This window comes from Lemur catta, chromosome 8 (genome assembly GCF_020740605.2).
Source record: "Lemur catta isolate mLemCat1 chromosome 8, mLemCat1.pri, whole genome shotgun sequence".
Classification (NCBI taxonomy): domain Eukaryota; kingdom Metazoa; phylum Chordata; class Mammalia; order Primates; family Lemuridae; genus Lemur; species Lemur catta.
The window spans coordinates 32,925,805-32,997,893 of record NC_059135.1 but is presented as its reverse complement, the minus strand read 5'-3'; positions in this window follow the sequence as shown (position 1 = coordinate 32,997,893).

The following is a 72,089-nucleotide window of genomic DNA, read 5'->3' as shown; positions in this document are numbered from 1 at the left end:
ATTGGTCTGTAGTTTATGTGGTATCCTTGTCAAGTTTTGGCATCAAGATTATACTGACTTCATCAGTTGAGAAGCTGAAACCTTTTGTAATATTCAAACAGTACAAAAATTATCTTTTGTATGAAAATTTGAAATAATTTCTTCACAAAACTACCTAGAATTGTACCCTTGCATTTAATAGCAATTCTTTGGTAATTATATTTTGTCTTGATTATTAGATTATTTGAATACCTACTTTCCTTAAATCAATTTTTGAAATTCCTATTTTACTAAGATTTTAAGTTTTATGTGTATGCATAGTATTCTATTAAATTTTCAAAAATACATGCCATTAGTAAACTTTCTTGTGGCAAGTTTTGTGTAATTGCATTTTTTATAATTTTTATGACTAGACATATCAATATTTTGTTTCCTTGTGCTTATATAAGCTGTTGAATATATTAAGCATACAGTTTATATTTCATTCCTTTAAGAAATACTTTTTAGCATTTGTAGACTTGTGTTAGATTCACAATTATTTTGATCTATTTCACTACTTAATTGACTTCAGCATTCACAGACTTTTAAAAGACAACTATATAATTAAACTTTTTTAAAAAATGCATTTTAATTATTATGAGTACATAATAGTTGTATATATTTATAGGGTACATGTGATGTTGTGATACAGGCATACATTGTGTATTAATCAAATCAGGATAATTGAGGTATCCATCACCTCAAGCATTTATCATTTCTTTGTGTTAGGAACATTCCAATTCCACTCTTCTAGTTATTTTAAAGTATACCATATCATATCATTGACTATAGTCACTTTGTTCTATTAAATATTGTTCATTCTTATTATTAAACTTTTAATTTTCCTTTACCTCTCATTCTATTAAAATGAATTGTCAATTTTTTTTTCAATAAGAAAACTGAATGTTGAATTTCTTAAGTCTCCATTGTGCTTCTGTGGCATTCTATTACTCCTTTTTTGTAAAATTTACTGTAAGATATTATAAATGCCTGTTTATTTGCCCATATCTCCACCTAGAGTGAATCTGTATGCAGGCAGGAATTACGTATGTCTTATTTTTTATAGACCATCAGTGTCTGGATACTACCAGGCACCTAATAAATATTTGTTGAACTAATTAACTGAATATAAACTATTCTACTATTTTCCAAACATCCGTTTCACCCCTGAATCTTCTTCAGAATGGTGTTTTCACTGTCCTGTTCAGCAGTAATTCTTTCATATAACCCATTCTTGCCTCTTTATGAATCTACAGATGAGGTGAGTCATAGCGAGATGCATCTTAATACAAAACGCATAGCTGTCCCTTGCCCAGCCCACTGTCCACTTAGATGACCAGCTCTGTATCTGGAGAGAAGGCTGCTGGGAACTAGTCCTAGCACAACTCTAGGTTTCTGTTTGGGATTCCTGCATGATTCTGATTAGTCAAGGTGGGATCTTCACCTGCTCTCTTTTCCTGGTTCTCTGAGATCTTGAACCAGTAGAATACACAAAAAAAAAAAAAAAAAAAAAAAATTCCCCGAATGTGTGACATCCAAGACCCTTTACCCTGATCACAGAGCTTTACTTGTGGTGACTACAACTCTCATCAAGCAGCCTGCCGTTGCTTTGTGCCCACTCTTACTTTTTGTTGCCTTGCTTCCTGGTGGTTCTTATCTCTTAAAGGATATGGGAAAAAAAGGAGCGGTAAGAGGATGATACCTGTGGGCTGATAGCCTCAATTTTCACATATTTGATAGGAAAACATCTGTAGAATTTTTTTTAACTAACAAGAACATAGTTCTCTGAATCAAGAAGACAGACTACATTGGCGATGGTGTTTGTTGCAAGTGGGCTGTTCTCTGCTATTTTTTTTTTTTCAGGTAAATTCTGTTCCTGCATCAAAGCATCAAAGCTAAATATGTTATAAAACTAAATATGGACCATTTTCCCCCCTCAGTTCAGCTGCGTTGGGGTCAGATTTAGCTGAAATCCAGGCCTGATTCTGGCAGTTGCCTGGTGGCCTTCATTTTTGGTGCTAAGAGAATTTATCTTTTTCACTCTCTTACTTATTATTTAATCTTAAAGTTGGTGGCTCCTAGACATAAGTTGTTTTAAGCTAAAAGACTACTTTTTCTTTCTCTGATGTCAAAACAGCATGGTTTCTTAGAACACAGGAACGTAAGAATTGTATTTAATAACCTCAGTTTGTTAATAAGGAGAGCGTGAATAATTTTGCTATGCTCAAGTCACTGCGAGTCTGATGAATTATGAATACTGAAAGCAGTGTTGCTCTACTTTTGTACCCCAGCCTCCAAAATCAGACAGTTACTGGGCATTCCTTACGTAAATAAGCACAATACCTTCACACAGCTATGCTGCTCGGTAGCACACTGTTTTTTTTCTTTGCTGAGTGGCCGATTTGTCAGCTAAAATAGTAGTAGCAATTGACTCTGACTCTGCTAAGAATGAGACAGCTACTGGATAATAAGATATTATTTACTTATAGGAATAGACACTTACTATGGAGTCAGCTTTGATTTTCTTGTCTGGCATGTTTGTCATCTCCCAACCTACCATCTGAGAACTTTCTGAATGTCTTAAACACATAGATCTCACACAAGAATTCTGACCAAGATACTTGCTTTCCAATAAAAAAAGTAATGCAGTTGATCAATGTCAATGGGATTGACTGGATTTGTGCACCCTATCTTCCAAAACAGGTGACCTTATAGATTAGTAAAATGGCCATTCGAGACTGTGTTGAGGTGTCAGATAAACACTCACTCTGTCAAGTTGGAACACTAACCTGTAGGATTCTGTCTGTCCTCTGAACAAATGTAGAACCAGAACTAATATAAGTTGCTGTTTCTCCCCAAACTCCAAGGAGATGGCAGTGGGGTGGCACCTCTCATAATTAAAATTAATTACCCATTGGCAAAATGTTTGCTTCTTCACTCTGTAATTCTGTGCTCTGTTGTTTAGAGGTTTTATTATCTAAAGGATTAATGCTTCCAATAGGAGACATAAAAATGGTTCTGTTGAATTAGAAATGAATTAGCCTTTTTGGAATCCTCATGTCAGGAAAAATATGAAAGAGACATGCTAAAAACAAGCAAACAAACAAACAACAAAAAATAGGTCATCTCATGTGATGCTTCTTTGTACAAACAGGTCCAGTGGTTCAATTTAACAGAACCCTATTTGAATAGGAACATCAAGATACAGATTCCTCAAGAATAAAGTTTTGGTGTTATGCCATTGAGTAAAGAACCCCAATAGACTGAGAGGCAAGTTGAAGGTAAAAGAAACATGAAATCGTTAATAGAGGAGGAAAGTCATAAATGCTGTTGTGACCAACTGTTGAAAAAAAGTACTATAACTTTGCCTTCTCTAGCCTCCTTGCTGTGTCGTGTGTGTATTTTAACTATTTTTTATTTTTATTCCTTTTCCTATCTCCCACTTTTGAATTTCAAGGGATTTAGTAATAAAGAACTCTACAATTTAATATTGTAAGTACCAGAATACAGCTGGACCTCTGTATCCATGGGTTCTGCATCTGTGGATTCAACTCACAGCTGATCAAAAATATTCAGGGGAAAAAAAAACAGTAAAGAATAACAATACAATACAAAATAACAATTTTTAAAATATAGTATAGCAACTATATACATATGTTTACATTGTATTAGGTATTATAAGTAATCTAGAGATAATTTAAAGTATACAAGAGGAGGTGAGTAGGTTATAAGCAAATACTCTGCTATTTCATATAAAGACTTGAGGCTCCATGGGCTTTGGTATCCATGGGGCCCTGGAACCAATCCCCCATGGATACTAAGGGATAAGCATATACTGTAAGGATGGGAAGGACATCATCCCACTGTTCCAGGCTTGAGCTTGAGGCATTATCTAATGAAATTTTGGTTTGTCTTCTCTAAAGAGTAGGTGACTGTCTTTAATTATATGAAGGAATAGTTGCATTATATTTTTGGAACTGTAAGTATGATAAGAGGGTACATATAAATGTTAGTGAGCCAAAGGGATGAGGCTTAGAGAAATTTGTCAAATTTTGGCAACCCAGAAATTAAATACATTTCCTTTTTGAGGAAATTTTGGAATCAGTGGGAGGAAGAGCTTCACATTCCATTGTGGAAGATTGCATAAAGCAGTTCTTGCTTTTCGTGAGGTAGGGCATGGATATTTGTCTTAAGCTTCACCAATCAGCACTTTGAATCTTTACTCATGAGAAAAAACAAAAACAAAAAACAGTGGCTATAGTGGCAACAAAGTTGAGGGACCAGTGCAGGACAGATGTCTACTTATAAGACTAGCGAAGTCATTTGGTGAGTGTTTCAGTGGCTGCATTCCCTGCATTTCCTGTGGCATCATCCTAAACTAGGCAATTTGTATGGCTATAGGTCTTGCTCTCCAGTCTCTCTTTGTTCTCCAGTTTTCTTGGGCTAGTACTCTAAACTTCTTGTTAATTTAGAGAGCTATCCAACATTCTTCCAATTAATTCTTTATTCTGCGTAAATATGGCAGAGCCAATCTCTGTTGTTTGCAGCTGAGGATGTGGATTGGGACAAGTCCTAAGCACAGGGCCTAGAGAGGAACAGAAAAAGGCTGGAGTTCCAGCAAGCTGGCTGACAGGAGCAAACTATGGACATAGGTTCTCTGTCTGTAACCACAGTGCCTACCATAAAAATGCTTGTTACTTGAGGAAAAACCTCTGGGTTTTCCCATTCTTTTACATTATTGAAAAAGGAATATTTCAGTTCTCTCATTGTGAACACTTTTCAAAGGCTTTGCTTAACTCTTTGTAAAGATTAAGACAAGTTTTATTTTGGTGAAGGAATTGTGCCTGTAAGTCTTAATTGAAAAATAAGATCCACTTTTATTGAAGAACTTATGAGATGGCTACAACCTTGGCTTTCAAAAAGAACAGACTTATTGTTTCTGTAAAAACATAAACTAGTAAGTAACTACACAACCAGGCAATTTCATCTCCTATAAATATAATACCCTAAACAAAGGAAGAGGTTTAGTGTTTCAGAAATAGTCTGAATTTCTGTCTAAAGAAAATCATAACCTGTCTACCCTGTAAAAATGCAGCAAACTTCCAAAAGAAGGGGGTAGTGAGGGGAATTTCCTATTCTTATTTGTATTTGCTCTAGAGATAGAAATTTGTGAAAATCTGCAAGCTGAATTTTTATAGATAATACAAAAAGCTCTTCATGCAATTTTAATAGTTATAATTAGCTACTTAGAAAACTTTCTTTCATTTCCCAACTCATTAGAGAGACAGATTTCAAAGTGACAATGAACTATTTTTTTAATCTCTTACCCTAAAATGTTCAGTTCAATATTTTTCCTAATTGCCGATAGAACTTCACTTTGTTCCTTTTTTACAAACATACACATATAATCACATTCTTATATTCCAAGAAAGGTTGAAAAATTGATATTTTGTAAACTCAAATCATCCTGAATATCTTACAATTTTATCTTCCTTTTAATTATTTATAGTGCAATATGCAGAATAAGATGTGTATGAATGAAGTTTGACTAAATATTCACAGTTTGGGAATATCTGAGTTCATTTGATAATGGTTTTCAGAAAATTCAAGCACGAAAATGCTCTTCATTACAATTAAAGGGCTGCAGAACTCAGAAGCTCCCACATAAGTCTGCAGTGTGGTGAGTAAACCTGGAGGGCTTAGTCACACATAATATTAATACATATTTAAGTGTCAGGACACACCAGGTAAGGGACACAGGCACAATAGGAATTTGGTGGCAGCTAACCATGTTATCTTAGCACTTGCAAATGTAAGTAATCCTGGACCTGGTCAAGTAAGTGGCTTAAGCCTTAGGAACACACAGCACACAATATTCAGAACAGAAGCAGGTGAGATCTTGAAAAAGACTGAGACAGAAGTTGCAAACATGGGACCCATTGGCTGAGTCCGGCTCGTAGGTACATTTTGCCTGGATGACCCAGGGATTAAACATAAATTCGAAATGGTTGCTAACTTTGTAAAATCAGTAACTTGTGTGATGGGTTGAATTGTATCTCCCCAAAATGTTGAAGTCCTGACTTCCAGTGCCTTAGAATGTGACCTTGTTTGGAAATAGTTTTGTTGCAGATGTAATTAAAGATGAGTTCATGCTGGAATAGGGTGAACTTCTAATCCAGTTTGACTGGTGTCCTCGTAGAGAGGAGAAATATAGACACACACTTTCACATGGGGAGAAAAACGTGTGAGGATGAAGACAGAGATTGGGGTGATGCTTCTACAAGCCAAAGATGCCAGTTTGTCGGCAAATCTCCAGAAGCTAGGAGTGGGCTATGGAACAGTCTCTCTCTCAGTCCTCAGAAAGAACCAGCAGTGCTGATACCTTGCTCTTGGACTTGTAGCCTCCAAAACTGCGAGAAAAGAAATTTCTGTTGTTGAAATCACTCAGTTAAGTCGTTAAGCCATGCAGCCCTAGGAAATTAGTACAACTTGCATATAAAAATGCTGGATTTTCAGTCTCTCTGAAAAGTAGCCAACTTTGGTAAGATTCAGCTGATCAGCTGGAACAGAGCAGCAGCTGCCCCCTTTCTGTGGGAAGTTCTCCAGTTCACCAAAGCCCCAGCCAGTCCATTTTAATAATTCAACTTACCTGCCTGATGCCTGATATCACCTCAAAGGAAAATGGATCAGGAAGTCTGGAAGAACCTCTATAAACATATTGTGACTATACAATTTCTTGTGGTTTTTAGAAATAAAGTAAGAAGTATCTAAATGTAAAGCCAAGACAATTAAAAGGAAACTTAAAAAATTACCCAGGGAGTTTTCTGATAACAGGTTTGAAATATTTCTTACAAAGATAAAAAGCAAAACATAAAATCAGAAACAAATATAGAAAAGTGAAGTCCAACTGTGATCATGAGGCCAGAGAGGGCCCTCAGACCACCTAAACTGAACAAAAGGATGACAAAAGCGGTGTCTTACTGCTTGAGGGAGTTGTTAAATGCCAAGGGCAAGCTCTGGAAAAAGCAGTACAGACATGGAGGAAAGGAGGATGGAACACAGACGTCTATCTGGTTCAGAGGACGCTTCTCCACTCAAGTTCCGCTTTGAGTAAGTAAGTCCAAGCTGTAAAGTCAAGGCAAATTACATCTGCAGATTCCCAGAAAGGTTGATCACAAAACCATTGCTGATAGCCATTGAGGAATAGTAGGCGCTGGGAGAAGATCCAGAAGACTGGAAACAGACAATAATATTACAGTTTTCAAAGAAAGAACCATGAAAATCTTTAGAAAATGCAGACTAGTGTGCCTGATAGCAATCCCTACTAAAAATTTAAAATGATCGATCGCTCAAACGTGTTTGAGACATTTAAGAGAAAAAGTGATTATTAGGATTTGGAATTGGTTTACAAATAAGAAGGCAAGAGATAATAAAGGTGCCAGGGAGGTGAACCACCTTCTACTATTCCGTGCTCCTCTCATGTTTTCAAGCCACATTGGCCTCTTGCTGGTTTCAGTCTGGAATGCTCTCCCAAATGTATCTGCAAGCCTCGAACCCTCTTCCTTTAAAATTCTAATCTAGCATCACCTTCTCCTGGAGGCCTTTTCTGAGAACTCTGTATAATGTTGCAGCGCCCCCCCCCACTCACTTTCCCGATCCCCTACCCCAGCTTTATTTTTCTTCATAGCATTTATAGCTATTTTTTCTTTATTTAATTAACACTACATGCACTAACTTCTGTCTGTCTCTTTTTTTGAGGCTTTTCAAATATTAATCCAGTTAATCCTCCTAATAACACTGCAAGGAAAATTCTAGCATTATCTCCATTTTGCAGGTGGGGAAGCTGAGGCATAGAGAATTTGCCCTGAATTTGCAAGCGGTAAGCAGAGGAGTTGAGTTTGAGCACAAGAAGCCTGCCTCCAGAGTCCCTTCTTTACTCTTCTGCTCTGCTGCTACCAGCTAACAGAGCTTGTATTTAACCGACCTATTAAAGTTTTGTTTTTCTCTACCCCTACATCTATAAAAATGTAAGCTCCATGAGAGGAAGATTTTACTTTTTTCTCTGTTTTACCCCAGACTTTAGACTGTAGCACATAGTAGATGCTCAGCAAATATTTTGTTAAATGAGTAAAATATAAATATAAGATCTTGGATATGTAGGAATCTCCCTTTCTAGAGTAAGGTTCTTCTCTTAATGAGAATAGGTATTAAGGATTATTAATCTTTGAATCTCAGCATTTGGCAGAGTGCCTGGCTTGTGTAGTGAGAGTACATAGAAAAGAGAAGAGCTGGAAAGGAAGCCGGAAATGTGAGATGCTTGTCAGAACGTAAGCTAGAATAGCACAGTAGCTGAAAAGCCCAGAGAAGAGAGTTTTATCAAAACTGAGCGAGTGCTCCATTGTGTGAAAGCAAGAAAGAGATAATGCCATTGAATTTTGCAGTCAACTGCTCAGTTTCTGAGCCACAAATAAAGTTCTGTCATCACATAGGATAAAAAATTAATTGTAAAATATGTATCAAGCATTAACCATATTTGAGCCACTTTGGTGAGTGCTATGAGTTCTACCAAGAAGTGTAAGAAACGTCTTGGCTCTGAACAGGCTGGAAGTCCAGTATGGGAGGGTTCAACACTCAACATGATATCAAGGAAAAAACAATGACAAAAAAGGACAGCAGCGTAAGCAATGGCATCAAGTTCCATGGGACAATTGGCAAAAGGATAAATGCTTTCAGGAGGGGATTGGGGTTGGAGTAGGCTGGCAAAATACATGTCTGGAGAGCTCTATCTTTCAGTGGCATAAATGTGTGACTTCATGGGAACAATTAACTTCAGTCAATCACCGAAAACCAGGATTACTAAAATAAATGAGTGTAAGGAAAATATTAATAACCAAATAGCATTAGACATCAACATAATCCTACCTAATGCTGTTAGCATTTGAAAGAAAAACATTCAGATTCCTAATCTATTGGGAAATATTAACATAATGTGGCTTTGAAAATTTTAAAAAGACCTCATAATTAATTTAATCACCATTTTGCATAGCATTCCCACTTGTAATCTGCATTTTTGCTTTAAAACTCTTACTATATAGCTGTCATTCTGATCTAATGAAATGCCTCTTACTTAGGAAAAGAGGAAATTTTCAAATGTTGAGGCTACACAGAAATGAAGAATGAAACATGTGTCTGTTGCTGCAATTTCACCGTGGTAGACTAATTGCAGAGGCCTGTGGGTATGGATTGATGTTGCTGAGTAGTCAGCCTTTACTGCCGTCGCTTTCAGGGCAATTTGCATAGCATGGCTCATAGTGTTTTATGATTTTTCTTTTAAAAATAATCCTACTTGTTAGTCACTAAATCTGTTTAACTCTTCAAGTGCTGAACAGCTTCTAGGGCACGTCTACAGAGCGTGTGCATGTATCTCTCACTTGGCAAGCGCCAAGAGGAACCGGAAGGGAGCTTGAAAAGGATACACTAGCTGGTGGAGTTCCCAGTCTCTTTTGTCCTCTGGAAAGATGACTGTTGTAGGTTGGGTTTCCTAAGCAGCACTGGTTCATTTTATGTGTCAGCTAGACTGGGTTAAGGGATGCCCAGATAGCTGGTAAAACATTATTTCTGGGTGAGGGTATTTCCAGAAGAGATTAGCATTTGAATCTGTAGACTGAGTAAAGAAGGTCCCTCCCCACCCCCACCAATTCAGTGGGCATCCTTTGATGGCCTGAATAGAACAAAAAGGTAGAGAAAGGGAGAGTTTCCTGTCTCTGTTTGAGCTGCAACATCCGTCTTCTGCCTTCGGACATCAGTGTCCCTGGTTTTCAGGTCTTTGGCTTTGGACTGGAGCTATACCACCAGGTTTTCTGGGCTTCCAGCTTTCAGATGGCAGATTGTGGGACTTCTAATCCTCCCTAATTGTGTGAGCCAATCCTCATGATAAATTTCTCTGTCTCTCTCTCTCTCTCTCTCTCTCTCTCTCTGTGTATATATGTTATTGTGTGTGTGCATATATATATTATGTGTGTGTGTGTGTGTGTGTATATATATATATATTTCATTTGTTCTGTTTCTCCGGAGAACGCTAATACACAGATCTTGAGGCAGACACGAGTGTTCCAGAGGTTTATTGGGGAATATTCATGGGGATTAATGACAGAGGAAGAGAATGAAGCAGGCTTAGAGGGAGAAGGAGAATGCAGGCAAAATGGAAGCCTGAAGGGGGGGCCGCACGTCAGAGCCAGCCCAGGTTGTGGTGAGAGGGCTGTGCTCTTATACCCCCTCACTGATCAGTGTGGGCTGACCTAGCAAAGGGCCAGGACTCTGCAATCCCTGAAAATGTCCACCCGCTGAGACTACCTACCAGAAACATTCCCAGCTGCTGGAAATAAGTCTCATTCCTGAAGGGGGACCTGGATGGCAAATCGCAGTGTCCAGCTTGGGCATCACATGTCTGCTAATGACAGAGGCTCAGTCAGACACCACATAAGCAGCATGGTGTGACCTGCTTGACTTTTGTGGAGGGTCTTTCTGTGGAATATTCCTTAAGAATATATTCCCTGTTGCCTAATAATTCCATATATCATTAATCATCATAATAAATTCCATAACTATAAACAACTTGAAGGGAGTCATTGGATATTTTAGTCATTTGTATCATACCTGAGAGAGAGAGAGAGATGTGTCAGCTGATTATATTACTGAAAGCTTATAGAAAAAATATTCATTTTTTCTATTTCAGTGAAGCTTGAGTCCTGAAGTTTAGTGTTTGCATGCTCATTTTATATTGGAGATGATATTTTTCAAGGGACTGACTTGTTTTCCAAGGGACAGGTTTTCCTGGTTGTAAAGTTTATTTCCTTGGACTTCGCTGAAAGGAAGTTTGTACAGTGTGAGGCTTATTTCCTTCTACAATTTTATGAGTTCTTACATTCTAAGTCAATTAAATTACTCGTTTAGGAGATTTCGAAAGAAAATAATGGAAGAACAGTTTAGACATGTCACATCAGTCATAGAGACACTGACTCTATAGTCTGGTGTGGTATACAAAGAAAATTTGCTTACCTCATGGAATCTTTGCATTTGAGTCAAGGGGAAACATCTAAAGCTAGCCTAGTTGAAGGTTTAGACCATGCTCAGATTTAAACACAAACAAAGGGTAATCTGGCCTGGCACAGTCTGGCCACTGCAGCAGTGTATCTGAAGGTTATATTTTATGTTTATTAGCTCTATCCAGATGGCGTTTTATGTCCTTAATAACTTTGTCCCTGACTAAGCCATGAACCTACCATTTGACAAACACAGTAGGAAATGTCTATCAGCAGAAAAGTCATTTTATAATCAGAAACATCACTTGAATCATTTGGACAACATTTTAAAAGAGTTTGATTTGTTTATGTCAGTGCCTACAGTTATTTGTTGACAAATAGAGCTTTTCCCAACTGAACCTAAATTCAATGAGCTCCTGGAATGCCTTTAAAAGGAATGCATATTCATGCTAATATTTTATATGAGTAATAACTCTCATTGTAAGAGATTACATTGTTTTGATGCACATGTATTCATCTTTATACATCTGTACAAATTAGTGTAGCATGTATTAATATTCCAGTGTTACAAACAGAGACTGAAGAACAGAAGGCCTGAAGCCATCTAATGAATTTCTTGTAATCCTGGATTCTCCTGGTTCCTGGCTCACAAATCTATGTCTAGATCAGCCTACATACCGAGTCTCTGCTGCTTTTTGGGGAACTTCATAAGTGGGTTTTTGGTGATGGTCATTTATACAGCTGACTAAATTCTGTTTCCAAATTTCAACCTCCTTGAGGGCAGCTATTATGTTTTGTTTACCTTTGTGTTCTCCAGAACACAAGTTTTAGACACTCATTATAAATTTATAGATTTTATTAAAATAAGTAACTGCTTTTATGATTAAACTCTGGTCTTTAAATCCCTAGTAAAAGGTTAAGGAACTATTTTTAACCGATTAAAGAAAGAGTTCTGTATTATTGTTTTGTGGATTTCTCAGTGGGAGCAAAAACTCTTGTCTGGAATTACTTTGCAAAGGAATTTAGACTAAAAAAGTAGAAAAAATAGTATCAATGTCTACTTAGTTTTTAATAACTTTAATTTAAAAACATTTAGTGTAATCAATACCATTTAGATTTTAATTCCAAATCCCATCTCATTTCTTCTTTTCCTCTGTTCCTCCTTCCTCTCTCCTTCCCCTTCCCTTCCTTTCTTCTTTCCTTCCTTCCTTCTTTCTTTCCTGCTTTTTTTCCTCCTTTCTTTGATTCAACTGATATTTACTAAAGCATCTACTATGTATTAAGAGCCATGCTAGATCTTGTGCAGGCACATAATCATTTAAGAAAATTGTCAGTGTTCAAATTTTTCTTAAAGCATTTTTTTCAAAAACACTTGTTACAAATCATAAACGTCTATGGTATACCATGTACTATGATGCCTATTTCCCTATACTGTACCTCGCCCCTTTATTTGAGTCTTAGAAAGCTTTTTCCTGTATTCTTACATTCCCTCAAAAAAGAATCTGAAATGTAATTAGTACAATCACAATTCATGGGAGTTAAGCTTCAAATTATAATATCACATAATTTTTAAAATTGTGCTATAATAATAAAACACTATCCTTAAGATTATTCCATAGTTGTTGGTATTTTAGAAAAATTTGCCTAGATCTTAAGGGACAGACTCTAAAATAATTTTATGGGGCATACCATGCCCCTTAGAACAGAGTAGATAACGATTCACACATTTAATCAGTCAACACGATCCAGGATGCATTTTTAAAGGATTGAGGTTCAACTCTAAGGGATAAATTGACTGTAAGAGAGCTTAAAAACATGGCATTATAGTAGGTCATAAGTTTAAAATCTCCTTCATTAATTCTGTCAGGGAAGACATAGGAAATGTGTCTTCCTTGCAACATTTTTACAATCTTCTGCCAAAGATTATTTCCTATTGTAGCCTCATATATGGCATTACAATTGCATGATGTTTAAGAACTATGGATAGCTGCTGTTTAACAAAGTTTAGGAAACTAAACAACCTGAAAATATTTGATGACAGTGATATAAAATAAATTCCAACTATTTTTCATTCTTTCACTGAGCAACAGAGCTTTTCCACCAAGATGGTAGAATCAAAAGAACTTGATTTATTCGTTAAAAACCAGGAAGACAACATGGAAGAGGACAAATTTGATTTTCCATCCAGCTGTAGGCTTTACACAAATTACTTAAACCCTCTGCACCTCAGACTCCATATCTATATCATGAGGATAATAATAACTATAGATCATGAGGTGTGGGGAATACTAAAGGAGATAAGATTTGTTCGTCACCTGCTCAGTGTGTGGTGCAAAGTGAGAACACAACTGTTAGTGTTTTTCCTTTCCTTTGAAAAGAAAATAGACTTCCTTCACATGATAAAACCCCTATTCAGGCTTTGGAAATGGCCAAGGTTGAATTTACCAGGTCGTACCAATTCAAAAATTACGTTGAAGAATGATGCACAGAGCACATCATGGACTATAAGAAGAGACCAGTAAATAAATTGCTGAACCACCTTTGTGAAGAAACCAGATTTGTTTTAACAATATGAAATATTCAAGAAAACTGTAATATTCCCAAGCTTATGGGAATGACAGGGGCCACATGGGCTTGTTCAAAATAGTGCCCCTGTATCACATACCTGTTTTCAAACAATTTTGCAATTTTGTTTGTGTTTACGGGAAGCATTAAAAACAAACAAACAAACAAGCAAAAATTGATGAATGTAAGCTGAGCACAAACTGAGCAGAATGTTTTTGTTATTTTAGATGCTAGAATTTCCAAGCAGAGAAAACAAACTGAGGGCAGGCAAAGGCCCTCTGCCTTATCTGGAGTTTCTTCTGCCTAAGGAAACCAGAAAGATCTGGACCCTCAAAGCTGCCCACCTCCGCCATTCTTCTAGTCCACACCACGAACAACCATGAAATGGCAACTTGTCTAGTATTCAACTTCTTACACAGAGGTATTGAAACTATAAACTCCACTGGACTCAGCTTAGAATCGTGCTTGTTTTTCTGAATAACAGTTTGGGAGATAGATGCAAACCAAAGAAACTGCTCTGAGTCCTGACTCAAGAAAGAAGTAAATGGATTAAAAAATGTTTTGTATAATAACAGATTTGAACTCTAAGTACCTAATTTAGGCCAATGCACATTATACAGCATCATTATAAAGTGGTAGCAGAACAACTAAATTATTTCAAAGGCATCTGAGGCAATGGGACAGAAAGATATCTCTTTCCCATCCAATGGACCAAAACAGGAAAGATATGGTGACAGCGCATCTGTGTTCTGCAAGAACATGCCATCCCCACGGTCCTTCAAGATAAAGCTTTGATGAACTTGTTCAGTGGGAAATGGAAAATCAGCCCTTTTCTTCCTACCTCTAAGTGCCTTTTGTTGAAAAGGTTAGGAAAAGAAAGGCTGAATGTTTAATCACTTGATGAAATAAAGTCTATTCACATTCAATTTGTAGTTTTAAATATGGAATGATCTGACATGTTGTTATTGCCTTGTTGTTATTTAGAAATAGTATGTTAGCCCCTTTCTTTTCATTTTATTATAATACAGCTAGTAGGAAAGCTATTTTACCCCAGGAACCAATTCTTGTTAGATTTCTTCTCCCCAGCCACCCCTGGTTCCCAGCAATTTTTGTTTTCAGATAAAATGAAGACCAATGTGGTTTTTTTCCTACACCATTTCAGCACATTATATTTTTAAAAATAATTGATCATACCTTTGTAATTGTATACTTTTCTGTTAAAACAGGATATGTATAGTCATTGCTCAGCATGTCCCTTGAATTATAGCTTATTTTGGATTTATTTTTAATACAAAGATCATGAAGAGAAAGCTGGTTAAAGCATTCCGAGTGAACTAAACTTGGTGTGTATGGTATGTGGCTAAATATATGGTTTTTTTGAAGTAATAAGGGGAAACTACTATTGAAACTGCAATTATCTTTCACAATAAATACTGTTTTTCTTGCAGGCTGCTATACAATAAAGCCTTAACAGTGCTTGTAGACTTTCTACTTATAATGAACACAAATATACAAGAAAACATGCTTATGCTTTCTTAAAAATATTCTTTATTCATACTAAAATACAAAGTATAATTCTCCATGGGATAGTCAATAACTTCTGAAAAAAAAAAACCTCATTAGGTATGTAATGCACACACTTTGAGGCTTTCAAAAGTTAAATATTTAAATTGAAATATTGCTGTAATTAATTTATTGAATTCTTAAACATTGCTTAAGTGCTTTGGATTTTAAGGAAGAAACTGTGAACATGAAATCGATAAGTTTAAGAGGTGGATATATTATTATTTCATTATTATATAAATAAATTATTCACTTATACACATATGTTATGTATATATAGAATAATATAAGATATAGTAGTATAATGCATGTGGCATAATGTATACTAATGAAATATATAACATACACTATAGTGTGTACTGTTTGATGTATCATCTACTTAAGTATAATTTATCATATAATTAACATTACGTAATCACATGCATTTGGAATATTTAGAAAGTATGTTTCTAATATATTAAACCATGACATCAGCCTAATATTGTAGTAATTGTATCTAAAGTTATGGATTTCTTAATTCTCAAGTGGAAAATACTGTTTAAATGGCATCTTTCATTAAATGAGTAAGAAATGTACACCAACTGATTTTAGGAGTCCTTAGCACTTTGAAGTGCCAGGAGCTCTTGGCTCTTTGCTAAACATCTGTGATGGCAGAAAGACTAATAACCCTGAATGGTATTTACCCTTTTGCGTTTTGTGCAAAGAGTAAATGGCCTAAAATTATTGAACTTCCTAGGATCATTTCTCTACCACCTTTTCCTATGGGTTAGGGAAGTATGAGCTCTGAAGCCAGATTCTCTCCCTATAAATATTTCTCTTCTCTTTTAGAAATAATAGAAAGTAAAAGTGACAGAGTACTGGCATTTGGTGTATCTGCCATCTAATACTAAAACAACACTTTGACTCCATTTTGATGTTGTTGTTTCCTGGAAATGCAAAGTGCATCCCGTACCAGCATGCATCCGACCACAAGCTCAAAGGGAACCAGATATGAATTAGCTAAACAATTTCACTGCACCAGAACGTTTTTGCTCTGAGTCATAGAATAGCTGACACGAGCTGAAAAATGTACACCTTAATTAGTTGATGCAGTATAGCATACCCAAAAGATGGTTTGTGACATAAAGTAACCAGAAAGTTCGTCTGCCTCTCAGCCCCGCAGAGCTTGCGATGTGGCATGTCACAGAGTTTCTTTTAGCTTTTGCGATTGCTCGCTCCACATGCTGCCATTTACAGTGCACGGTATACAGTAAATCTATTTTTTGTCAAGATGGGCTGGGTTTTCACAGCTCTGCACATGACATCCAGTCACTCTTCTTGGCTCTTAATGCTTAACATGGTGTAGTCTTGATTTTTGGCTGATTGCCTCCAATATGTTCAATTTTGGATGGTTTTTAGAGTAGGTTTGTGAAATGATGCCCTAGAAATGTGAAAAATGTATAGGTTTCCTTAAAGGGCTTGCAAGAATCATTCTGCTTCTATGGGCAACAGTTTGAAACTATAATATTATCTCAAGCATTTGTGATCTGACCTCGGTGGGCACCGGAGAACATTCAGAAGGCAGAGAAAGGGAGATTGAAGGAAACACTAGTGGCTGCCTCTGGGGAGTGGAGTGAGGGGGTGAGGTGGATGGATGCTTACTTTTCATTATGCAGTTTATTCATTGGCACTGTTATTTTTTTATTTGTTTATTTGTCTCCCTGGCACATGTCTCATTTTTATAATTAAAAAAGAGAGTAATATTTCCAATGCTATTGTCATTTTTTAAATCACCTTCTATCACTCACATTTTCATAACATTATTAAGTTCAATACATACAAACTCTAGCCTGTTACAATGTGCCTCTTCCTGAGCTTTAACTTGCCAATCTCATTTCTAAACATTTTTGTATATGGACACTATGTTTTTCATTCCCAGCTTCCATCCCCATGGCCTCCTCCAACCACAGGGCTATTTCTTTTTCTATGTAAAATGTGTTATCTGTGTGTTGGTGATACAATCTTGGGTTATCTGAATTGTCCGGGATAATGTCCCAGGAGGCACCCTCAGCTGAATGCCTTATAAAACTTACTCCACACTTTAGGTCAAATTGTTATGAATCACCAGTATCTATGTTACCATGACACTAAAATACAGTAACCCAAATTTTAGTCAAAGATGAAATAGGGGGAGGAAGCTCAACTGATTTATAGCAAGCTTGTCTTAATGTTTTTAAATATTTAAAGCTATCCACATATAAAAATTGTCTGAGAGATATCAAGATTAGACCTGTAGGAAATTCAGTATTTAGTACTTGGTCTCTCTTCTCTTTCATTTTTCTATTTTCATCTGATTTTCTTTGAATATTTGTGAGGAAATTTTGCATACAATTTGTTTCTTTTTTCTTTTTCCTGAATTAGAGGATGTTAAGAAAAGGTAAAGATCCAAGTGATGAGAAGATGACACTGATACATGTGTAGAACTTATGTAAATTATGTCCTTCAAGTTAACTATCTTTAATGGGTCTAAAGAGAATAAATCTTTTAACTTAAAAAAAGTAGAAGGCAAATCATATTGCAGTATGTGAGGAGTTATGTACGTGTCTCACCAGTTGGTAAGAGAAGGTGAGATGGAGACAGAGTGGGAAAGGGGGCTGGAGACACTGTAGGTTCCAGCTCTATCCTTAACTTTCTAGGGCAAACTCCTAAACTCTCATCGGCTGGTTAAGAGGTTGGACTGGATGATCTTTGATGTTCTAACTCTAAATTTTATAAGAAAATCTGAGTTCCGTATCTGGGGGGCTCTCTGGACAGTGTCAAAGCACATTGCCTGATACAGTGGCACTTAATAAATGTACATTAGAAGAATAAACAAGGAAGAAACCATCAGCTTTCAACTTTAAATAATAGATCCACAAGGTTATGAAAACTCCACTAAGCAGATTAAACAAAATCCCACTATGCCAAACTCCCGAGCACAATTACATTGGCAACACTCTCTCATTCTCTTTCTCTCTCTCTCTTACTCTCTCTCTCTGTGGTGATTCATCAAGGGCTTTTCCTTCTACAAAAATCAATGGAGAGTGCTCCAGGCAGAAGTACAGGCTGACTTGGAGATTTCATTAAAATCTGTGAAACTCTTTAGACCAATCCATTTGTCAATCACCCAGTAATTGAGAAGTAGGAACTGTGGTTGTGGATTTTTATATTTGCAGCCATTCAATTAGCCAAATTCCCCCAGTCTAAGAAAAATGGATAATGAAACAGGCTAAAAAGCTCCTTCTTGGATCATCTGGATAATTAATTTAGACTTCTAATTTCCAGAGCTTTCTAGTAATCATAGCAATAAACATTTTATCTGTGTTTACCAAAAATGGGCCAGGCACCGTACTAAGTGTTTTACAAACATTTTTACCTAAGAGGTATGCACTGTGATTTGGGTCCATTTTATGGATGAGTAAACGGAGATTTCACATTCATTCATTCAACTGATCTTTGTTGAATAACTGCTATGTGCAGGACCTGTGCTGAACACTGAATTGATGGTGATGAATCTAATAGGCTGAGAGAGATACTGGTCAGGGCTGCCCTGTTCAATCCCTCCTGGGTCAAGTTATGAAGCAGATATGTCAGTTCACAGGCACCTGGACTGGTCAGTGTGAAGTCACTGCAGTGCGCCCTGCATGCATGAAGGCTAGTGGTTGTTAGTTAACTTGTGAATAATGTAACATAGTGAAATTGTACTCAAAAAACAAAGTTTAGATTCACACGTGTAAAATTGGATGCAAACATATGAGGTGATTTTGAGTGTTTCAGGGTGATGTGGCAGGGAGCACAGGAGTTTGATTAATGTCTTTGTGCAATGTGGTAGTATCGATCTCATTTAGCTTAATTATCACAGCCACGAAGGAACGTCTCATGAAGAAACTCAGATCTGAGAAACACACTCACTCAACTTACATTATCTCCTCTCCTTGTTTCTTTCATGCTTGCTGCTGTGCAGTGTAATTTTCACCAAATCTATGTATCTGAGTAGTCTTTCTTATCAATTCTTAAATCCAGTCTCTCGTTGACTAATCCAATCCTTGATCTCAAGGAGCTTATAGTCTTGGGGAGATAGACAGTAAAAAAAAAAAAAAAAAAAAAAAGTGACCAAAATAAAAATCCTAAAAAAGGCAAAACTGTAGTGATACAAAGTAGAGGGAGGGAATTGACTATAAATGGGCACAAGGAAACGGGTGATGGAAATGTTATATATCCTGATTGTCGTGGTGGTTATGAGACTGAATATATTTGTTGGAAATTATAAAAATGTATACTTAAAATTGCGAAATTTTATTGTATATACATTAAATATCAATAAATCTGGCAGAAATTTACCATAAACCTTGTTATTTTAATACTAGTTTAAATCAAAAGATAATTAAGATAGTTCCAGTTTTGTAGAAATTGTACATACATGTATGTCTATATATACATACAGACAAATATGTATACATAGTTTTAAACAAACATAACAGGAAAGAAATGTGTATGTGTGTATATATATATATATATACTCACGTACATTTTAAGACATTTATAATTTGTTAAAAATTATATATGTACATGTATATATGTACTTACATATGTATGTGTATATACATATGTATATCACATTTTGAAAAAGTGAAATGTAAAACTGGAATTTAAGAGGTCTTGAATAAAGGTCCTCCATCATATTTAATGCAAGTTATAAATCCAAAATGTATTATTCTTGAAAATAATCAAAAGTTACTAACACTTTTCTGCACTGAGTACAAAAATGATTTTAAAAAGGTTTACTAGACTGACTTCTAAAACTGATGAGAGTCAGCTGTCATCGTATATTACTTATTAAAATGTTTATACATAGTTAAGAAAAAAGCAAACGAGATCATAATTATAAATTTTCGTATATGCATTGAAAGAGACAGACCAGAGTGTTATGAGAGAGTCAAAAGAATCTGATCATTTTTTTAAGAAAAAGTATTTTTATTATTAGTGTCTATTTACTTAGTAAAAAGTTCTGAAAAGGAGAAAACAATGCTATAAAGCAAGGCTTTAGAAGTAATCAACTTAGTATTCCTGTGGTAACTGCAGGAGATTTGGATGTTCTAAGCTTGCTTAGAGTTGATTTCCAGTCAAGACGATGCTCAGATATTTTCTAAACTAGCTTTGTTATATTCTAGATCCCTTTAATTGGGTATCACCAGACCACCAACAACTGAGCACTAATGCTAATACAGATACCTCATGAATATTTCTCACTAATATCTTTGTTGCTTTTTGTAAAAGCAATCACACAAAATATTAAATTTATTTTAAAAGAGTTTCCATGTTTCGCAGAATGTGCTAATAACTATCACAAGCTTGTGTGAACAAATGCTAATGATATGGAGACTCTGACTTCATTAGACAGTGACTATTATTGTGGAGGGACACAAGTGCCAATGCCTCATAAAAGGGTTACGATGTACTGTGAAACAGAACAAGGTAATACTGTGTGATTTCACATAGAAAAACATAATAGGGTAAAAACATTGACATCTTCAGTTAAAAATAATCCTTCAAAAGGCCAAAGTTAACAGTTAAAACCATTTTTTATCTAGAAATTGGCAAAAGATTTATCTAAAATGTTTATATTTTTGCCACCCCATAAATCAAAATTAGTTTTCCATTAAAAAAATTGGATCAGAGATGATAATCTTCTTGCCAATTTTTTAGCTAAATGCAAATGGAAACATCTGAGATTTTAAACTGAAAACTGAAGTTTATAGATATATAGTAAAACTACTGCCTGTGAGTGTTACATTGTGAGATCTGACTAGCATATGAGGTTATGAATTAACAGTAATTTCAGATACATAAGCCCTTAGCCTTTAATTTCCTTTTTCTAAACCTCTAAACACAAAGCAAAAGCCTAGCTTTGTTATAAATGTGTCTGCCTTATTGTTTCTACCCTTTAATGTTGATGTAATGATAATCTAATCTCTAAGTAAGTCTCATTCAAAACTTTCAGGATGTCCAAGCAAGGCCAGGTCCTTATTGGCTGACTTCATAGCACCGTGTTATCTTTCCTTTTTAGCATTTGAACTTATTTTTAATTTAAAAATAATTAACTGACAAAGACTGAATATATTCAGGGTGTACCACGTGACAATTTAACATACGTACACATTATGTAATGATTACAACAATCAAATTAATTAACACATACCTCACCACCCATGTGGTATGCCAGATATGCAGAACTTGCTTGTCTTATAACTGAAAGTTTGTACACTACAGTCGTATTACTATTTTATGAATACCTGTCTTATTCACAAGTTGTAAGCTACACAGGAGACTGCATGAGGTTTTTATTCGCTATTTCATTCCCAGGCCCCAGTATAATGTACAGTGCATAGTTGACACTTAACAAACATTTATTAAGGAATGAAATCTGATTACCTAGATTAATTTCTATTTTTTTTCAGAATGTGACCATTGATTTATTAAGTATTCTACCAACATTAGGTTTTCTTTTCTGTATTTTCCTACTTTTATCTGTCTAAACGTCCCAAACCAGGAAATTGCACCCTGTTCCTCAGAGTAGGTGTTTTGTTTCTACCTTTTTTTCTACTTTCCATCCTCTTTCCCCAGCCTAGGAATATTATAGTATTGCCATGGGCCAGGAAGGGGAGTGTATTAGCTCTTCCTCCCCTATTGAGTTGCATGGTGTTACTAGGAACTTGACTCCCCCGTCAGAACCTTTCCTCTATCTCTAGCGAGGTGTCAAAATTTCTGGAAGAGGAAACACAGCCCTCCCCAAAACAGTTTTGAGATTTTGGGATTCTATGAAATTCCAGGAAAATATTATAAAAAATTTTTTTGTTTGTTTCTTGAGAAGCACTGTACTTTCAAAATGAAATAGCTTCAGATCCCCCTGGTCAAAATTCACTAATTATCGATGGAAGCTACAAATTACTCTTAAAATATAAATGGTCTTATAGCTTTAAAGAGCTTGTCTCAGAATTCTACTGATATCTTTTCAATTAAAACCATTAAGTCAGTGGGTGCAGCAAATGTTTACATGACAGGGTGTAACCAAACTGAAGATGTATGAAATAGATCACCAGGTACTAGTGTCTTAATGGACAAACCATATTTTATGAGGTCGAAAGTCAATGAACATAGAAGAAATTATTGGCAATAGTGTAACAACGAGATTCTTTTCTCTTTGCCCTGGGGACAGTAACATAATGCTTACGTGGAAACCAAAATACAACTTTACCTTGGGCCATAAAGACAAAGCCAGCAATAGAAAAGATTCCTTCTTCATGATCAATTTCATTTGCCCCATGTAGTTTCACTGTGGTAAAAATGATGATTTTTACCAAAAGACAAACTATGAACAAACGAGCTCATTTCCATCATGTTTACAAGGTCTTAAGTCATGAGATATGCTAAAGTATGTATCTCAAAGCTTCATTATAAAATCATTAAGCTGATTCCCTCATCAAAATATATACTTTTTTTTTCTCTTTAAATTTTAAGAGAGAAGACAGGTGGTTAAAGACTAATACATTTTAAAAGAACTGATGGTATCTAGCCAGCTCCCCCCTTGTCACACAACTCTTTGAATGATTGGGGGTACTGACTGCCAAATGTGTTTAAAAACTCATTTGAAATGAAGAAAAGACTCAGAAATAAACAAAAAGGGGAGGGAAGAAGAGGACATTTTATTTTTACATTTTTTCTTGCTTTATTTTTAAGATGAGAAGTAGAACTGTTCTTTTATTAAAGAAATGACAAAAGTTGCATTCATGCAGGCTGCATACTCACATTTCAACTCTAAAGTCTGAAGGAATTTTGTCTTTATTGATCCACAGACTTGAAGTTAGCAGGAGAATTAATTGTGTGACTTTAACATTTATAACACTATAACACTACTCTCTTGTAGCTTAAGATTTTTCACCTAGATGTCTACAAAAACAACAGTTGTGTAATTAAAGTATGTATGATAGCACTGAGGTATCAAGAAAGAAACAATGCTTTTTATGTTTAAATATATAAATTACATGCATCAATTATGTGTCTGTGTTGAAATGCACAATATAAATATACCAATGCAAAGGTGCATTGACACAAGTATAAAAAATTTTAAAAATCATTATAGGTGTGTCCTAAAACACATAAAATGCCACCCGTGACTTTTCCAGAATTTTAGCTATATACAATTCAATAGCTGTTCCTCTAGCCCAGAAAAAAGGGGAATATTTTTGAAGACAAGTTATAAAATATTTTAAAATGAACAGAATCTAACAAGGGAGAAAGCACTATACAATGTATTTGAGTAACTACTACTGCTGTAAGTGTAGGGAGACAAGTGCCCATGGGTTGGAGTCAAATGTTATTAGTTCCCCAATGCATAAGAACAAAATCTGTCATGGCTGATTTGGACTGTGGCACCTCGTAAAAAAAAAAAAAATAAAGAACATGCTCTGCGATTACCAATCTGCCTGGGCATGTACATAAAGAGAGCTGACAAATGATAAAGGAAATTGGAAAGGTTGAGAGGATGAAGTCAATAATAGATTTATCTCCAGACATTTAGCACTTGAAGTGCATCTGTTATACAATATGTAGACATATTTTACAGCAAATTTGGAGATACTGTGAGCCCACTGGGCAGGGACAATATCTAATTTTATATTCTATATAATTCTGAGCATAACTTTGGTGCTTAATCAGTACGAGGAGGAGGTACCCCCCTGTGCTTACAAAAGGAGAAATACGTGAAAAGGGCATGGACACATAACCCAGGGTTTTGTGTGCAGCAGCAGTGTGAAGGAACAGTGCAACAAAGAGCAAAGCCAAATCCAAAATAAGAGAACTATATTTCATGTACAACACGAGGCGACTGTACTCAGAAAGTTCTTTTGACCTTTAAAAGTCAAAATTTCTATTTTTTCCTCAAACTCAAGGAAAGTTATTGCAAGTTTTTATTCTGAAAGCATGCAAAAGTTCTGTAATAAATTGAAAAAAAAATAATTTAAACAGATCTCATTAAAAAGCATTTTAGGAAACAATTTCTTGCCAACTTAAACAGTATTTCCCCCCAAAGAATTCATCTGGTTTTTTAAAGAATTTATTTTATTTCTTGAATACTATAAATGCTACTAACCATAGCTATCATAAAGTGCTAGCTTTTATAATCCTAGTATTTAAGATAACATGGCCTCATTTATAATATCCATGCAGAAAGAAACAAATTATGCCTATTTGTTTAGTTATATAAATGTGATATATATGTATAAGTGAGAAATTTCTATTTTACTATCTATGGTTTTTTCCTACACCTATCTGTTTTCTTTCCTCAACCACCCATGTACGGAAAACCCGACATATCTTCAGGCTTTAATTTTGCTTAATTCTGTGTAAATTCATCTGTTTTACTTAAAAATCACATGAAAAGATTAAAAGGAGTAATAATGCTTTTTAATTAAATTTTTAATATTCTTGTATCATAGTTTATTGCCCTATGAAAGGAAAAATATATACTTTAGCCTATTGTTACAAGTTCTATTATACACCAAGCTAAAGCAGTCAATTGAGCTAAAAAATGTTTACTCAAAGGAGTTACTTAGAGTCCTCTAACTGAAACAGGCAGTCGGCTAACTTTTACCCTACCATCTCTACACACATTTTTTTTTAAAAATTTCAGAATATTACAGGGGTACAAATGTTTAGGTTACATATATTGCCTTTGCACCACCCGAATCAGAGCTACAAGCGTGCCTGTGCCCATCATTTAATTTTGTGGTCACTGTGTGAATTTCTAAAGTCTCTGTTTTGTTGTCAGTTAAAATGAATTTTTTCCCTCAGTTGTTGGAGAAAGTTATCTGATCAGTATGAACAAGACCTGGTACACAGACTCTTGGTGTAGGAGGGTTTTGTGCTTTTACTATGGAGCCAATTGCTTAAATCATTCTTTCCCTACACCACAGGATTCTGTCCTGTCTTTCAAGTCCTTGGGTATACATTTTTTGAGGCATTTCACATCACAATGAATTGTCTTAGGTGGCGAGTAACCCCAGGATGGAGTGTGGATAAACAGAGCTTACAATCTTTTCATTTACCATACTGCTACATACAAAATGACAATCTCACCAACATTTAATGCACACATTTAAAAAGATTCACCACGCTTGTTCTTACTTATTTTTTAGTGTCTTTTACAATTATATCAAATCATTTGCTTCCTTATACTTTCTTCCTCTGAAAAATCAAATATATGAACATCGTTCATTGCATAAACAGCAATGAAAAAGCTTAAGAATAACTTTAATATCTAAGCTTTACATTTGGGGAAAAAAACCTAAATTTTTATGATTTTAATATCTATAGTAGGTATCACAATTAACATCTTGGTTAAAATAAATAGCCTCTCTTAAGAAAAAAATTTTTTAAAAGGAAAACCAGATCCTGGCATTATCTCAGCAAAGGTTAATCTAACATCCAGGAAAGATGGAGAAAACAGGAAGAGTTGTCTCGTTTTTTAAAGATATATTGCAGCAACCCCTTTGGAACTTTTATGTTAATAAAATCCAGCTACATTACTGGACAGTTGTCTGAAAGAGATGGACGACATTGTTTTAATGGAATAGTTTTCTACCAGACTCAAGGGCATTCTCTCCTCTGTAAAAAAAGGATTCCAGACAACAGTTCTCTACCATAGTTTAACTGTATTTTATTTTAGCTTTTAATAGTCATGTGAATTAACGTAACCTTCAGACTCATAATCCCCAGTAAATCATGCTTTTAAAATAGTATGAAAAAGAATAATAATGTAATCAAATGTTCAATAAAGAAAATACAATAACCAATGGAATACCTTTTACATCTTTTAAGACATGTACATCTCTAAACTTGCTTTTAAAGAAATCTGCGTGATTTAAGAGACCAAGATAACAGCAGTGAACTAAGGAAGGTATAACATTTAATTGTGTACTAAATACTAACCATATTTGCAGCTGTATACTATTATTTTTAAATAAAACATAAGGGAAAAGAGCCAAATACGACTTTCTGAAAGAAATAAAGAGAGAACTGAATAAATCTTCAATAAGCTGAGATTTTAGTGTGTTTGACATAAAATAAAAACACACAACTGTGATTTAGAAAATGGCTAGGCAAAAGATTATTATGTGCCCCTGTATATTTTAGAAAACTGTGTCCAGGTTCATCTTATGTTATAGGTCCCTAAAGTCCTGCGTGTGCCTTCTCATGTGAGCATGAAGAATTCTGAACTAGACACTGCAATGCACCAAGATGGAATGCATTTGGAGTTATTTTATAAACAAAATTTCAGACAGAAAAAGAAGCAACGTGAATTTTTGTCTTGGAATTGTGCAAGTAGATAAGGAAGAATGAGCCAAAATAGTCACTTCCAGCCTTTTTCATTGATCAATTTATGGTTGTAAAATAAAAAATCTTTCTTTAGATTCTCATAATGAAAAAATATGGATATATGTGTATGTGTGTTTTTCTGCATATTTCCAATATTAGCAATTACAAAATTTTTTAGCAATTGCTTCTCCTAAGACGGACTCTGCTCCTTCCATGAGTAAATATGGATCTACAGGAATTTTCTCTGACCTTTATAAAATGCTATGGCAGATTATATTACAGTATTTTATTCTTCTATATACAATGTGAAGGTCACTTATGTTCTGTAATGAGGGAAGGCTCTATTTTACTAATGTTTTCCATATCACATTTCCAACTTGATCTCTAACTTTATCCTTGTAGTCTGGAAGTCATTGGGCAAACCAATTTATTGTCTAGAGTTAAATGAAAACAATAATAAGAAAAAGTTGTCAATATTCTAAAATATTTTGTAGTGCCTTTTTCTATGTTCGCAACTCTTTCACTTCTTCCAGGAAATCCTAATCAGCACTTCTTTCTACTCTGTGTATTTCCTTCACTCTTTTTAGCTGCTGTATTTGATCCCTTCTCCCTCATTTAGAAACTTGCTTTGATTCTTCAGACTTTGGATGAATCAAAGAGGACCTCCATGGATGTATGGTACTCCCAAGTTTAGAAATGCTAAGTGATATGGCTTGAGTTTCTCAGCAAATAACATCCTGTTCTTTCACAGACTCTATTGTGCCATTTGCAAAAAAAAAAAAAAAAATTAGGAAAAATTTTAAAGGATAAATAATTACACATGCTAAATATTAAACTACATAAGAGAAGTTTATTCTTGATGGTGTGGCAAGTTATTCTAGTGTGGATTTTTCCCCACAGCTTCAGTGAGAAGAGAATGAAATAAGAATCTATATTATTGCTACCATCATATCTTTTCCAAATACAGCAACATCCTTGTGGTTTGGAATGAAGAAAATCAGATATTCTTTGGAAAATATAAGAAGATTATATGCTAAAAATTCTTGTAAGCTTTTGATTTGAGTGATAAAAATGTTTCAAAATTGGTCAAAATTCAGGAAAAAACTTTTTTATTTTTTATTTTGTTCAGTCTTTGTTTCTAACCGGAAACCCAGGATGACAAAAGCATAAGATCAAACTCTGAGGGAAGATCAGCCTTAATCATTGCCATGCACAGATATGCATAAAATGGCATTTAACCATATACACCCCAAGACGTACAACTTTCACAACAAAAAGAGGAGGCTTGTGTAATTTTGAAGGATACTACAGAAAAAAATGTGGCCTAGGGTGTCTAAGACAGTTGCCACCAGAGGGCGATTATTATAGGAAAGCTTCATTCTACACAATTGTTATTTTTGGTTGTTGGCTTTTTTTTTTTTAATTCAGTTATCAGAAAGTATAATATACTCACAATGGAACCATAAACTTTATACAGCATAACTGTGGTTGCAGGTTCTTTTTCAACTTGAAAAAGAAAGCAAATATTGTTGGTGTTAGTGAACAAAGGAAGGCAGAAGAAAAATGAAATTTCTTAAGTTAGTATATTAGCTAGTAGGTGTTTATATGACCAATGGAAAGAAAAAAGTAGGGCCTTAGTATATGTTTTAAAATACAATGTACTTCCTCCCCAAAGATATTTATTTACTCTGTTTTACTCCTTTGTTTTCCTTAAGAGTGACAGAGCAAGTTGATGTCTATTGCCAGTGGTTTCTGAAGTCATTAATTTTTAAAGGACTTTTTTCTTCTCCTTGCCAAGAGGCATCTTAGTAAGATATTTTGGATTTGGTCCTAAACATCCTTTATAGTTTTGTATACATTTTATTTTGCTCTGAGCATCAGACTACATAGGGGATAGAATGATACATTTAAAAACATGAAGTGCAACATAATGTAAGCTTTAATACCTGAAATATAGTAAACCAGTAGATTTGAGTTATATTACCCATCATAAACTTTTTTAACCTGTGGCTCATTTTCAAAATAATAAACGTAACTATTCCATAAAAATATCTCAACACAGAAGAGCCAGAAAAGTGAAGGACATGAACAGATGGTACATCAATCTTCTGCATTTATACAATTTGTTTTTTAATGCAAATAGTGTGGGTTGCCTGCTCATGCCTTGGATATTTGTTCCAAAGATGAGCACATTTTCTTATCTTTCTGGATCAATGTGACATTTGCAGTTATCATAAAGTGGGAGCCCATTTAATGATGTTAATGCTTCCTTAATGTAAAAATAAAATCACCTTCTTTATAAAAGCAAACAGATTAAAAGTCCCAAAGAGACCATTGAAATCTGTGACATTTGCAGTTACTGGTAGCTAGATGGCTTGATTATACACAGGTAAAAAAAAAATCTTTAAAACATTGTTTATGCTCATTAATCAGAACATTAAATATGAATTCTAGATTCCCCTATGAGCAAGAGAGTAAGAATATATTTGTATAATGAAACCTGTAAGTTAAAGATTTTTTTTAAAAGTTACTGCAGTTAAATTAACAAGCATCTCTAAATTTTCCGAGAACCTGAAGATTTTTACCCTTTGTGGTTCCTTAAAAATAAATAATAGTATTTCTAAGATGTAATATTTTTCTAAAACAGAAAACATAATTTAAAATAGTGAAGTGGCTTGAAAGGTGTGGCATTTATTATTTTTTAATTATAATTCATAGAATGGTTCCAGTGTGTACATGCCCCCACTCCATCCATACATTTAAACTCTCATGGAGAAGAGATATTTATAGAGAAGAAGAGAGATGTTTCTATGATTCATGCAGTTCCATTGGTAGAGCCCGCTTGGCTACTTCATGGGGAGCCAGCTCTAGGGATTTATTTCTTTTTCTTGTGTATTGTTGTATCTGTTTTCCATGTTTCATACACATGCCCAGAGGCCTTTTGGCAGAAGATACATTTTTGAAAGCCAATTTGAAAAAGCAAATCATTTTTCCTTCCTGCTAAGACAGCTGGCTGTTGCATGCAGCCTTTTCCACTAGAAATGAGTTATGGTCACTGACTATTTCCAGAGGGTCCAAAGAGTTGGCATTTGATGAGCGCAAATTTTGATCACTATCAAATTGGCATCAACTCCAACAGTAGGCTCACTCGTGAAATGCAGGGCAAAAGAGTGTCATGCAAGTAATCTAAGCCACTCTCTGTAGCTTTCCCAAAGAGCTTGTGGAGATAAAACAAGAAGACAACACCTCGATAATGTTCTCTAAAACAAGTGGAGATATGTTAGGTATTTGTGACATTTTATAGATCTCATTTTATGTGGAATCATTATCTAACCTTCACTAGTGGGTGAGGCTATGTTGGCAGGTGTTGTCTATATAATTGCCATAGGATAAACACACCCAATTTAATACATAAAGCTGAAGGAGTGAGGCAAACTTAAATTTGTGAAACAGGACCTTTATTGCAGCAATGAAATATTTTCAGGCTCAGGCCTATGTGCCCAGGGTTAAAATAAAATCATGGCAACTTGAAATAACTGAATCATATTTTGAAAAGAAAATGATGCTAGCTGGAACTTCAGTCCCTTAGAAAGGTTGTACATCCATTTACTTATTCAATCATCCATATACCAACAAATATTTATTTACCACCTATTATGAGAGCTAGGCACACTTAATGGTAGGTATGGAGGATACAGCAGCAAATAAAATGGGCATAGTCTCTATCTTCACAGCACTTGTAATCCATTGGGGAAAACATATTAGACCAGTAATGATAATAAATAATACTAAAGATAATGACAAAGGCTATATAAGTTGTTATGGAGTATGAGATTGTAATCTAGCCTAGAAGTCAGGGAGGAGAGGAAGGAGAAGAATGTTTCTAGAAGAAGGAACATAAGGATAGAGTCTCAGTGATCAGAGAGTGGGTGATGTATTGGAGGAATTGAAAGAGGTTCAGGGCGACCTGAATGGGTACAATGGGAAAGAAGGAGGGATAAACAATGAGGATGGACGTCAGGTGGGTCCAAGTAGTAGAGGATCTTGAGGTAACCGGCCAGTAAAGAGTTTTATGATGTGACAATCAGCACAGAAGGAATGGAAGACTAATCACCGGGATTTTCTGGAAGCATCTGGGATTGTTGCTGTGGTAAAGGAAAGACCATATAATGCTTGGCGTGTCTACAGAAGAAGCTTAGATAGTAAGTCTTTATTTTCAGTAGCTAAAGAATGTTTAAGAGCCTCTTACATTTCCACAGAACTGGTTAAAGACATATTCACCTTCACATACTCTTAAACCCATTCCCAGTTCTGACTTCATGATTTGCAAATAGCTGTTCAATAAAATGTTGTGAAATAGAACCCAGAGGAAGTATTAGTAGTCATATTAGTTTTCTGTGCCTGCTGTACCAAAGTACCACAAATTTGGTGGCTTTAAGCAACAGAAATGTATTCTCTCACAGTTCTGGAGGCCAGACACCTTAAATCAGTATCATTAGACCAAAATCAAGGTATGGATACAGCCCTCTCCTTGCTTCCTCCAGCTTCTTGGGGTTATTAACCATCCTCAGTTTTTGGTTGTAGCCCTCCACTCTCCATTCTATCTTCATGTCGTCTTCTCCTCTGTGGGTTTGGGGTTTGTCTAATCTGCCCCCTACCCACCCCCCGGCCTCTCTCTTAGTAAGGACACTTGTGAGGGCATTTAGGGCCCACCTTGATTATCCAGGCTAATCTTCCCATCTCAAGATCTTTGCATTCAATCACATTTCCAAAGACTTGGCCATGTGAGGTAATCTTTAAAGATTCCAGGGATTAAGACCTAATATCTTTGGTGGGTGGCGAAGTGGGGCATGCATTTTTCCGCCTACCATAGTATTTATTCACAGTTCTTAACATCTTCATTATTGAGGGAAGGGGTAGAATAGATTTATATGCAACTATTCTAGGGTTTAAGTATTAAGCTCCAACATAGAAGGAACTATTCAACCTTAGTCTAGATAGCAGTCTACAGTGCTGACTGTTCTGTGCTGTAATCATGTAGGCAACAGAAGGGTCCCTAGCAACAGAGTATCACAAAGATGCTTTGAGTAATTTAGGGCTTACTTGCAGTGTTAAATGGATTATAAGAAACTTGAGGGCAAAATCATTGTCCTTTCATAGTTCCCACAGGGATTAAATACAAAAAACATTTCTCTGTGGTCTCTGGAAGGCTCTAAAATAAAGGAAGTTCTTTCAGAGTTTTATGGAGATGGGTTAAAACTTCCAAATTAGGGTATTCGTTTGAACCATGTGCCCAATGCTGGGAGTGTTTTTCTTCACATATATATATATATCTATATATATATGTGTGTGTATATGTGTATATATGTGATAGATATATATACATGATATATATACATATATATACACACACACATATATATGATACATATAAAAATACCTTCTACATATCAGTCACTGTCCTAATTTCCAGTTCACAATTACTATCTAGATCTCTTAGGGAAGTTTCACCTAGAAATAAATGGATGAAGTAAAATAAGTTCTAGGTATTCTTTGGTCCAGCACTTTATCATATGCAAATTATGCCAGTGATCTCGGAATCAATTCTAGCCCAGGATGTGGTAGAAGGGAAATTTAAAAGTGTTCTCAGCACTTCACGTGTGCCATAATACTCAATTCTCACAACAACTCTGTGAGATGATATTATTATCCCCATTCAGCAAATAATAAATCATAGCTCAAAAAGTTCAATAAATGTATGAAACCAAGAAGCTAATTTGGAGAGATGTGTGGTTACAGCTCAGGTCTGCCTGGCCCCAGTGCTCATGATTATTTCATCATACCAATCCTGTTGCTCAGAAGTACAACTGGAGGTTAGACGTCCTTGGATCCAGTTTTGAGTTTTGCTGTTATGCTACACACCACAAGACATGTCCTTGAAAGAGGTCATTTCAGGATAAACAGGGGAATATAATATCTTACCACTACATTTAAGGAGTTCATTTTTTTTTTCAATAGAGCGTAGGTCAACAAAACAAGTAAGTTCAGTGCAAGTAAAGTTTAGCTAAATCAATGAGTTGCAGGGTCATAAAGATCAAGAAAGTGATCTTCGTGGAATAGTGCTCACCTTGGAGGCTGTTCTCACAGAGAATGGTCATGGCCTTATGGAGAATATCCTCGGGGACACTGATGGTGACAACTGTCTTTTTTATTTCTTTTGTTTCAGATGAGAGATGAGAAAAGTGTGCCATTTTGTCCCTTCTAAGTTTAATGATATGGCTTGTAATATTATCAGCACTCTGAGAACATATTTTTCTGATTTTATATGGCTTTTAAGTGAGTCAGAAGTACAACTACAAATAGTAAAATTCTCTTATTAAGTTATGGTAGAATAAGCGCTCTGGGCATGCCAACGCCATGGCTACTGCTTTCTCTTCTCCAACAATCCTTGGCATCCTAAGGATGTCACACAATTTCTTCCTACAGTGAAGGACAGATTCATGCTGTTACTTTTTTTTTTTCTTGAGAAATCTTGGTTGAAAGCACCAACAGTGATACAACTTGGTTCATTTTGTCATTTTTTACTCCCTTGAATTACTACATAAATATTAATAGCTAAACACATTGCAAACAGGTGGAGCTCATTCTGTCTCTGGAGCGCTGCCACCGTTATGTGATATCTCAGATGGGTGACGAGATTTTCCATGTGGGGAGGGCGGTCTGTCATTCCATGCCAACCCCATTGGACACACCCTTGGCTTGGAGTCCTTTATTTCCTGTGATATCTCTATGACAGCCTTCTTGGTCTTTTAACAGTTCATTCAGTAGAGTGGGAAGGAGTAACACATTCCATTTAAGAACCACATTCACTCCACTATGTATCTGGTTACTTTTTTTCAGACAGTGGCTGTTACTGATAAAAACATGGAAGAGAGCCCCCAATATTTAAAGGTGCATATCAGCTATGCATGAAATATTTGTTTGTAACACATCCAAATTTGTGTAAGCTTGGTGAACTATTCAAACTAAGAAAGTCACTGAGTTATTATGGTAGATAATATCATGGTAAAGTCCCCCCTTTGTCCCCTGGTTTGTAAATGCAGAGCTGGACCTATAGAGTCATTCAAAGTCATAATTTATTATCTTACAGTTTATCAATGTGTAAGTGGCATAATTGTTTTTAAGGGCCTTACGTATGTAGGCATAATATTTTCTACCTTTTATGCTGAATGATTTTCTTTATATCTATTTACCTTCAATGCAACAAACATATTTCAAAATAAAATTCAGAAATCTGGCTGACTTCCATTTTGCTAGGCATAATGGCTAGTATATTCTTCCTGTGTCAGTAAATTATCCACTTAAATATAGTTGTTTTCATAGGAAGCATGCACGTTTAGAACTGTCCTGGAGTATGTTGAACGTATGTGATTGTATGTGATTTTTTAGGGCTGGAAAACGCATAAGGCTCAGGGTACTTTAATTCCTCTACTGCTTTATAACAGATTCACTAGTAAATTTTATTTTGAAATTTAAAAACCCTGATTTATGGCCTGGTGCAGTGGCTCACACCTGTAATCCTAGCACTCTGGGAGGCCAAAGTGGGAGGATCACTTGAGCTCAGGAGATCAAGACCAGCCTGAGCAAGAGTGAGACCCAGTATCTACTAAAAATAGAAAAAATTAGCCAGATGTGGTGGTGTACGTCTATAGTCCCAGCTCCTCAGGAGGCTGAGGCAGGAGGATCACTTGAGCCCAGGAGTTCGAGGTTGCAGTGAGCTATGATGATGCCACGGCATCAGCTAAGTTCCTGATTTACCCCTGTAATGAGAGAAAATTTAGATTCTATAAATTTATGGAAGAGATTTGATTTGGTTCAAATCATGAAGAAAAACTGTAATTCTACTGTCATTGGTTAGTTATTGTAGGTTAATGAAAAGCAAAATATTGAAATAAAATCATATCTTAAAAGAATAAATTTCAAAAGAAACATCTTTTGACATTAATACTTTTAGTACCCATTTAATAATCTGCTTTAAAATGGTTTACTTTTCTGTTAAATTTAAAATGGTTTGGTCAGTTTTTATGATCTTTTTTTCTTCTCCACTTGTAACTTAAACTTGGTGCCTTCCCTATGTTCTGTCCCTATCACGGCACTGCCTGGGACACTTGGGCCCTCTTTGGGGTGGTTTCCTCACATGCTCTGCTTGGAAAAAGAGCCCATAACTTCCATCAGTTTGTACAGAAATCTGTGACAATATACTATAGGAACGTATATACTTAAATGGTTTAAACTAAGGTAGAAAGCATCCTGAGAGATAAAAAATAACAAGCTATAGGAGGAGAGACACATAGCTTCCATTTTCATCAGGCTTAATGTGTCCAGATAGTTTTGTTACAGGGAAGGTGAGGAGCACCAGTGGGACTTGACTCACAACCCTAAACATGGCCTTTTGCTCAGAAGATTACACAGACATGTGACTGTATCACACAGGTCTTCTTCCCATTTACTGATGTCTCATAAAAATTGAGTTTTAAGTTTAAATCCAAGGCCTTGAATTGCAATGATTATACATGAATATAACAACTGAGGATAACAGGCTTTAGAGAGGCCCCATGTTGTGGACTTTTTTTCTTGTTTGGAGAAAAAGGAAAAAAAAAAAAAAAACAGTGGAGAAGAATAGGTGGCTTCCTAATATGATAATTTGAAATTCCACTCCAAGGCTTTCCTATTCATCTATTCAAATATGAGATATAATTTAAATAGCTAATAAGAATAAAATACCCATCCTCCTTGAGGAAACAATTACTTGTGTTTTCTGAAGCAAGTGTAGTTTTTCAGTTGCTACTTGTTGGTTTTCCCTTATTTGCCTGTGAGTTCATAGAATATTGGAGTGGTGTCCTGTTTGTCTTTACAGCTCTAGTTTAGGCCAAATCATGAAGAAAAGACAATAACTGTCAAATTTTAGCTGAATGCTGAATGAATAAATGCCTGTACTTATCATAGTGTGATAAATATGTGTGTCCAAAGCAATATTTTAAACAAATATAACAATATTCCATTGAGAGTTTATGAATTTTATTTTCTAATTAACAGGGCTGATAAAATATTGAGGAGTAAGTCTACTGTTAAACATTAAGAGACCATAAATCAAGTGTAGTTGTTGACATTGCTTTAGCTACCAAGATCAGACAGTAAGGGAATCAAAGACTATGATGTTGGGAGAGACCTTAGAACGTGTACAGTGTGGACCTGGATATTCTAATTTGGAATGTGACATCGTTTAAATTGGCTTGAAATAATAGTCCGTATGAACCAACTAATCATTTAACTCTCTCACCTTCAAAAAGAGACCCCTCTGCCCTTTCGAACACTAAGGAGACAGTAATCCATATACAGCAAACCCCACATCCCTCAAGAGAGTTGAGGCAGGAGCTCAGAAGCACTTCTTCCTTTCCACTTGCCCCTGAAGACACACACTAACCCTAACCCAAACCCGAACCCGAAACCTTTTGGAATAAGCCACAGTGCCGCAGAATCAGAATCCATACGCTCTCCTGCTGCCTGCCACTTTCAGACTGCTTCAGAGAGTAAAACTGAGTGTCTGTGGATGTCAGGGGGTGGGGGGTACGTGGGATGGTCATATGTACAGGTATAATCATAAGCTCATTCACTCCCATTCTTGAGGTTTTACACCCCAAACACACACGCGCAAGGCTCCATTACAGAGCTCCGTGCTTCCCAGACTTCATGATGTCACACATCCTTCTTTGAGAACGACGGAACTGATATGTTATTCTCATTTTGACTTATTTGGCAAGAACAAGTCCACATGCCAATACGATGCTTTTACTGAAAAATATAGAATGTTTCATTGGTCTTTTCTCTGAAGAAAGTTTGAGAAGAGCAGCCTTTTCTTTTTTTCCATAGCAATAGCTATCCATTGAGCAGCATGTACCATTCAATAAATATTTATTGAATGTTGACGATGAGCCTGGCACTCTTCTAGGTTCTGGTAATGTTTTCGATATTAACCATAAAGAGGAGACAAAAAGAAAGAAAAGACGTAAAGAGGAAGAAATGCCATCTTGATAAATTATAAGATGACTTTCCTAAACTGGCAGCTCCTGTTTTTCTCCTTCCCTTCCCCACCACCAAAAAAGGATCTGGAGACCTAGGAAATCCCCTCATTGCTGCTAGAAATATTTGTAATCCCTTCTACACCTTGACAGACCTTGAAGATAATAAAGTTAAAACACAAGAGAGATGTTCAGCCTTCTGTGAGAGGAGTTTTGTAAGGAGATTTCATCTGTGAAGTTTATAGAACAGTAGCCAATCTGTTTCGGTGAATATCGTCAGCATTGATAAAGCATCAGAATTCTAGAAATATTCTATCAGAGATTCAGGAGCATTTCAATTTTCCTTATTCTTATGAATGCTATTAAACCTATCTGTTCCTAAACATGTGTTGGACAAACTTACAGAACCATAATTTCTCATTTAATACTTGGCTGTGGCCTCATGAGTCCCCCTTTCAGAAACAGTAGGTATAATACAGTACTGATCCATTCGTCAGAGAGCCTGACTCTACTGCTGATTAGTTGGTGTCTCTGAATGTCACCTTTGGAGTCTTGGTTCCCCGTGTGTGCTCTGAGGAAAATACTGGATGGACTTGGATGTACTTGGATTCAAGTTCTAGGCCAGTCACTCACTACTGTGTAACTCTGGGCAAGGAACTCATCTTCCTGTTCATTTTCCCTATCTGTTGGAGAGTATGTACATAATGGGGTTATTTTAATAATTAAATGAGGTAATACAGATAAGGGGTTAGCTTAGGGCCTGACACATCATAAGTATTGCAATTATTTGCCCTAAAGGATCATTTAATAACAGCTCTTAAGAATTAAAGTTTTGTTTCCAGAGTTCTAGTTCTCTTATTATTTTATTTTCTTCATAAGCTCGAAGGAGATAAAGAACAGAACATCACTCCCTGTAACAAATGATTATCCTTTTCTTCCACATGTTGATTTTACTTCTATTATGTACAAATCCCAAAAGGGCACTTTCTAAATAAAAATGGATCATCGTCAGAGAAGTGCAAGGGGAACTGTGAGTGAAGGGAAACCATGTTACAGGACAAAAAACTGAGACGTTTAGCTAGATGAGGCAGTGGCTCAGAGCAAACACATAAGACTGTATCATCAGTATTTAAAAAGATGCTTTATGGAAGTCTCTGCACGTACTGCCATGATGCTCATGGGTAGATGAGTGACAAGGTAGTGGAAGCTACATGGGAACAGAATTTGGCTCTCTATAAGTAAGATCACCTTTAATGTCCAAGCAAACCCCAAAATGGAACAGACTATCTCAAGAGCATCAAATTACCCAGAGGTACACTATTGTTAAGTGGTCATAGATTTTAGACCTGACCCAAGTATTGCCAAAAAATTTGCTATTGAAGAAAACTTTTCCTATATTCAAACCAAAATCTATCTTTATATATTTTCTGTTTCTTCACTTTCAATTTTTCACATCTATTTTCTAAAAATAATCACTGCATTGATTTTTTGGTGAGAATTTCTAGTTCCTGAATCTAATGAGAAAACTTTCATTCTTTATGTATATTACATCTGGTTTTCAGTGGGTGCCCAATAAATTCTGTAGTTACAACCCTATCTCATTTCTAAAGCCTGAGACATTGTCATAAATGATCTTCTTTTGTCAAAATTTTCTCTTTCTTTGGTATTCCCAAACCCATTTGTGAAATCCAAATTTCAAACATTTCTTCCAGTCTTTTTGGCTATTCTTTTCTTGGGTTCTTTTGTGAAGAACCTAAGAAATATGGGAGGACACAGCTCTTAACTCTTTCCTCTTCTCCCTGGGTGAATTCATTCCATTTCAGCCAAGGATGATGGAGAGAATTAAACCCTAATGCTCTAATTCTACATTCTATGTCATGAATTAACTTCTCTCTTATGCATTCAGAATGGTCCCAGATATGCACCATCCTTAGGAGAACTGAGAAAATGGCCATTCATGTCATTTTATATAAAACTTAATTTTCTCATGAAATTCAGATTGAGAATAACAACCCTCCAAAAATTCCCTGGTCCAGACCACTCCAGACCCACATTTACAACAGCTTCCTAGCCATCACCTGGGCAAACTAGGGTCCCTCAAGTCCATCATTTTCCTCTCATAGCTTTCTCTTCATCCCCATGCCTAACAATACACAACTCTCTAATCATTTGTTTGAGAAGCTCAGGAGGAACTCTGAGCTCTTTTATTTCTGAAACTTGTAGAGATTGAGTGCTAAAAATGACATATATAGGTTCCCTTCTTTTTTATCCCACTGGCTAAGTGTAGCTCTTTAGTATATTTTATTTTGACTGTTATTAGAGGAAAATAGCCCATTGCCTGAATTTCTTCCTGCAGTCTCATTTAACTACCACCACCATCTTCAATCTATGCTTCACAACTGTCAAAATGATCTCTTCAGAATATAAATAAAATCTTTTGTTCATTTGGTTCAATCTTGATGTGACGGTTCAATCTCTCTTCCATTGGCATCACACATAAGATTTCTTATCTTACAGCCCAGGTTAATTTTCCCAACCCCCTGATGCAATCTGTCTTCTCCTATTAGACTATTTGAACTTTGAATGCACAACATTTTTTTGTTCCTCTGAACATTTACCTTTGCTGCTTTCCTTCCTGAATACCATTCTCCTTTTTATCTGTCTGGTGAAATTTACCCTTCCTTCATTATTCAAGTAAAAGTTACTATTCTCATTAATACTCTTTAATCCTCAGTTGATTTGTATCTATCTAGTAGAGTGTCTAGGACATAATAAACAGCTAATAAGTGTTAAATTTTAAATATCATATCATTACTAATACATGTTATTTTACTATTATGCTATTCAAAATGGGATGTGGGCACTGGATGACAGGTTGTACCAATAAAACTGTAGATTTCTTTCAATTCTAAGATTATATGAGTTTATGATTTATTTTAAACTAAGCATTTAGAAAGTCTAATATCAATCATGTTTATATGTTTTTGCTGTTAATATAACACCACCATATTAGGACCCCAACAATATTGTTTCAATTGAGTAGGCTTGAATTCCTGGCATTAATTAGTATTGCAATCCTAACTCCAAGGCCACAATATCATATTGATGTTTCAAAAAATACATCCTTTAGCTCACTAGTACTTCACTAGAATTCTTTCCCATGACAGTTTCTCATTTATTTTGTGCCCAGTATAAGGCATATTTTATAGGATTTAAACATGAAACCATATTTTCTTATTTCTCTCACCTACCCCTAGGACCTATTTTAGGTTTAAACAAGTGTAAGTCACTGAAGTCTCCACCTTAACTTATGGAGAGAAAAGCCTGGAAGGGAAAATCCTTAATTTTCTGAGCACAATGAGCCTTTAAATCTCTCTACCCTACCATAGTGCTCTGTGTTTTTACTTTCTCTCCTCTTTTCCTCTCCCTCTCTGCTGACATTAGCATAAAAATGTGCTACTCTAACTAAGCAGTCTGTTAACTGATAAGCTATCAAAAAATCATCTGTTATTTTTATAGCTCAAAGGCAGATGCCATTTCAAGAACTAGGGTTGAATGAGTAGGATTTGTTAATGCTTTTTATATTCATCATTGTAAACTTGAGGTATTTTAAAATGGAATGATTGGAAGCTTAAAATATTACACCATGAACAATCAAGATATAGAATATTGGTTGCCTTAATTTTTTGTCTGCATAAAATCATTTCATATCATATTTTATCATAAAGAATCTCAGTGGTTGTCTAATGCTTATATTGAAAAATCTTTACTACATTAAATTCAGACCAATGTAATCATCAAAGAAAACTCAGATCAGAACATCCCCTTATATTCCAGCAGGGGCCCCCTTTGCTGTAAGATACTTCTCAAAGGGTCCCCGAAGCAGCAGACGTGCTTTGTAAGCAAGTATTTTCTCAGGTTGCAGTTCTAAGTCACTCTGGGCACAAGAATGTGGCACTAAGGGTAGAAGTCGGTCTGATCCAGGTCCCACTTCTGAGACACCTGGGATTGCTCATGGAGGCTTGGATTAGAAGTCAATTTGAATAAAAGGATTATTAAAAAAAACAGGGGACTCAGGTTGTCAAGATTTTTTTTACTGTGATAAACTGTTTTGATTTGCAAGATCTAGTCACCTATTTAAAGATAACAGAAATGGAAAAGGTAACTGTAAATGATGAAAAGAAAGATGAACTATTTAATAACACAGATATCAAAGCAGTGAACATGACATTAGATCAAGATATACCTATTACTATGCTGTAATATATTTTATATTGTATAATCATTCAATAGTGGACTGACAGGTTGAAATTTTAAAATGGTTAATTCAATGATTAACCTATTTGAAGTAAATGATTTCATCAGTGCTAAATTTCAGGCCTTGTTGGCATGATCAATATATAATTTTTCACAAGTAACCACCAACATCATACAGACAGTAAACTGAATAAATATACATATATTTGTGTGTATAATGGTTAGATGATTACTTTTAAACTAAATAATTATTTTTAATTTTACAAGTATTAAATGAATAATTCTTGCTGTAAAACTTTGAACTATACAGATGAATGAGTAATACAATCTCTCTCCTTTTCCACTTATCCAAAAGCCAATATATTTAATACTTAATGTACATCCTTTGAGGCCTTTTACTATGCATTCATAGCATATATGTGTATATAATACGTAAGTATTGTACATATACATAACTATATCTGTACAGTTTTAGACATTAAAAATTTTTATTTTCTTTATTTGGTTTGTAGAGAGGCATCATTTCATATACACAAAAGACTCAAGAGTCAGACATCCTGGGATCAAAATCTTTTATTTTTATTTATTTACATAGATTTATTTATTTAGATTAAATTTTTCTCCAGGACAGTGAATAACAGAGATAAGTGTTTTATATGGAATTCATACCAGCTCTTCTACCTAAGTAATTATGTGCATTAGGATCTCATACATTTATGAATTACCTCTAAAGTATGAATGGAAAACCAACCAAAAAACAACAAATCTCCATAGGATTTGGAAAGAACTAACTGCTTCTTTATCTTCTCTTTTTTTAGTATCAGAATATTACGGGGGCACAAATGTTTTGGTTATGTGGATTGTTTTTGTACTGCTTGAGTCAAAGTTATAAGTGTGCCCATTACCCAGATAGTGTATATTGTACCTGTTAGATATGATTTCACCTATCTGCTCCTCCCCCATCCCACCTGCTTGAGTCCCGCTGGGTTTTACTTCCATCTGTGCACATGAGTACTGAATGGTTAGTTTCAATTTAATAGTGAGTACATGTACTGTTTGTTTTTAAATTCTTGAAATACTTCACTTAGGAGAATGGTCTTCAGGTCCATCCACACTGTTGTAAAGGATATTAATTCAATTTTTAGGGCTGAGTAGTACTCCATGGTATACATATATCACATTTTGTTAATTCACTCATGAATTAATGGGTTGATTCCACATAATTTTGATTGTGAATTGCGCTGCAATAAACATTTGAGTGCAAGTGTCCTTTTGATCAAATGACTTTTTTTTTCCCTTTGGGTAAATACCCAGTAGTGGGATTGCTGGATCAAATGGTAGGCCAATTTTTAGTTCTTTGAGAAACTCCATACTATTTTCCTAGAGGTTGTACTAGTTTGCAGTTCCACAACAGTGTATAAGTGTTCCTTTCTCTCCTTATCCATGCCAGCCTCTATGGTATAGGACTTTTTGATAAAAGCCATTATCACTGGGGTTAGGTGATATCTCACTGTGGTTTTGATATGCATTTCCCAAATGATTAGTGATGCTGAGCATTTTTTATATGTTTATTGGACATTAGTCTATCTTCTTTTGAAAAACTTCTGTTCATGTCTTTTGCCCACTTTTTAATGGGGTTGTTTGATGTTGTCTTGCTGATTTGCTTGAGTTCTTTGTAGATTCTGTTTATTAGCCTCTTATCAGTTGTATAGCATTCTAATATTTTCTCCCATTCTGTACATTGTCTATTCACCTTTTTGATAGTTCCATGGCTGTGCAGAAGCTTTTAATTTAATCAGGACCCATTTATTACTTTTTGTTGTTTCTGTGATTGCCTTTCGGGTCTTCTTCAGAAATTCTCTGCCAAGGTCGATATCTAGAAAAGTTTTTCCAACATTTTCTTCTAGAATGCTTATGGTTTCATGTCTTAGGTTTAAGTCTGTGATCCATCTTGAATTAATTTTAGTGAGTACTGAGAGATTTAGATCCTGTTTCAATCTTCTACATGTGGCTATCCAATTTTCCCAGCACCATTTATTGAATAAGAATTCTTTTCCCCAGTGTATATTGTTGTCTACTTTGTCAAAGATCAGATGGCAATATGTTAATGGTTTTGTATCTGGGTTCTCTGTTCTGTTCCATTGGTCTAGATGTCTATTTTTGTGTCAATACCATGCTGTTTTGGTTACTATAGCCTTGTAGTGTAGCTTAAAGTCTACTAAAGTGATGCCTCCAGATTTGTTCCTTTTGCTTGCGGTTGCTTTGCCTATTTGGGCTCTTTTCTGATTCCAAAAAAAGTGTGGAATTAATTTTTCTAGATCTGCAAAATATGATATCAGTATTCAAGTATTACCTTGAATCTGTAAGTCACTTTGGGTAGTATGAATATTTTAACAATGTTGATTCTGTTGATCCATGAGCATGATATGTTTTTCCATTTGTTTGCATCTTCTGCAATTTCCTTCCTCCGTGATTCATAATTCTTTTTGTACAGATCTTTTACCTCCTTGTTTAAATATATTCCTAGGTATATTATTTTCTTTTTAGCTACTGTGATTGGTATTGAGTCTTTGAATTGATTCTCAGTTTGACTATTGTTGGTGTATAAGAATGCTACTGATTTATGTACATTGATTTTGTAGCCTGAGACTTTGCCGAATTTATTTATCAATTCCAGGAGTCTCTTGGTGGAGTCTTTGGGCTTTCTAGATATAATATCATATCATCAGTAAAGAGCAATAGTTTGACCTACTCGATACCCTTAATTTCCTTCTCTTGCCTGATTGCTCTACCTTGGATTTCCAGCACTTTGTTGAATAGAAGTGGTGACAGTAGACATTCTTGTACCTGTATATCTAAATTTATAGCAAGACCAGGGAAGTTTTCCTCAATTATTCCCTCACATAGGTTTTCCAACCCTCATGTGTTTTCTTCTTCACCCTCAAAGATACCTATAATTCTTACGTTTAGCCTCTTTACATAATCCCATATTTCTTGTAGGCTTTGTTCATTCCTCTTATTTGTCTGTTCTTTATCTTTGACTGACTTATTTAACACATTGACTGCCACACAAAGAAACCAGGAACTTTTCCTTGGGGCCACAGTGTTTTATCATGAAAATAGAATGAAAACTTTGAGTGTAATTTAAAGGTAAACATAAATAGAAAAATGAAATTTATTGACTTCTATGCATTTAATCTAAGTTTTCAGAATTAAATTTTCAATATTAATTGTAACAATAAAAACATCAACAAGTAATATATTATATTTGCTTCACGTGGCCTCAGGGTCAAAACTAGAGTGAGTTAAGTACAACCCTCATGACAGTTAATGTGTTAACTTGAAGGTGTTGTCTTCAAGCTCGTGAGATTCTTTCTTCTGCCTGGTCTAGTCTATAAAGTTTCCACTGTGTTTTATATTGTTTTGAATGCATGTTTCATTTCCAGAAGTTCTATTTGATTTTTTTTTAATAATTTGGTTTCTTTCTTGAATTTTTCATTCATGCTCTGTATTGTTTTTGTGGCTTCTGTGTGTTGGTTTTCCATTTTCTCTTGTATTTTGTTGAGCTTTCTTATAATAGATATTTGAAATTCTTTATCTGTCATTTCAATATTTTCATTTTGGCTTGCATCCATTGGTAAATAGTTGTTGTTTCATTTTGGGGGTGTCCTTTTGCACAGATTTTTCATACTTCTGGAGTTCTTTTGCTGATTCCTTCTCATCTGGCCTCTCGATCAAGCCCTGGGGGAACTAGGCCAGTCTGCAGGCCTGTCCTTGGCTTCCTAAAGATCAATCCCTGACTGTGTCAGAGAGAACAATGCTGGTCCTGAGTTGCCTATGGGGTGTTCCAGCAGATTTTATTATCCTCCCGGGTTTTCTCTTTCCTGCCATCTTCACCTCTTCCAAGCAGTGTAAATTATGTTGGGTCCCCCAGCTTAATCTCTGAGATAGTGGGTGGTCCTTGGGAGTACGAATCAGCCATGCCCTGTTTGCTTGAGTTGAAAGACACTATGATGAGCTATAGTGTTGTTCTCCCTGTCAGTCATTGGTTGATGTTTGAGTGAAGAGGCAGCTGCTCAGATGTTCTTTTGTGCCCATGGTAGGCTCCGGTCCCCCAAATGGAGTACTTGAGTACCCCAAGCTTTAGGAGAGACCCTGTAGCTCCCAGGGAGTTGCTTGATTTCCAACCACTACTGAGGTGGGGGCAAGAGGCAAGGCAGTTCGTGGCTAGGTTGTAGGAACCTGAAAGGCTTGGCAAAGTCTCAACCGGGGCTTAGAAATTGCTTTTTCAGCCACTAAATGGAGCCACTGGTCAAAGGATCAGGACAAGCTCCAAACTGGGAAGGCTTTTCATGGGGGAGGGGCCTAAAAGCTTAAGTGTTTAGACCCCTGGTTGGGATCTCTCTGCCCTTATCTGGTAGCACAGTTTTTCTACGGGGAGGGATGGGCACTCTCCCAAATTGCTGTTCCTTGGACTCCCACAGAACACTCCCATCAGTTCAGTTCATGTGTGCTCCCTCACCACCCAAGCCCAGCTCTCCAACCTCCCCAGGTCTGTGTGTCTGACCTACTAGCATACATTTCTGTGAAACACCGACAGGCAGGGAGTTTCCAGATTTTGCACCCGTGTCCCACTACAAGTCATCAAAGGAAGAGGTATGAGCCCCTCTATCTGTGGGGACCTCAACCAGGAGCATGTGCCCACCAGAGAGAAGCCACCACTCACAAACTTCTTGGTGCAAACTGCTCTCGTTATTGTATTGAGTGGGGGCAGGGGCCACAGCACCTGGTCAGCCAGTGTGCCTGAGTGGGAGGTGTTTGGTTGCCATGGAGCCAGGGGCTAGTCTATGCCTCTCTGAATGCCACACCTTTATCCAACGTGGCAGTTGTCCTGTGGAGGGGATGAGTGCACTCCCAGGTCCCTATTCCTCAGCACCCTACTATACTCTCCAGTCAGATATGTCTGTGCAGGCTTCCTTGCCACCTTAGTCCAGCTCCCAGACTTCTCCCCCGCATTTCCCTGTACTCCTCTCATGTCTAGGGGGCACTGGGACTGGCTTGCTAATGTGAGCCACCGGCTTGTGACCCTGTGAAATGCTGGCTGGCAGGGAGTTACCAAATTGTGCACCCTGTTCCAACACAAGTCCTCAGGGAAAGAAGTATGGTCCCCACTCTCATAGGGACGTCAGCCTGGAGTGTGTGCCCACGGGAGAGAAGCTGCTATTGGTAAACTTCTCAGCTCCAACTGCTCTCACAGTTGTAACAGTTGGGGGAGGAGCCATGACTACATGTCAGCCTGAGCTCAAACTGCTTTGTCAGTTGCTGTAGCTAGGGGAAGAAGTGTCTGGAAGAAAGAAAGCTGGCACTCTGGCCTCTCAGGGTACTATCCTAGGGGGAGCTCCAGGACTGCCCAAATTCCTGGGGTTCACTAGTTCAGCTCACTAGCTCATGGAGGGTGCAAAAGCCTTCAATGAACTTAGTGGCCAGCTGTTCACCAAAGGCATGTAGGAGGGTGAGGAGAATACCCCCTTACCCTTTCGCTGGGTTCTGAGCCTCTTTGGGTTTGATCCTGGCCGGTACCTTCTCCTCTTTATCTTCTTCCTTCTCAGCTTCACAGTTTTCCCCCACTGGTTCCCCAGTCATGTCTGTCATCTCTCTCTGTGATCCACACCCGAGCTGTCACTCTTTTCCCCTCTCCTTACTCCGATATCTTACCTTCCCATCAGGAATGTCCAACAAGTGATGTCTCTAGTTGGCAATCTTGGCTGCTTCTTCTGCTTGGGATCAAAATCTTTACCCTTCCCCAAATCACTAGAGCTTTCTATGTCTCAGCTTCCTTGTATTTAAAATGTGGATAATAGCAGCATGTACCTCAAAGAATATTGTGAGGACTGTTTTGTGTCTGTGTTCCACAATTTTGAATACTCCATGTATTCATTATACATGAAGTACTTAGAATTGTTGCTAGTACACAGTAAGCATTGCATAAGTATTGTTATTATTTTCAGTACAAAATTTTCTTTTCACTTAGTAGATTAATATATATACCTTATGGTCTTTCTAGATCACTCCATAAAAACCCACCATATTTGTTTTAAATGTTTAATACCATTCCAGACTCTGGCAGTAGTTTATTCTCCTGTATAAATGGACTTTTAATTTTTTTCTTTTTCTTTTTTGCAATCAGCATAATGTAATGAGCAGTGTGTGTGTGTGTCTGTGTGTGTGTGTGTGTGTGTGTGTGTGTGTGTATGTGTGTATCTACCTCTGAGTATGCCTTATAACTTAAATTCCTAGAATTAAGTTGTTGGATCAAATAGTATAAAACTTATTTTTTTAGAAACTCCAAAACTGTCCTCCAAAATGCTTTAGAAATTTGTATTTGCACCAACATTTCGTACAGGTGTCTTCATAACCTCCCCTACACCCTGCACTTCAACAATACCATACAACCTTTTAAAAGTTGTAATTAAAAAAAATTACAATTCTCTCAGTGATGCAACTGGGCATTACCAACCAAATAGAATACTATAACTTCTGAATTGTATGTAATCTGACGGACAAAATATAGTAAAGCCTTTCCTCTTTAATTTTACATTTTTCTGATTAGTGGTAAGGTTGGGCATCTTCTCATGGATGATATGTATTTCTTTGTCTATTGTTGGGTTTTTATCTTTAAATTTTATCTTTAAATTTTCTAGATCTAACATATTAATCATTTGAATCATATATGTTAAATATTTTCTTATATTCTTTTTCTTGCTTTTCAATTTTATTAGTGTATCTCTTATTATTGCATTTATTTTTATTTTTTTATTTCAAAATATTAAGAGGATATAAAAGTTTTCATTACATGGATATACTCTATAATGCTGAAGTCAGGGCTTTCAATGTACTCGACACAAGGACAGTGTTCATTGTGTCCAACAGCTTAGTTTTTATCCCTCAGCCCTTCCACCCTCCTCCCTTCTTAGTTTCCAATGTACTTTATGTATTTTAGTGTCCATGTGCACCCATTGTTTAGCTCCCATTTACTAGTGAGCACATGTGGTGTTTGTTTTCCATTCCTGAGATACTTCACTTAGGATAATGGTGTCTAGTTCCATCCAAGTTGCTGGATGGAACAGTTACATTATTTAATTCTTTTTTATGGCCAAGTAGTATTTCATGGTATAAATATACCACATTTTCTTTATACACTCATGAATTGATGGACACTTATATTGATCCCATATCTTTGCAATTGTGAATTGTGCTGCAATAAACATTCAAGTTCAGGTGTCTTTTTGATAAAATGGTTTCTTTTCCTTTGAGTAGATAACCAGCAGTGAGATTGCTGGATCAAATGGTAGGTCTACTTTTATCTCTCTGAGGAATTTCTGTACTATTTTTCTTATTATTTTGAAAGCTATAACTTTTAATGTAATAAGAAAGATAATATTCTTAATGACTTCTAAATTTTCTGTTCTGTATAATATGTATTAAGACTTTCCTATTTTTGATAGTTTTAAATACATAAATCTTTAATCCACCTGGATTTATGTTTCTATAAGATACAGTTTGAGAAGTATCTGTCTTACTTTTCTCCATGTGACTAGCCATGCCCAACACCATTTTTCAAGTAGCCTATCTTTTCCCTAATTATCACATACTAAATTCCCATATATAATGAGTATAAATATTTGTTCTCCATTCTGTTCCATTAATATATTTATCTATTCATGCACCAATACCACATAGTTTTAATTAAAATAGCTTTATAGTATGTTTCAGTATCTATTAGGGCATTACCGGGCATTACCATTATTACTAGTTTTGTTTTTTCAATTTTTTCAGTTATATCAATGCATGTTCTCTTCCAAATTAAAAACCAACTTGTCAAGTTATGTAAAACCAAACTGGAATTTTTGTAAGAATTTAATTAAATATATAAATTAATTTAGTTTAACTCATTTGAATTATTCCATTCAGAAACATGTTATTTATTTTTACTTCCTTCTATTACATAAAAATTAATTTTCATCTTAGTTAATTTGAGTATGAATTTGAATTTATCTATTCTGGAACATGGCTTTTATTTCTATTTTCATAGAGTTATACATATTAACTCTTCAATCTATAGAACAGCCCTATGAAATAGTTATCAATATTATCTACTTTTTTAACACAAGGAAATTGAGGCACATTAAAAAGTTACTTGGTATCACACAGCAAGTAAGTTATTTACATTCAAGTAGCCTGTCTACAGTGTGTATGTCCTTAAGCACTATTTGGGTTTTTTATCATTATTTACATTTTCTATGTTATGATACTTTGTAATTTTTATTGCAACTGAGACTGTGATCTTTTCTTGTATTAAATTTTCTAATTGCCTATTGATAATATATAAAGATAAGGTTTTTAATTCCTAAGGCCTGGTATTATAAACATAACTATTGGAGACAGCTTTGAATATCAAATGCACTGCTGCTTTAAGTTCAAAATCAGGGAAAGCCTAAACCAGTGAATATTTAGTTTTAGTTCCAACTTACTCATGGAGTAACCGCATTACACCTTGCAGCTGGTATCTTTTAGAGCACATCAATTAAAATGAGAAGAGAAAGAAGCCTGTTTCTTACTCTTCATTCTAAAAATGATGGAATTTTTTACTCATTTATCAAACATTTATTAAACACAAATTAAATCTATGTTCATTGTAGCATATGGACAACATGACTGTAAAATATAATTGCAAATTGGTAGTTTGTGACTAATGAGGCTTTTAAAAATTCAGCATTGAAAATCATGATGATATTTACATAGGTATTTTTGGTCTTATATTTTAAAATCAACACTTTGTTTTTAACATGATAATGAGTAAAATTAGGTAGTTTGAAACATTGTGACTTAGTACAGGGGAAGGAACATCCATAACTTTTACTCTCCTACCTCTATCTATTATTCTTTCCTCTTATCCCTATTTCTATTCCTTTTCCTACATTTTCATTTTCTTTTGGACAATTTTATGCCTAGTTGAAACCTCAAATAAGCAATGTGAATTCCAATAAAGAAGAAAAATCAACAGTAAGGGCGCTGATGTCAGAAAGTTGGTGGAATAGGAAGCCCCAGACCCTCCTTCCCCCAGAGGAAACAATGATTCAGCAACAATATATTGCCCAATTCCCTTTGTGAGAAATCTGGAAAACAGTTAAGTGGTTCCTGAACCGTGGGCAAGTGTGAAACCAGACATATCAAAGTTGGCAAAAATTTGTGACATCCACTCACTGTAGTCCTTGCTTGCTCAGTCTGGCATGATCAGAAGACTTCCAGCTCTAGCTTCTCTGTAGGGAGGGGAAAAGAACACTGAATCATATGTATAATGCATAGATTTTTTTGCAGGGTACCCAAGGGATTAGTTTCTGTCTTGCCTGAATTTAAATGCTGATAGGAAAGGGCGCCAGGTTAGGGGCTACTGAAAACAAAGAGGGAGATTTGTACCAGCACGTGCTTACTCAACCTAGTCCCTCCCTTGGCTTAGCACTTAGCAGGACACAAAAGAATACCCCAACTGCTAACTTCTTATAGAGGAGGGAAAGAATTGGAGCATACACCATTATTCTGTCTTTTGGGGGAGCTTCCTGAGAGGTTGGTTTCTGCAGAAGCTGGTTCCTGTCTCACCTCTTTGGAGCATTGATGGGACCTGACATACTCTAGACACGGGGGACTGCTGTGAAATAAAATGAACTGCTGCTTCAGATGACCTACAGCACATCAGACAGAGGCCAATACAGGTTGATAACCTCTCCCTTGGTGGGGATGAAAAGAGTGTAGCATGTATTCAATGTTCTGGCTTTCCAGGGGACTGCCCAATTGGCTGGTTTCTGTCTTGCCCAACATGGAACACTGATGGGACCAGCATAAGTTTGAGAGGCCCTCAGAATCTCTAGCTAGGCTTATCAGTAAAGGTCTGTCCCTGTGAGAAGCCAGTCTGTAAAGACTAGGAGAAATGGTTCTTTTTCTCAAATGTGCAAATCCCAACCCAAAATTACAAGGCACATGAAGAAATAGGGAAAATCATCCAATTAAAGGAACAAAATAAATAACCAGAAGCTGAACGTAAAAAATTGGAGGTATATAAATTACCTGACAAAGAATTCAAAACAATAAATAGAAAGATGCTCAACAATCTCAGAAAAATGATGCATGAATACAATGGAATATTACTCAATTATAAGAAACAACGGTGATCTCTGGTTTTAGTGGTTTCTTGATCAGTGATCAGCAAACCACTGCCCATGGAACAAATCCAGCCTACCATCATCTCCTCTTGCAAATAATTTTTATTGGGACACAGTCATGTGCATTTGTTCACATGTCATCTATGGCCACTTATGAGCTATAAGAGCAGAGTTGTGTAGATGTAACAGAGACAATGTGACCCACAAAGCCTAAACTATTTGCTGCCTGATCTTTACATAAAAAGTTGACCCTGTTCTGGATGGTGGGAATCTTTACTTTAATGAATCTTGCTTACTCCCATTCGAAACCAAGCATATATATGTTTAATAAATAGTTGTGGGTCATGCTGATAGCACTGCTGCTGCTAATATTGAAATGCAAACTCTATAATTCTTTGAAACATAAAATTAATATAAAGAATTAACATAGAATTTAAAACCTGAACTGAAATTCAATCTCATCTATTCCAATAGACAGGGAAAATGAGACACAGAGGGCAAATTCTGATAAAACAAAACAAAACAAAAAAGAGTAGCCTCTTATTATGTCTTGTGAATTTATGGCTTGACTTAGCAAATCTGCTCTCTGGATTGGCCCTGTTGATATCATCTGGGCTTGCTGAAACATTTGCAATGAGTTGGCTAGGAGTTAGCTGGTCTGGGATAGCATCAGCTTGGATGAATTACCTCTGTTACAGATCCCTGTCCCACCCCTTCCTTCAGCAGGGTAGCCTGGACATATTTTCATGGTTGTGGTAGGAGGGGTGGGGGACTCAGACACAATAGAAGTACACTTTTTTCAGGCCTTTGTTTTCATCAACTTTGCTAATGTATATACCAAAGTGAATCATATGACCAAACCCAGAGTCTATGCGGATGGGCACCAAGGGGGTGGATACTAAGAGGTATGAAAAAGTGGGGCTGTTGGTACAAACAGTCCACCTGAGACACTAAATAACTTGTGCCAAGCCACAACACATTTTAGCATCTGGCATCCGTCTCATAAGTTCTATCACACCAACTAAATATTACTGAAGTTTTTCATGATATAAGTTAAGTGAGAGTAATCATTTTAGGTAAAAAGTAGTAAAGAGTTTAAATTGGCTGATCATAATTACATACATCATGGTTCTAATAGATATGTAAGATAATTTAATATATTTCAAAAGTGAACTCATTCTTATAAGCCTCAAAGAATCTATTTCTAATTGGCACTAAAAAGAAGACATCATTTTTTATTCCTGTATACACTGGCGTTTCCCATAAACAGTTGATGTGATGCTTATGTAGTAAAGAATACCGTCAGTGAAGGACCCCTTTTTTCCATCAGATGTAACAGAAATGGATGATGCTGGGACTATTTTTGTGTTGTGGATATTTGAGCCTTGATGATAAAAGGAAAAATACTAAATATCTTTAATATTCAAATATTTGCCAACCTAGTATATAGAAGTGATTCACAGAAGGAAACACAACAGAGAACCTGCACAGCACATGCCCTTAGTAGCTCACTTCAATACATCTGAACTGAGCAGTTGCTAAGTAGCACCACTTGGTGATAAGAGCAGACGAAAGCACACACGTGCACATACATGCACACAATATGTCATTGGTATTTCTTCTGAGACACTCACTTTTTTGTTTTGTCCCTGATTTCATTAGTGTCAGCATAACAGAAAGCACAGAACTTTAAAATGCCATTGGACGCACCACATTCAGATTCCATCTAAGCAGTGCTGTAACTTCGTCATGGTAGATATGGGTGATCAGTGTGCATTTCAATACTAGCAATGTGTGAATTGGTTCTGTGCTCACACTTTAGAGTTAACTTGCCTGTTTTGGAATTCTTCCTCTACCCCCTACTAGCTGTGACCTTGAATGAGCACCTTGGCTTCACCAAGCCTTGTTATAGAGAGCCCAGCTTGGTATAAAGAGCTCTGTAAGCAATCAATGAGCATTAGGTTTTTAAAGCAACAGAATGAGGATTTACTGAGCACCTGTTTTGTGCCAGATATTGTTCTAGGTATCAGGGTGCAAATAATAACAATTATCACTAATTGTTTTTGATTTCTTTCTGTGTCACTAAGCAAAAGTACTTATCTGAAACTTTTGGTGTCAGATATGATTCAGAAGTCAAAATTTTTAAGATGCTTGTAGAGTATATAACAATCTAAGGGGGTCTGGGAAAATACTCTTTAATCAATCCTATTAACTTTTCTGCACTGAAACATATGAATAGTCACAATAAATGAGATAAAGTCTACAAAGAGCTTCACATTGGTTTAGGCCAGGTTTTACCAAATGGGATTGCTATTAATACAAATTTATGAAAGAGTTTTCAGTATTCAGAACATTTTGCATCGGAGTATTTGAATAAGGGATTGTGTTTCAGTTTCACTCAATCATCATACCAAACCTATGAGGTTGGTATTATTATTAGTGCCACTTCAAGTTCAAGGAGACTGAGGCACAGTGAGGTTAAATAACTTGTCCAGTTTTACTCAGCAAAGAAGAAGCAAACAAAGGCAATCTGGCCCCAGAATAACTGTCTAAAGTAAATCATGTTGATGATAGAGTAGACTAAGAGGAGCGCAGGAGGGAGACTCAGAGTCTATTTGGGTGAGACAGATGAACAGCTGCAGGTACAGCCCGCAGGTGGAAGAGCAGGTGCCTGGTGTCCAGGGTGCTGTGGGACCGAATGGAGGGGCAGAGGACCTGTTGGGCTGGAGGGGAGGCGGCCCACAGCCATAGCACAGTTCAGACCACCACATCTCTCGAATAAGTAGGATTCTAAAATTTAACTTAAAAGCTGCCATTTCTTGTGGTATTAGGTTTGCAGCATCTGAATCTTGACTTATAAAAGATATTCTATTTGTTTAAAACAAAACCTGGAATTCCACTGCTAAGGCAAGCAAGCCAGAAAACCCAAGGCTTTTGAGGGCAGCCAAGTTAAATATTGTATCTCTTTTTAAGAAGTTAATCCCCCTGGGTCTTTGACCTTTGTTCTTTGCTCCCGAAGGCAGCGACATATGATGTTTATCTTGCCAAAAATAGTTAAAAGTAATCTAGGCGCTCTCTGCTGAGTGGGCCAACCCACTGTGACCTTTTTGACTAGACCAACTCTTGTTACGTTAACCTCTGACTCCAGTCCTCTTAATGGCAATACTCCCCAGCACTGTAATTTCCCTCCCACTGTGTTCTCTCAGGCAAATATTTACTACTGAGGTTTCACAATTTATTTTTCAAACAAAGTGGCAGGGACCACCCCATGCCACCACATCCTCATTTCGTATTAGAACCCATCATTCCTGAGATATAATTTTACCAGAACAAATGTGCTTTAGGGACTTTTGACATGAGACGAAGGCTTGACTTCCTATCAAAACCAAAGCCGGCCCTTGTCAGCTTCGAGATGGATATAAACAAGAAATGCAAGCCTGTAATTGGTGATGGAAATCAGATAAGACCTTTTTAAATACAACCATTGATACAAAAATGTGAACTCGAATTACCTTTGATTAAGTCACTTAAAAAAATAAAGCCAGGGCGGGTTTAAAAGAAAGATTCTGAACACGCTTGTGAACAAGATCTTGCAATTTTTCAGCCTTTCAAAGGCAAACTGAAGAAAATTAAAGTCAGAACCGAAGGTTTATGAAATGAAACAGAACTCGGAATAGAGCTCCCCTCAACCCTTAACATTTCTTAAGTCCCAGCAATGATGGGAGTCCAGTAATTATTCCATTTCTTAAGTCCCAGCAATGATGGGAGTCCAGTAATTATTCCTTCTCAAGCTGCAACGTGTCTTTCTATGCAACAGAAATCGAAATATTGATGCAGTCAATGTTTGTTATTTATATGACTTCTTTGTGAGCTGCAAGAAATTCAGCCCAGCCAGTGACAAACAACCCTCTGCTTAGCTGCTTAACATTAATTTTTCAGTAATAATCTTTATCCCTGATAAGTTATTGTACAGAGAGACAGCCTGTTCTAGCCCTGGGGTGGTTCGTCATTGGACATTTTATACTCTTCTCTAGAAGAAATAAAATACAAAAGAGTGAAGCTCCTTTCTGCCCGTGTTTTTATTGTTCTAAACTTCACAGTGCACTATTCTCAAGCTCTTAAGAATAATTTTCCTATTTATTGGTGTGCAAGAAATTATAATTAAAAATTATAAATTTTATTCAGTAAAATATGTTCTAAGTTCTTTTCAAATGCCAAAGAGAATTTTGTAGAATTCTTTTAACAATTGTCTAACATGATTTTGTAAGGTGGCAGATACCAATGTAAATAAAATCTTTTTTCACATTGGAGTATAACAGCTAACAGATATGTAGACAAATATAATAAGAAAACAAATATACCATATGAAAACATGTTTTAACTTCTTTGGATTTTTTTGAGTATTGCTTTCCTATCATTATGTTATAAGCCAAATCGTATTATCATATTTAGGCTCTGAGAAAAAAATTGGGAACAGTCTACAATGCATATGTAACTTTTCAAAGTCTGCTTAAGGCTTCATAGACAATACAAAATAGAAATATTACATATTTTAAAAGAAAAAAAGGAAGAAAATGACAGTATCGGTTAACAGATGGTAATCTAATTAAGTTGAAATTTTGAAACTATATATTTAAAGCGTTACTTTGAAAATAGTAAATGCTCCATAACCTACTCTCACTATTTTTAACCCTTACTGGTAGTCTACATTATTACATTTTTATAGTTATTATTAGAAAATAATTCTATGTTGTGCTTCAATATACACACATACCATATTCATGGAGTAATTTTCTACCAGTATAAAATTACATTTCCACAAAGTAGTGGTGTGAAGACAATTTTTGTGGGGGTAACGCACAACATACCATGTGAGAATGTCCTCGGAATCACACAGAAAAGCATCACACAGGCTCATTTTTGCACACATTATACATAAGCAGAAGCAGATTCTCTAATTAAATGATAAAGTACATTTATTTATATATATTTTAATAGTTACCATGGGAGGGTTTTATTCTTTTCTTTCCTCCTTCTCCTCCTCATCTTCTCTCTCTCTTCAATTAAAGGCATCATTAAGCCATTGTATCACAGTCTTCCACTTTGCTTGGGGCTGCTGTTGACACCCCGGAAGAGAGAAAGGATGCGGAGGAGAAACACCTAATTTGGTATTTATTTATTTATTTGTTTATTCATTTTTGAGACTCAGTGGAGCTAAGTAGCTACTCTACGGGACTGTCTCACACCTCCTGTGCCGAGGGGCTGGGCAAAGGAAATGTAGAACCACTGCTGGGCTGCCTGTCTGCCACTTTTTCCCTAAAAGCTAGGGTGGGTTATGAACATGCAAAGGGCATCCCTTCCCCGGGATAGAGTTAAAATAAGACATGGGGAAAATACAGGTGTTATGGTAAAAAATTAAAGACCTTGTGAATGTCTCATTAAAATATACGTGTTTATTTGTTTAAATAGTAAGCCCTTGGATTTTAAAAGTTAAACTTCTAATTTTTTGAGGAAAGCTTTTGAACAATTTTTTTTTTTTTTAAACAAGAGAACCCTGGCTATAATCCTAGTGACCACAATAATGACTCTTATCTGGAATCCAGTTAGTGTCACGTGCTACTTTATCACACAGCTCCACAAATCTGTTCTTCATAAATAAATGTAAAATCTCTAGGAATTATAATATTTCCAAACTATGCAGTTAAGGAAAACAAGTTTCCTCTTATCTTTTTCTGAAAAGGGCCATTTACAATAGAAAAATATCTTTAGAATACTCAGTTGAAATACAACTATATGCACAATTGAACTCCAATTGATCCCTTTGTGCAGATAAAACTAAGATTCCTTTTTTCTCTTTCCCCAAATTGTTATTGTATTTGTGCCCAAGGACTGATTGTGGGAAAAATTGCATTCTCTACCATAAAAATAAAAAGAAAATATAATAAAACAGTAATTGGTCAATGACAATTGAAGCGACAACTTTATAGTGCCAGTCAGACACGCATCATGACTGATCTTTGTACTCTGCACAAGGTACAGTGCTTTTCATAAAACAAATCCTACATTATAAAGTTCTTTTATACCAGGTCCCTTTATGCTCAGGTATGCAATACTATGTTATACAGCTATTAAAGTTACTCTTTTGTTCTATAGTACTGCCATCAATAAAAGGTCACTGATAGTAAAGGTGAAAGTAGATTATCTCAGAAATAAAAAAATATAAAGAATATGAAGGCATGTACATGATTAATAAGAACTCAGTCACCAGAGAAGGAAAAGCAGGACTGACTTTTGGTAAGTGACGTAGCCAACTCAGACAAAGATAGTTAATTTAAGCCAGCATCCAAGGATTTTGCCACTGAGTTCACCCCTCCAATTACTCTTCTTACAAGTTTTTTTGAATGTTATTTAGAAATTAATAGATCTCTCATAATGCCGTGCTCTGAAAGAAAAAGAGCTTAAGTCACCACAGTCATAATTGCTACCCTATTTTATTTACAAGGTATCCCTATACATTTTTAAATATTATGCTAGTCATTTCTTTACTGGAGTTTCTTCTTGAAAAAGAACAGAACACACTTGTGTTAAAAGATGGGGTAAAAAATATGAAAATTTTCTAATGGAGTTTAGGGAGCTGCTAATCACAAAAACGTCTTTTTGGGGGCCACTGGCATTAAAACAAACATTGTAAGTACTCAGACAACATGTAACTAGTTTGCTGATTTACCTTTGAGAAATGACCATAGAAGAAATGTGTCTTTTGGTTATATTTTCAATAATTTGTAGAATGACAAATTTTGAAAATAGGAAGAAGAGCACCATGAATTAATTGTTCATGAATTGAGAATTGTTCATACTCTCTCAGAACTTATAGCACTGTTTTGCTCATGAGTATATAATAAAATTTTATTTAATAAATATTGCTAAATAGTGACATTTGATTCTTATTGCTTAGTTTGTCTCATGTACTTTTTTAGAAGTCCATTTGTTTTCACTTTGATCCTTCATGCACATACTCGACAAACACGTATTGCTATGCACTGTGTGAATACATACAGTAGTGCTTAAAGGGGCAAGTTCTGTAGTTAGATTGCCTAGGTTCAAATTCTGGCTCTTCTGCTTACTAGCTGTGAGTCCTTAGGTAAGTCATTTAACCTCTCTGTGCTTCAGTTTTGTAGTATTAGTGTTTACTCCATAAGTTTGGCTTAAGGAATTAAATGAAGTAGTATATGTGAAGCACATAATACAGAACAAGCACATAGTAAGCACTCAATTACAGTAGCATTTGCCATCAAAATTCAGGTTGATAACAATATTGATGAGGGTGATTATCTGTCAGGCATTGTAATAGGTTCATTGTAAGCTATAAACGAGAAATTACAGCCTTTAATTTCAAAAAATTCAAAGATACATGAATTCCGTTGCAATCATGTGTCAACTGATAAAGCAGTTGACCCACACAGAGTGCTCAAGGAAGGTATGTTGTTGAGGGCCTTCCGTGCATGACAAAGTCTATGCAAAGGTGAGTTGGAGAGGACTTCAAAGCACACTTCCATTGATGCTCTAGAATTATAATTCAGGCAGCAGTATAAAGAATATAATGAAGGGGAAAGAAAGATGAGGCTACTAGAATATCAGAAACCTTTTAAACCATCTAAGAGAGAGAGAGAGTGGGGATCTAGTATACACAGAAGACATTAAGGAATAGGACAGACAGGAAGCAGACCAACTGGATTTGAGGAATGATTTAAGATGATTCTTAGATTTCTATCTGGTTATATGATATTGCTCTTCACTGAAGTAGAATAAGCACAGGTATAGAGGAAAAATGTCAACTTTGTTTTGCGCATAGGGGTAGATGTTCAATGAGCAGTGAAAAAGATAGAAAGCAGGAGAAAGAGGGGGAGAGAGAGAGGGAGAGAGACTATACATATTAGATGATAAGCCTTTCACACATGATATCTCATTTAAGCTCACAATAATCTCGGAAGGCCAGCATTAACATCTCCATTTTCTGATGATAATATCCAAGGTATCTATGAATCCAAGCTGTGGCCTCAACCATGATGGTATTATATTGCTCTGCAATAAACTTGAAGCAGTTGGAAAATGAGTCTGAAGCTCAGGGAAAAGAATTAGATCTAGTGATATAAATTTCTAAGTAAGTTTGTAAAGTCGATCGAAAAGTTTGTGGTGCAAAGAGAAAAAGAACTATTAATAGTAGTGGAGTTCCGCTTGAGGAACAATAGCATTCAGCAGGTGAGTAAAACCATAGTTGCTGACAGAAAGAGGGAAATGAGGTCAGAGAGATAGGAGAAGAGCTGGGAACTGGTGTTTGGGGAGCCCAAGATGGAGAAGAAGGGAAGACGGGGCTTGTGGGAGCAAATAAGACATAGACAAGGGAAAAAGCACGGTGGTTTGGCAAGTAGTTCATCTGCAGAGGAATTAGGCGTGAAGCCAATCACAGTAGACTGAGGACTAGAAGAGGATGAGGGGATGAGATGCATGAATATAAAGTACTTTCCGGTCAGGTTTGGCAGGAGGAGATGGGGAAAATGTGAGAGGATTTGAGGGGTCACTGGATGTAGCACAAAATAAAAAGACCAGTTGACTTTATGTGTGCCACAGCCTGGCGGGGGAGGGATGGGGTCAGTCTGGCTGGTACACTGGGACAGGGCTGGACTGTACATTGAGAAGAGGTGTGGTGAGCAATGAATATCACCCTAGAAAAGCCAGGTAATTTTTTAGAGGGGTAAAGAGAGAACATTAGGGCTATGTTTTAAAAAATAATTAAAAATTTTTTATTTGAAAAATATGAGTAAAAATTAAGCCATTAAGAAAATTGAAATCTCTCATTTAAAATAATCTTTGATACAAGAAAGCATATAAAACTGCAATTATAGAATATTGAGAAAATAATTCTGACAATAACATTATGCGTTAGGTTGATCCATATGAAATGATGGTTTTTGTTATGTCAAAAATTGTCCACTATGGTAGTCAATTTTATTGGTTCAACCTAATATAGCAATATGTAAGATTTCTTACAAGTTATAATCAAAGAAAATTTCACAGTTGTAAATGCTTTTATCATTAAATAAGAAATAATAAAAATAAAGTAGCTAAAATTAAATTCAAGAAGCTGAAATGATAGTAAACATAACCTTAAGTATGAGGACAAAAACAAAATAAATAATTTTTTTAAAAATAGAAAAGTTACAATTTGTTAATAAATCCAGGAACTGGTTCTCTCTCTATAAAATAGACAAATCTCTGGCAAGACTAACATAGGAAAAAACAAAAAAATACAAATACACATAGGTTGGGGGTTGGGAGGATGATTTCTGAAGTGAAACAGCCTGGGATCGCACTGACTGCTGCCATAGTGACCTATATTGACCAACGCTATCTCAATATTGGGAGATCTGCTATCATTTTTCATATATTAGTCCATCAAAGGAGAAATATATAGCCATTGTAATATATTCCTCAATTTTCTCATCCAAAAATGGGGAACTGACAGTATCTATCTTCTAGTGCTATGGTGAGGATTAAATAATACGATAGTTTTATTACTATAATTTTTAATATTTTTATTATTATTGTAAAGCAGAAGTGGGAAGATGTAATCAGGAATAGGAAAATTTGAAAATTATAACTACCTTCCACATGAGGCTCTAAACTAATAAGTTTTAAATCTCAACAAAATGGAGAGTTTAAATAAAATTAAAATTGCCAAAGTATTAATAATAGAACACTTAAATATATTAGTCATTATAGAAGAAATTTCTAAGCTTATCAATGATTTTCAAAATTTCGTCAAGCTAAGATGATTTCATAATACCACTGAAAATTTTTTGAAATCTTCAGGGGACAGACGCTCATGGAACAATTAAGCCCTGTTCTATTTGAGCTATTTTAGGATGTAAATAAAGAATAAAAGGCTTCCAAATTTATTTTTCAAATTTAGCATAACTCAGGTCCCAAATCTGAAAATGATAGCATAAAAATGAACGCTATAAACCAATTTCACTTATAATAGATGTAACATTGCTAAATAAAAGTGCAATATAAGAATACTAAAAGGATTTTTCTAGGATTCACAAGACATGTTAATATAAAGTACAGGCAAAAGGAGAAAAGCAAAACAAAACAAAGCACACCTTCGTGGCCAGATTAGCAACAGCATACCCATTTTTAAAATATTTCTGTCCCCTTCCTGCTTTCCTGTGGTTATTAAAATATTTCTCTTTAGATATATGAAAACATTCGTGTCCTTATTCCCCACAACATTCTATCACCAATTACTTTCTCACCCCTTTGCCTTCCTTTATTCTAGAGCCCTCTTTATGGCGCCACATATTTAAAAGCTTTCAGGAGAGGAAACACGGTGGACTAGCGGGGGCGGCCAGCTCCCTGCTCCCGGGGAGGGCGGTGAAGAGTGCAGGCAGCTGCCTGTGCAGGATGCTCACTCTGGAAGCAGCGTTGTGAATTCAGAGAAGCGACATGGGACACTCAGTGGCGGGGGCAGGAGGGTGGGGCGGAGGTGGCGGGCGGAGATACATATGGGAAGATTAGAGAACGTGAGAACAGAGCGAGGGAGGGCCGCGCTCACCTCGCCAGCGCAGTGCGATAGACCTGCAAGACGACAGCCACCACCCCTACGTACCTCCCCCCCCGCTCAGACAAGCCTGGAGTCGGTGCAGAGCCTTTGCACTAGACAACAGGCTCTGTGGACGAGAGGCCAGGGCCATCCTGGACTCTCGGGTGCTCTGTGCTGGGACTACGCTGGGCTGGGGACGGTCTGGTGTGATCTGTGGCTTCCCTGAGCCATACCCCAGAGCGGGGAGCCAGGCGCCTCGCCCCTAGAGGACAGCGGGACCAGGGCATGGGACCTGACCAGAGAGCGGCAGGTGCTGACTTGAGGGGCTTTTGGCGACCACTTAGGCGAGTTTTAGGCAGGGCGTGGAGGGCTGCGACATCTGCACATCCGACCTGGCATCCGCAGGTCCCTGGTGCTTGGGAGGCAGCCTGCAGCCTGCCTGGCCCTAAACCTGCCCTCCAGGTTGGGCTGGAACGTCATTTCTACAGCTCTAACTTCAGAGACTTCAGTCCAAGCCTTTGCTTCTGGCTCCACCCCAGTTCCGGATTGGACGCTCCTGCCAGGGCGCAACAGGTTCTGCCCCGAGAGGCCTTGGGCAGGCGCCTAGGTGGGCTCTGGGCCGTGAGAAGAGAGCTGCGTCCTTTAGCGTCTGACCTGCATCTGCAGAACCCTTGTGCCCAAGAAGCAGTCAGCGGCCTGTCCACCCGAGCCCGCCCTCTAGGCCCTAGCCTCCTCCTGCCTGCCCTTGACCCCACCCTCCAGGCGAGGTGGAACTCAGAGACTGCTACGCCCAGTGAGCTGGGAGCTGCTTGCCGACAAGGCACCAGGCTCCCAGCGCCTCCCCACTCCCCAGGTGCCTCTCGTCCACAGACCTGAGTCAATGAACAAATACCTATTGCTTCTCAATCCTCTGCGTGACTTTGTTCTCCCTACGGGGCTTCAACTCCTCAGGTTCAGTCTTGCTCATCCCCACACAGACATTTCTCAACTCTGACCCAGACTGCAGGAGCTATAGGGGTCCAGTGGGCCCTGGGGTGTTCTGTGTGACTCCAGAGCATGGTCATTCTGGGCGGACTGCCTCCTGGAGAAACGGTTGGAGAAGACCTGATTGCTGGCTTTCCTCCACCCAGTCTCTTTGTCTCCCCTGTCCCTATCACACCGACAGCTACAGAGAGAGGGAATTGAGCTGCCACATGGATGCTCCCACAGGGTGTAGGGATCAGTTCTCTCCTTTAGGGATCCTGCAGTGGACCGAGGGGTGCTCAGAGTGGGAGCTCTCTGCCCACCAGCTCTCCCTGCTGCTACTTGCCTGGTAACCACTAATGGGGCTAATGAGCAAGACAGGCCCTGAGGCAGAGGGATATAAAACCACGTTGGGCACTCCATGGGTAACACAGGATCAGCATCCTTATCCCTAGCATGGTCAAGGATTGGTCTCCATGGCCTGGGGACAGGCCCACAGATGAGATACCATACACCAAGGCTTCAAGTGCAGTACCCCGGAGCATAGAGGGGATATTCATGACCTAGTCTTGGGAGGTGTGGATGCCTGCAGGGACAGATGTGGGGCAAGAGTGCAGTGTGGGTCCTAGCTGCAGCATGCTCGTGGGGCATCCCTCCTCCCACGGGAAGGCCACGCTCCCAGCTCAGGCCGGGATCCTGGGCAGGGAACCTCCCTGCCTGCATCACAGTTATGGGGGAGCTTGGCTGGCTTGAGGTCCTGCCTACTGGCAGAGGTCTGAGAGAAACTGAGGAAGAGGGGGAGGGTTGAAAGAGCGATGCCCACACCAGACTGCCAGATTGCAGATCTCAGACAGCCCCGCCTTCACACACAGACTTTCTGGTTGAGTGGAGCCACTTCAGCCCCTCCCCAGCAGTTTTGCCCAGAGGTGGGAATGGACTTTTGACCCCTGCACCTCTGTTGCCAGCATTTGTGGAGCTTGAGGGCAGGCTCACCCAACCTAACCCTGCCCTAACCCCACCCAGTCTCACTCTCTGCTTTGGTGGAGAATAAAGGACACACCTGGAAGTTCCTGGGCCCTACTCATAATTGAGGCATTAGAGTGTTCCTCCTGAGGAACTAGAACCAGTCACAGGATACAAAAACAACAGTGCAGCTTGTTCCCTCCAGCAAACACCACCTACTGACAGGGAGGTCAATTTGCATGCCCTTTACAACATTTATCAACTCAGTCATAGAGAATGTGATTGATTCTCACCTATAAGCATCACTTACTGACTCAGAGATTAAACTGGACGTGTCATTAACCAAACAAAAGAAAATCCAAAAGCAAGAACTAAAAGCTGCTCCAGATGATAAAGAATCAGCAAAAGAACTTTGGAAGTATGAAGAATCAGAGTGAAAGGACACCCCTAAAAGGTAATACCAGCTCCCTAGCAATGGATACTAACCAAAAGCAGAGTATTGAAATGACAGATGAAGAATTTTGAACATGGATTGTAAGGAAGCTTAATGAAATACTAGATAAAATAGAAACCCAACACAAAAAAACCACAAAAACAATGCAGGAAATGAATGAAAAGTTCACTAAAGAAATTGAATTATTAAAGAAAAATCAAACAAAACTACTGGAAATGAAAAATTCATTCAAGGAACTACAAAACACAGTGGAAAGCCTTAAGAACAGGTTAGATCAGGCAGAAGAAAGAATCTCAAAGCTTGAAGATAATAACTTTCAATTAAAAAAGTCAATCACAGAGATAGAGCAGAGAATTAAAAGGAATGAGTAAAGCCTACAAGATACATTGGACTATGTAAAGAGGGCTAATATAAGAATCATAGGCATCCCTGAAGGTGAAGAAGAAAATACAAAAGAATTGGATAATTTATTTGAGGGCATAATTGAGGAAAATTTCTCTGGCCTTGCTGGAAATCTAGATATTCAGATACAAGAAGCTCAGAGTACTCCTGAGAGATTCATCACTAAGAGACAAACACCACGACACATAGTCATCAGACTGACCAAAATAAACATGAAAGAGGTGTTCCCACAAGCTATAAGGCAAAAACAGAAGATAACTTACAAAGGAAAACCCATCAGACTAACTGCAGACTTCTTGACTGAGACCTTACAAGCCAGAAGGGATTGGGATCCCACTTTCAGTCTTCTCAAACAGAATAATGCCCAGTCTAGAATTCTGTATCCTGCAAAACTAAGTTTCATTTATTGGCAGGGGACAGTGTTGCAAAGTCTTTCTCAGACAAGCAAACTTGAGGGAATTTGTCAAGATAAGACCTCCCTTGCAGGAGGTATGCAGGGCTGCATTATTCATGGACAAAACACTAAACACTAGCCAGTGTAAAATCACCCAAACGCTAAAGATCAAAGTCCAGATACCACTATGGCACAAGAGATAAAACAAAGCAACAAAGTTCTACTCAACAGGATGAACAGATATCCACCCCACTTACCAATACCTTCAATAAATGTGAATGGCTTGAACTGCCCACTGAAGAGACATAGGCTGGCTGAATGGATAAATATACACAAGCTAAGTATCTTGTGTCTTTAGGAAACACAAGTAACCTGCAAGGACTCATTCAGCCTTAAGATGAAGGGATGGAAAACAATATTCTATGCCAACAGAAACCACAAGGAAGCTGGAGTAGCAGTTCTCATATCAGATAACTTAGTCTTCAAATCAACAAAAGTAATGAAAGACAAAGATGGTCATTATATAATGGCAAATGGAACAATTTAACAAGAACACATAACAATTCTAAATATTTATGCAACTAACACAGGTGCACCCAGATTCATAAAGCAAATCCTACTTGATCTATACAAAATGATAAACAGCAGCACCATAATAGCTGGGCACTTCAACACCCCTTTGACAGAACTGGATAGATCTGCCAAACAGAAAATAAACAAGAAACAGTGGATTTAAACAGAATTCTAGAAAAAATGGGCCTAACAGACATTTACAGAATATCCTACCCAAAAACCATTACATATACCTTCTTCTTATCAGCTTAGGGGACATTCTCTAAGACTGACCACACACTAGGTCACAAAACATGTTTCAACAAGTTAAAAAAAAATAGAAATTATTCCATGCATCTTCTCAGACCACAATGGAATAAAATTAGTAATCAATTCCCACAGAAATACTCATCTCTCCACAAAGACATGGAAACTAAGAAACCTAATGCTGAATGATAGTCAGGTCAAGGTGGAAATCAAAAGATTCTTTGAACTAAACGATAAAGGGGACACACGTTATCAAAATCTGTGGGACATAGCTAAAGCAGTCATGAGAGAAAAATTCATAGCCATAAATGCCCATATCCAAAAGACAGAAATATCACAGGTCAACAATCTAATGAATCAACTCAAAGAACTGGAAAAGGAGGAATAAACGAACCCCAAATCCAGCAGAAGAAAATAAATAACCAAGATTCGTGCAGAACTAAAGGAAATCAATAATAAAAGAAATATATGGGAGATTAATGAGACAAAATGTTGTGTCTATGAAAAGATAAACAAAATTGACACACTTTTTGCTAGATTAACCAGAAGTGGAAAAGAAAGGACTCCAATAAGCTCTATCAGGAATGAAAAAGAAGAAATTGCAACTGATACCATGGAAATACAAAATACCATCTCTGAATACTATAAAAATTTCTATGCATATGAACTTGAAAATGTGGAGGAAATGGACAAATCCTTATAAACACACAGCCTCCCTAGACTCAATCAGGAAGAAAAGAATTCCTGAACAGACCAATATCAAGTACAGAAATTGAAGCAGTAATAAAAATCCTTCCTAAAAAATGTCCCGGACCAGGTATTTTCACATGTGGATTCTACCAGAACTACAAAGAAGAACTGGTGCCTATCCTGCAGAAATTATTCCACAACATTGAGAAGGAAGAAATCCTCCCCAACATGTTTTATGAAGCCAACATCATGCTGATATCAAAGCCAGGAAAGGACTCAACAAAAAAAGAAAACTATAGACCTATATGCCTTATCAATACAGATGCAAAAATTCTCAATAAAATCCTAGCAAATCAAATTTAGCTGCTTATCACAAAATAATCCATCATAACCAAGTGGACTTCATCCCAGGGATGCAGGGATGGTTCAACATATGCAAATCAATAAATTCACCACATAAATAGAAGTAAAAACAATAAGACCATATGATCCCCTCAGTAGATGCAGAAAAAGCATTCACCAAAATTCAGCACCCTTTTGTGATAAGAACACTTTACAAAATAGGCATAGATGGGTCTTACCTCAATAAGATAAAAGCCAGATATGACAAACACACAGCTAACATCATACTGAATGGGGAAAAATTGAAAGCTTTCCTGCTTAGAACTATACAAGACAAGGTTGTTCTCTACCACCACTTCTATTCAACATAGTGCTGGAAGTCCTAGCCAGAGCAATCAGATAAGAGAAACAAAAATGAAGGGCTTCAAATGGGGGCAGGAAAGGTCAAACTATTGCTCTTTGCTGACAATATGATCTTATATCTAGAAAACCCTAAAGATTCTGCTAGGAGACTATTGAAATTGATAAATAAGTTCAGCAAAGTCTCAGTTTACAAAATCAATATACACAAATCAGTAGCATTCATATACACCAACAACAGTCTGAAAACCAAATCAAAGACTCAGTACCTTTCACAATAGTAAAAAAGAAAACAGAATACCTAGAAATATATTTAACTAAGGTGGTAAAATACCTCTACAGGGAGAACTATGAAACACTGAGGAAAGAAATAGCAGAGGATATAAACAGATGGAAAACCATATCATGCTCATGGGTTGGCAGAATCAACATTGTTAAAATGTCTGTACTGCCCAAAGTGATCTCCAGATTCAATCCAATCCCTATTAAAGTACCAACATCGTTTTTTGTAGATCCAGAGTAAATAATTCTATGCTTCATATAGAATCAGAGAAGACACTATATAGCTAAAACAACCTTAAGCAAAAAGAACAAATTTGGAGGCATCAATTTACCAAACTTCAAGTTATACTACAAGGCTATCATACCCAAAGCAGCATGGTACTGGCACAAGACCAGAGACATAGACCAATAGAACAGGACTGAGAACCCAGATATAAAACCATCCTCATATAGCCATCTGATATTTGACAAAGCAGACATAAACATACACTAGGGAAAAGAATCCCTATTTAATAAATGGAGCTGGGAAAATCAGATAGTCACATGTAGAAGAGTGAAACAGGATCCGCATCTCTCACTTTTCACAAAAATCAAATCATGATGGATAACAAACTTAAACCTAAGGCATTAAGAATTTTATGGAAAAACACTTATAGATATTGACCTAGGCAAAGAATTTATGAAGAAGCACCCAAAGGCAATCATAGCAACAACAAAAATAAATAATTGGGATATGATCAAATCAAAAAGTTTGTGCACAGCCAAGGAAACTATCACTACAGTGAACAGACAACTTACAGAATGGGAGAAAATATCTGTATGCTACACAAATATTTTTTTGTATAAAAAAAGGGCTGATAACCAGAATCTACAATGAACTCAATCAAATCAGCAAGAAAAAAATCAAACAACCCCATCAACAAGTGGGCAAAAACATGAACAGAAACTTTTCAAAAGAAGATAGACTAATGTCCAACAAACACATGAAAAAATGCTCAATGTCTCTAATCATCAAGGAAATGCAAATCAAAACCACAATGAGATATCACCTAACTCCAGTGAGAATGGCTTTTATCAAAAAGTCCCAAAATAACAAATGTTGGCATGGATGTGGAGAGGTAGGAACACTCACATGCTGCTGGTGGGACTGCAAATTAGTTCAACCTCTATGGAAAATAATATGGAGATACCTCAAAGGAAAAAAAGACATTCTATAATAAAGAACATCTGCACTCAAATGTTTATAGCAGCACAATTCACAATTGCAAAGATGTGAAATCAAAAGTGCCCATCAATACATGAACGGATTAATCAAATGTGCTATATGTATACCATTGAATACTACTCAGCCATAAAACAGTGGTGAACTAATACCTCTTGTAATATCCTGGATAGAGCTGGAGCCCATTCTTCAAAGTGAAGTATCACAAGAATGGAAATACCAACACCACATGTACTCTCCATTAAATTGGCATTAATTGATCAACACTTATGTGCACATATGGAAATAATATTCACTAGGTGTTAGGCAGGTGAAAAGGGGAATAGGGAATTGGTAACTTCATACCTAATGAGTGCGGTGTGCACTTTCTGGGGGATGGACACACTTGTAGCTCTGACTTGGGCAGTGCAAAGGTAATATATGTAACCAAAGTGTTTGTACCCCCTTAATAGTCTGAAATAAAAATAAATAAATAAAATAATTAATTAATACTGTATGGGGGAAAAAAAGCTTTCAGTCCTGTTAAGATTAAGAGCAGAAGCTCGGTCAAGCCAGATGGGATCATACTTACCCACCCAGGGCAAACCATTTCTGTCTCAATTTTTTCTATTCTTATCATTCCTACAATAAGTGATAAGTGCAAGCAAGTTAAAACATTAGCGTCAATGAGAGAGGTGGGTGGGAGGGCTGGTTTATCAGTCAGGATCGCTGCAGGATATGAATAGCAGTATATATACTGGGTAATGGGAAGGGACTTTAGCAAAGGGTTTACACATGGTGTGAACAAGTTACAACTGCATGAACAAGATCAAGAAAATGGAGGAGTAACAAGCCCCTAAACTTGAAGGAGTAAGGAAAGAGATTTGATATGGTGCTGGGTTGAATAATGTCCCCACTTCCCAAATTTATGTCCACCTGGAACCTGTGAATGTGACTTCATTTGGAAATAGGGTTCTTGCTGATGTAATCAAGTTAATATGAGATCATACTGGGTTATGGTGGGTCCTATTCCAGTGATTGGTGTCTTTATATGAAGAGGGAAATTTGGTCACAGACACTCAGGGGGAAAGGCAATGTGAACATAGAGGCAGAGATTGGAGCGATGTACCTGCTAGCCAAGGAATGTCAAGGATTGCCAGGAACCATCAGAAACTAGAAGAGACAGGAAGAATTCTACACAGAATCTCAGAGTAAACATGACTTTACTGACACCTTTATTTTGTACGTTGAGCCTCCAGAACTGTGAAGAGAATTCATTTCTGTTGTTGTAAGCTACCTGGTTTGTGGTACTTTGTTATCATAACCCTAGCAAACGAATATAGATATAGACAGAATGGAGGACAAATGGCACCTGTCCAGCATAGCAGAGGGGTAGTGACAATAAGAAGCACGCAGTGTGGATCTGGAGCCCTTCCCAGTGTTCATTGAGCCGTCTGTCTCTCTGCCATTGAGGGCCTTTTAGAAATGCTGCCCATTCAAATCGGGGCAACTCAACACCTTCAGCTCCCTGCCATATTGCTCTCCCCTGACCATTTGGACAACAGTTGGAATAAGGTGAGTAATAAATCAGTCTGGAGGATGCTCATACCTCTTCAAGGAAAGAACAGAAGTGCTCTATGATGTAGATGATGTGCTGGCATTTAAAACAAACAAACAAACAAAACATACTGTTCCATAAATGAAGGGAGAAAGTACAAAATGGTGCTGGCCATTGAAAGAATAGGAAGCTCAAGCACAGGATATGGAGCCTCAGATAGAGAGGGTGCCAAACAAATTTCCATTCAGTGCATTCATGAGTGGCTGGCTGGCTGGCTGAACAGGGGGATGAATGAATGAAGTGCTTATATAAATACAAGAACTGCTCTACTTCTTCCCTTCAGCACCAGTTCTACTGCAAAGTTCTGAGTAGCAAATTCACATAATCTTATTTAACTCATAAAAGAAAGACTTTTGACTATGCTTTATTATGAATTTTATTCTTGTCCAGAACTAAAATGAACATGAACCAGAAATTTTATTCTAGTTCATAGCTAAAATGTCACAGAACAAGTTCTCTTATTCATCTAGACAATTTAACCTTGAAACAATTTCAGATGTTTTAAACTACTTTACTTTATTTTTAAAAATATTTTACTTTTCAAAAGCACCTTAGTTCTTAGGGGTGATGAATGTTTACTTTCCAGAAGTGAATTATAATGAATAGAGCTCTATCACTTCCACTTAGTGTTTGCCAGAAAAAAAAAAAAATGGAATTTGTATCAGAAAGTTTTTTAAATCATGCATGTGGCAATTTCCAAAGAAATGCTTAGGATCCCAGAATTGTTGCATCACTCCTGGCCTGACCTATCTTTTGAGATCACCCAAAGGAATAGAAAAGGTTTCCCTTGGGAAATACATTAGTCTGAAGAGCTCCTCAGTGGCATGCCACTTGCATTACTTGTCTCAGGATGCCCCCCCGTGCCCTGCACATGCCCTGGCACATAGTAGGTGCCTGGTAAGTGTGCACTGAGTGGAATCAAACTAATTTAATATGTGGATCTTCAGAAGAAGCTTCTTTCCTTTTACCACTGTCTCTGCTTCCAGCCTTTAAACTCAGAACTTAAAGGGCAAAACATATAAATATATGCAAAGCTACTTCTGTTTTCATTTTACTAAAGGTATTTATATCATAAGGCATTTAGAGTCATCTGCAATGCTTTGTGAGACATTTAACTAGTGCTGCCTTGGTTTCTCACTAATTAAAAATCAAGTTATTAGAATATAAATCTACTGGCTACATATTTAGGCAAGCACATACAGACATAGTATAAAATATAGGGAGGGGTCAGTGCTAAGTTTTATGACTTTGACATGCTGAAAATAACTTCCTCATTAAGAAAACATCTTGCCTCAAAGTGCAGAGGCTATTCTCAGAGTCTCAAGAACCATACAGTAATTACCCTAATGACAATTCTTTTTTACATCCAAAAAAATCTTCCATGTTCCTGAACATCCATGAAGTGAAGCTAGAGGCAAAAAACAAACACAGAGAAAAAGTTTTATCAACAAAACTGTTTATGTGTTATGGTGGGCTAGGGGGAGGAAACAGATGAATAATTAATAGAGATTACCACACTGTTAATCAGAAGGAGTAAAGGTACTGTGGTCACTGGAGTAAGGTATAGGTTATCTCGATGAGCTATGATGTCCCTTATCAGGTAGTAGTATTTCACCAGCAATTCCTAAAGACCATTCTGCCTGGTCATGATACTATTGAAGACACTAATATGGATTCAGCTAAAATCCAGGTATATATCCAGGTTGAGATTTCCTTTTCAGTTCTGGGGCCATGCCCCTAAAGGACCAACATAAGCTGAAAAGAAATCCAACAAAGAATAACTACTGAGCAGTTACCAAAGGGTTTATTCCCCTGTAAAGGTGACTTTGTAATGAGGTTCATCTCAGTGTAGGTCCTGCAAGTATA